At 42.5% G+C, this 72,089-nt stretch overlaps 2 protein-coding genes across 4 annotated transcripts in view; both read right to left on the bottom strand.

Annotated features, from left to right (window-relative positions):
• Window positions 1-16,385: 16,385 nt before the first annotated feature.
• Window positions 16,386-45,093, bottom strand: LOC111950302 (polymerase delta-interacting protein 2). Of its 2 annotated transcripts, none has more exons than XM_023967771.2 (11): window positions 44,861-45,093; window positions 24,774-24,849; window positions 24,434-24,528; window positions 24,036-24,138; window positions 23,457-23,532; window positions 23,238-23,345; window positions 22,966-23,102; window positions 22,045-22,071; window positions 21,488-21,613; window positions 21,277-21,356; window positions 16,386-16,587 (listed from the first exon to the last, which is right to left on the bottom strand). In XM_023967771.2, the coding sequence occupies exons 1-11, from the start codon at window positions 45,028-45,030 to the stop codon at window positions 16,473-16,475; spliced, it is 1,113 nt and encodes a 370-aa protein (XP_023823539.1). In that variant the 5' UTR covers window positions 45,031-45,093; the 3' UTR covers window positions 16,386-16,472. The 2 variants fall into 2 exon arrangements, with proteins under 2 accessions (XP_023823539.1, XP_023823538.1); XM_023967770.2 differs by lacking the exon at window positions 16,386-16,587 and adding an exon at window positions 19,026-19,830.
• Window positions 45,094-61,306: 16,213 nt separating this feature from the next.
• LOC111950743 (smoothelin-like protein 2) overlaps window positions 61,307-72,089 on the bottom strand; it is a 14,021-nt gene continuing 3,238 nt past the window's right edge. The window contains exons 3-13 of one of the 2 annotated variants that reach the window (XM_023968600.2): window positions 66,358-66,433; window positions 66,026-66,202; window positions 65,714-65,908; window positions 65,430-65,501; window positions 64,624-65,043; window positions 64,434-64,493; window positions 63,679-63,724; window positions 63,353-63,547; window positions 62,781-62,895; window positions 62,312-62,463; window positions 61,307-62,155 (exon numbers count right to left, since the gene is read on the bottom strand). In XM_023968600.2, the coding sequence (XP_023824368.1) occupies window positions 62,029-62,155; window positions 62,312-62,463; window positions 62,781-62,895; window positions 63,353-63,547; window positions 63,679-63,724; window positions 64,434-64,493; window positions 64,624-65,043; window positions 65,430-65,501; window positions 65,714-65,908; window positions 66,026-66,202; window positions 66,358-66,433 (1,635 nt within the window). In that variant the 3' untranslated portion in view covers window positions 61,307-62,028. The remainder of the gene's footprint in view (window positions 62,156-62,311; window positions 62,464-62,780; window positions 62,896-63,352; window positions 63,548-63,678; window positions 63,725-64,433; window positions 64,494-64,623; window positions 65,044-65,429; window positions 65,502-65,713; window positions 65,909-66,025; window positions 66,203-66,357; window positions 66,434-72,089) is intronic. The other variant, XM_023968601.2, reaches the window with a different exon arrangement.

Genomic DNA, 72,089 nt, shown 5'->3' with positions numbered 1-72,089 from the left:
CACACACTCTTGTGGGGCCCAAGTGTTGAGGGTCAGCGAAGTGGAGATGTTTCCTACCTTCACCACCTGGAGGCGGCCTGTCAGAAAGGCCAGGACCCAATTGCACAGAGTGGGGTTGAGACCCTGCCCTGAGCTTGGAGGGTACTATGGTGTTGAATGCTGAGCTGTTGTCAATGAACAGCATTCTTACATAGGTATTCCTCGTCCAGATGGGATAGGGCCGTGTGCAGTGTGATGGCGATTACGTCGTCTGTGGACCTGTTGGGGCGGTATGCAAACTGAAGTGGGTATTGGGTGGCCGGTAAAGTGGAGATGATATGATCCTTGACTAGCCTCTCAAAGCACTTCATGATGACAGAAGTGAGTGCTACGGGGCGGTAGTCATTTAGTTCAGTTATCTTTGCCTTCTTGGGTACAGGAACAATGGTAGCCATCTTGAAGCATGTGGGGACAACAGACTGGGATAGGGAGTGATTGAATATATAAAAGGACACCAATAAGAAGAGACTTGCTTGGGCGAAGAAACACGAGCAATTGACATTAGACTGGTAGAAATTTGTCCTTTGGTCTGATGAGTCCAAATTGGAGAGTTTTGGTTCTAACCACCGTGAGATGCGGTGTGGGTGAATGGATGATCGCTGCATGTGTTTCCCACCGTGAAGCATGGAGGTGGTAGTTTTATGGTGCTTTGCTGGTGACAATGTTGGTGATTTATTAAGAATTCAAGGCACACTTAACCAGCATGGCTACCACAGCATTCTGCAGCGATACACCATCCCATATGGTTTGGGCTTAGTGGGACTATCATTTGTTTTTCAGCAGGACAATGACCCAACACACCTCCAGACTGTGTTAGGTTTATTTTACCAAGAAGGTAAGAATGGAGTGCTGCATCAGATGACCTGGCCTCCACAATCCCACGACCTCAACCAAATTGAGATGGTTTGGGATGAGTCGGACCGCAGATTGAAGGAAAAGCAGTCAACAAGTGCTCAGCATATGTGGGAACTCCTTCAAGACTGTTGGAAAACCATTCCAGGTGAAGCTGGATGAGAGAATGCCAAGAGTGTACAAAGCTGGCAAGGCAAAGGGTGGCTATTTGTTTAAGACGTTTTTGGTTACCACATGATTCAATGTGTTATTTCATAGTTTGTCTTCACTATTATTCTACAATGTAGAAAATATAAAAAAATAAAGAAAACTCTTGAATGGAGTAGGTGTTCTAAAACGGTAGTGTATATATATATATTTTTCTCCAGAAAAACAAAAGGGTGTGAGATCAGTGGCATGTATTCATGGATGCCAAGGGAAGCCCGGCTTCCCCAAAAAATGTACCAAGACAAATTTTGCATCTTTTGTCTCCGTGTTTCATAATTTTCCTTAAATTTGCAAGAGGCTGAAAGTATCTCACTGGAGAAAGCATAAGGGTGAGTGAAACAGTGCACCCCCCCTCCCCTCTGTATGTGTAGCCTATCTATTTTTTTTATTTTTTATTTTACCGTTATTTTACCAGGTAAGTTGACTGAGAACACGTTCTCATTTGCAGCAACGACCTGGGGAATAGTTACAGGGGAGAGGAGGGGGATGAATGAGCCAATTGTAAACTGGGGATTATTAGGTGACCGTGATGGTTGAGGGCCAGATTGGGAATTTAGCCCGACACCGGGGTTAACACCCCTACTCTTACGATAAGTGCCATGGGATCTTTAATGACCTCAGAGAGTCAGGACACCCGTTTAACGTCCCATCCGAAAGACGGCACCCTACACAGAGCAGTGTCCCCAATCACTGCCCTGGGGCATTGGGATCTTTGTTTAGACCAGAGGAAAGAGTGCCTCCTACTGGCCCTCCAACACCACTTCCAGCAGCACCTGGTCTCCCATCCAGGGACTGACCAGGACCAACCCTGCTTAGCTTCAGAAGCAAGCCAGCAGTGGTATGCAGGGTGGTATCTATCTGATGCTGTCTGGTCAAAGATAATGATACTGTTGCTGCCTGTAACATTAAATGCAAGGGAAGCCAGCGAGCATTTGGCCTCCCTTGATTTTTTTATACAGTAGTGTCGTAGCTGAATCAGAATTAGTTAGGTAACATAGATAAATAAGATGTTTTATTTATTTTATACTTGTCATTAGAATGTCTCCTTTTGGACTATACTGTTGGCAGTTGCATTTTCCTTTCTCCTCTAGGAAAAAGTCACTTGGGGCCCAGAGAGGGGAGAGGTCAGGCTTGTCTTTTACATGTCTGGTAATATGCAGAATATCAGAAAGGGAGAAGTCAGGTTTGAACATTGTCTTGCATATGTGAATATATCTGTGAAACCATGTGAAGGGCTCCACTATGTCTGTACTCCAGTCATACCCTCCTTTTCCCATTGGGGGGAGGAGTATGGCAGTGTCTGGAACCATTAAACCACCCCTCTGATGTTGAACTTATCTTTCATAGTATATGACCTAGTGGTTCACTCCCCTTAGTGAGCTTCTCCAGGAGTGGGGAGAAGTGGGGGTGTATTTGAGATGGGGGTATCTAGAATTGACAATTGATATATGCCATTGGATGAGGTAATGTTTTGGTAATAGGAAGTACCAAGAACGAGAAGTAGAACCTCGTCTAAGAGACCAAACTGAACGATAATTTATAGCTAATGCTATCTGGCTATGGGATACTCCTCTTTCAAGTGAAAGGCCCTTTGTGAAGTTCCTAAGATCTGTGGTTCGTCATGTGAGTTGAGAGGGGTGTATCTTGGCTATAAAAGATACTAAGTATTCTTTTGTAAGCACTCTTAGAGAATTAATTTATAGACACTGAATTGATCTGAGAGTCAAAGGGCTATGGTGAAGCTCATATAATTAAAGATGGAGTTTAAAATATAACTCTGACGAGTTAGATGCACTATTGTAAAGTGGTTGTTCCACTGGATATCATAAGGTGAATGCACCAATTTGTAAGTCGCTCTGGATAAGAGCGTCTGCTAAATGACTTAAATGTAAATGTAAATGTTGTGTGTCGTTTGTAAACTCTCATCATTTAGTAACAGGAAATTACCACAACAGTAGCCAATCAGAACTGAGTGAGCTCAACTGTGAATGGTCCTGGCGCACCAATATAAAGTGTCAACGGAATCTAGTTTGGATATGGCTTCACACCAGTCACATCAAAAGTCAAAAGTCATTGATAGAAAAAAAACTTGAATTGTTGCATCTCGTTGTGTTGTTGTCCTCCGGTGGCTAGCTCGCTAAAATTGGTCCTTTCCTAAATTAGCCATGGATGGAGAGAGAGATTTGGACTTCTGGTTTTACTTAATTCTCTGTACTGGCCAATGATTATAACAGTGATTCTGATCCAACCCTTAATTCACACATTGAGCCTCTGGCCTGAGGATGGAATTTCAATATGTAGCAGGTTAATGGCTAATCGTTACCCATTAAAGGAAATTAGGCTAGCGAGCAAGCATTTTAGCCAGTTAACCTAGGACAACAAAATCTAAAAGCGTGTACTGTATGACCGAGTCATAGACTTTCGGCAACATGAAAGAGATGGCATTGGAGTTTCTCTACAAGTAGGGTGAGTCAACATTTTTCTACTTACGCATGTACACACACAAAAAAATGGACAGCCACATGATATTTAGCTTACGTTGATTGGACTAAATTGTTTTTGGAATCTTTTAGTTGTCACTGTATTAGACTAAGCATGGGTGATTTGATGATTCTGAAATGTTGAAGTGGTGCTGGAATAGTGAAGGCAGCTCCTGTTTTCTTTGCGACTTCCGATAACTCTGGTGTTCTAAATCAATAGTTGTTTAGTAGTCCGAAAATGTCGGAGACGTTAACTTCCTTGACCATGCTGTAGGTCATGTAACTGTTTGTTACATGCAACATACTTTGTGGACTCCACCGGAGAGATATTGCTCTCCGGTCTTGTGATGAAACAAAGGTGTGGTTGAATTTATTCTGCCACTTCTTATTGTCTCGGCCTTTGGCCTATATATCATGATGTCAAGGCATATGAACTAACAGGTTATAGAGCAAACAATGCAGGTATCACAACACATAGGATGTAATATGGCTTTTTTCCTGGCTTGGATTCCCCAGTGATTTTACACATGCGATGTGTGTTCCTACCCTGTGCACAATAAAGTTGGTTTAAGGTGCCTAGTTCAAATGATCAAGGAGCTAATATATTAAGGTAAAATATTCTGAAAACCTAAGGGTGTGCGATGTGTCCTTATCCTCTGAACTGTCCAAAGTATTGCATTAAGTGATTTTGTATAAATACATAAAAAAGTAGGAATAATTTTATGAGAAAACAAAAAGGGTGTGCAACATGCCTCTATGTAAGGAATAATGGACAGTTGAAATGAGGTTGCTAAGTCACGTGGTGTAAGAACTATTGATATTTGAATATTGTGATCATGCACTTTGTTGACGGTCCCCAACTACTTGCATCAATGGCGTGCCAGGCTGCCTACACCACTGACCATGTGATAACGACTAGGGTCGGAATCGAGAAATAAGACCTGTGCAATGTTGTACACATTTGATCATTAATTAATTAATTAATGCTCATCGAACATCTCATTCCAAAATCATGGGCATTAATATGGAGTTGGTCCCCCTTTTGCTGCTATAACAGCCTCCACTCTTCTGGGAAGGCTTTCCACTAGATGTTGGAACATTGCTGCAGGGACTTGCTTCCATTTAGCCACAAGAGCATTAGTGAGGTTGGGCACTGATGCTGAGCGATTAGGCCTGGCTCGCAGCATTTCAATTCATCCCAAAGATGTTTGATGGGGTTGAGGTCAGGGCTCTGTGCAGGTCAGTCATGTTCTTCCACACCGATCTCAACTAACCATTTCTGTATGGACCTCACTTTCAGGATGACAATGCCCCCATGCACAAACAGGAAACGGCCTTCCCCAAACTGTTGCCACAAAGTTGGAAGCACAGAATCGTCATTGTATACTGCAGCATTACGATTTCCCATCACAGGAACCAAGGGGCCTAGCCCAAACCATGAAAAACAGCTCTAGACCATTATTCCTCCAAAATGTATAGTTAGCACTACATATTCGGGCAGGTAGCGTTCTCCTGGCATCCGCCAAACCCAGATTCATCTGTTAGACTGACAGATGGTGAAGCGTGATTCATCACTTCAGAGAACACTTTTGCACTGCTCCAGAGTCCAATGACAGTGAGCTTTACACCAACCCAGGCAACGCTTGGCATTGCGCATGGTGACCTTATGCCTATGTGTGGCCATTCGGCCATGGAAACCCATTTCATGAAGCTCCCGACAAACAGTTCTTGTGCTACGCACAGTCCCGATCTGTGAGGTTGTGTGGCCTACCTCTTGGCGGCTGAGCTGTTGCTGCCCATAGACGTTTCCACTTCACAATAACAGCACTTACAGTTAAACCGGAGCAGCTCTAGCAGGGCAGAAATTTGATGAACTGACTTGTCATCCTATGACGTTGCCACGTTGAAAGTCAATGAGCTCTTCAGTTAGGCCATTCTACTGCCAATGTTTGTCTATGGCGATTTCATGGCTGTGTGCTCGATTTTATACACTTATCAGCAACGGGTGTGGATGAAATAGCAGAATCCACTCATTTGAAGGGGTGTCCACATACTTTTGTATATATAGTGTAGATCAAATCGTTAGGGAGATATTTAAGGTCCGAATTTCTAGCGAATATAAAATCGCAAACAAATGTTTTCCATGGTCTGGTACCATAGGAAAGATATTTCAATTCATCTACCAGTAAATGCTAACTAAGCCAACAACAGGTATGCAAACCAGGTATCGAAGAAGTTTGGTCCGAAGTCTTGGTTGAATCATTATGTGCTGTAAGAACATTTCTAAAAGGTTATCCCGAAAACCCTTCCCAATTAAATGCAAAGTAGGCCTACCTGGTGATGTGTATCAATCGAGATGGCATTAGTTTAGATAACTCTGCCATCACATGTACACTATTGTACAGTACAGAAACACAGCTAGCCAAATGGTCTCTTGCTAGGTGCTCAACTGAATTAAAAATTAAAACTACACCCTCCCAATTATTAGATATTATTTTCTCCCAGATCTCAAAAAGGTCTCCTGATACGGTTTAAGCATTGTTGTGGACTTAGAACATCCAATGTTTGTTGTTTTTAATATATATATATATATATATACACTGCTCAAAAAAATAAAGGGAACACTTAAACAACACAATGTAACTCCAAGTCAATCACACTTCTGTGAAATCAAACTGTCCACTTAGGAAGCAACACTGATTGACAATAAATTTCACATGCTGTTGTGCAAATGGAATAGACAAAAGGTGGAAATTATAGGCAATTAGCAAGCACCCCCAAAAAAGGAGTGATTCTGCAGGTGGTGACCACAGACCACTTCTCAGTTCCTATGCTTCCTGGCTGATATTTTGGTCACTTTTGAATGCTGGCGTGCTCTCACTCTAGTGGTAGCATGAGACGGAGTCTACAACCCACACAAGTGGCTCAGGTAGTGCAGTTCATCCAGGATGGCACATCAATGCGAGCTGTGGCAAAAAGGTTTGCTGTGTCTGTCAGTGTAGTGTCCAGAGCATGGAGGCGCTACCAGGAGACAGGCCAGTACATCAGGAGACGTGGAGGAGGCCATAGGAGGGCAACAACCCAGCAGCAGGACCGCTACCTCCGCCTTTGTGCAAGGAGGTGCACTGCCAGAGCCCTGCAAAATGACCTCCAGCAGGCCACAAATGTGCATGTGTCTGCTCAAACGATCAGAAACAGACTCCATGAGGGTGGTATGAGGGCCCGACGTCCACAGGTGGGGGTTGTGCTTACAGCCCAGCACCGTGCAGGACGTTTGGCATTTGCCAGAGAAAACCAAGATTGGCAAATTCGCCACTGGCGCCCTGTGCTCTTCACAGATGAAAGCAGGTTCACACTGAGCACATGTGACAGACGTGACAGAGTCTGGAGACGCCGTGGAGAATGTTCTGCTGCCTGCAACATCCTCCAGCATGACCGGTTTGGCGGTGGGTCAGTCATGGTGTGGGTGGCATTTCTTTGTGGGGCCGCACAGCCCTCCATGTGCTCGCCAGAGGTTAGCCTGACTGCCATTAGGTACCGAGATGAGATCCTCAGACCCCTTGTGAGACCATATGCTTGACATATGCACATTTGTGGCCTGCTGGAGGTCATTTTGCAGGGCTCTGGCAGTGCACCTTCCTGCAACAAAGGCGGAGGTACGGTCCTGCTGCTGGTTGTTGCCCTCCTACGGCCTCCTCCACGTCTCCTGATGTACTGGCCTGTCTCCTGGTAAGCGCCTCCATGCTCTGGACACTACGCTGACAGACACAGCAAACCTTTTTGCCACAGCTCGCATTGATGTGCCATCCTGGTGAACTGCACTACCTGACCACTTGTGTGGGTTGTAGACTCCGTCTCATGCTACCACTAGAGTGAGAGCACGCCAGCATTCAAAAGTGACCAAAACATCAGCCAGGAAGCATAGGAACTGAGAAYTTGTCTGTGGTCACCACCTGCAGAATCACTCCTTTTTTGGGGGTGTCTTGCTAATTGCCTATAATTTCCACCTTTTGTCTATTCCATTTGCACAACAGCATGTGAAATTTATTGTCAATCAGTGTTGCTTCCTAAGTGGACAGTTTGATTTCATAGAAGTGTGATTGACTTGGAGTTACATTGTGTTGTTTAAGTGTTCCCTTTATTTTTTTGAGCAGTGTGTATATACATATATATATATATATATATAAAAAGTGTGATTTTAATAGCGAAAACATGTAGAAAAACATACATTTCACACAGGGCACCTTTGTATACCCACATCTCCAGGCACCACCATGTCACTGCAACCCCCAACTGAAGCAAGCCAAATAGTAGCATGGAAAATAATAGGGTGGACAGTAACAGGGATGACATTTTCAGGCTTAAATCAGCCATAACTTACAATGTGACTGTAGCCACATTGGGGCTGATTCAGATTGAGGAAACGTAAGCCTCTCCTATGCATGACTTTCCTGCGCACTTCAGTATTTGGTATTCAGACTTACCTTATACAGTCACGTAACGGGCTCTGCAGGTGTGGCTACCTTGCACTCTCTGAATAAATTTAATTGAACTGAAATCCCTCCCACTTGCTGACCAAGAGTTTTTCTTGAAGTTTTTATCCAATAGAGTTTTAAGTACATTTATCTTAAACCATCTCTTTAGATATGTACATTTTAGTTAAAATTGTTTGACTCACTAGAATATATCATGAGAACAGGTTCAGAATAGTGATCAATGAAAGAAAGCTATCTCTGTTTCAGCACCAATTTGTAAATAAATAAAAAAGATTTAGGAAAGTATTTATGAATCATAAAAAACTTGTTTGAATCGCCTTTATGCACAAAATTAATTAGTGGTTTGATTAATTCTGAAAATTGCAACATTTAGTTCAACCCATTGTAATGTTGTAAGATTAGTGTACATTGAAATAAAAACAGGGAGAAGTGTACAACAGTACGCCTCGTATATTGCCAACAGTACGCCTCGTATATTGCCAGTACTAACCATGGAACTGTATGAGGACAAGGCCAAGTATTGCGCCATGCGTCGGCTTCAAACTTATGGATTGGTCTGCGCTCCATAACAGTTTAATTAGCCAACATGTCTTTTTTTTTATATTATCAACTGTTACTAATGATCCTCAGCAACAACCACACGGCCGTGACAGCGTTTACAGAGGAAGCAAATTAAGGTAAACGAAACAATGTAATTAAATGTCATGATAATGTAGACTATACCAACTGAAAGGAACTAACAGTAAATTGGCAGTTAAATATGTTTGCTTATTAGGATTACTTACTGACGGTCGATACTGATAGCGGCTAATATTTTTACAGAATAGAAATAGGAAACTGAGAAAGTCGGGGTAGCCTACCATTAAGACATGAGTGCCCATTCCTGCAAGTTGAAAGGCTATACAAATCCTGCATAAATATAAAACAATTTATATTTACAATTACGTTATCCAAAACAGATTACTCACTTACCTAGAGCTCTTATCAAGTTGTAAATTATAGTGCATGGAGAATGGTATTAGAGCATAGAAATAGATGTTGAGTGTCTGTTGTCCTGTCCTACATAGCAGTCTCAGAGACGATCCAAAGCATTATGGACAAAGCCCCTTAGTCCGTTTCACTGTTCATCAGTCATAGTCGTTTTCCACTGAGGCCACAAGGTGACGCTATGACCTTTCCTTTTTTGGAAAGCATCGAATAGTCCCCGCGATATGCAACTGTTCAGGGATGTCAGGAACCAATACACGCAGTCAGTCAGGAAAGCAAAGGCTAGCTTATTCAAACAGAAATTTGCATCCTGTAGCTCTAACTCCAAAAAGTTTTGGGACACTGTAAAGTCCATGGAGAGCAAGAGCACCTCCTCCCAGCTGCCCACTGCTCTGAGGCTAGGTAACACGGTCACCACCGATAAATCAATGATAATCGAAAATTTCAATAAGCATTTCTCTATGACTGGCCATGCTTTCCTCCTGGCTACCCCAGCCCCGGTCAACAGCTCTGTCCCCCCAGCAGCTACTTGCCCGAGCCTCCCCAGCTTCTCCTTCACCCAAATGTTCTGAAAGAGCTGCAAAACTTGGACCCGTACAAATCAGCTGGGCTAGACAATCTGGAACCTCTATTTCTAAAACTATCCGCCGCCATTGTTGCAACCTCTATTACCAGTCTGTTCAACCTCTCATATCGTCTGAGATCCCTAAAGATTGGAAAGCTGCTGCGGTCATCCCCCTCTTCAAAGGGGGTGACACTCTAGACCCAAACTGTTATAGACCTATATCCATCCTGCCCTGCCTCTCTAAAGACTTCGAAAGCCAAGTTAATAAACAGATCACTTACCATTTCGAATCCCACCGTACCTTCTCCGCTGTGCAATACGGTTTCCGAGGTGATCACGGGTGCACCTCAGCCACGCTCAAGGTACTAAATGATATCATAACCGCCATCGATAAATGACAGTACTGTGCAGCCGTCTTCATCGACCTGACCAAGGCTTTCGACTCTGCCAATCACCGTATTCTCATCGGCAGACTCAATAGCCTTGGTTTCTCAAATGACTGACTCGCCTGGTTCACCAACTACTTCACAGACAGAGTTCAGTGTGTCAAATCGGAGGGCCTGTTGTCCGGACCTTTTCTCTGTATATATCAATGATGTCGCTCTTGCTGCGGGTGATTCCCTGATCCACCTCTACGCAGACGACACCATTCTGTATACATCTGGCCCTTGTTTGGATACTGTTAACAAACCTCCAAACGAGCTTCAAGGCCATACAACACTCCTTCCGTGGCCTCAACAGCTCTTAAACACTAGTAAAACCAATGCATGCTTTTCAACCGTTCGCTGCCCGCACCCGCCCGTCCGACTAGCATCTACCCTGGACGGTTCTGACCTAGAATATGTGGACAACTACAAATACCTAGGTGTCTGGTTAGACTGTAAACTCTCCAGACTCATATTAAACATCTCCAATCCAAAATCGAATCTAGAATCGGCTTTCTATTTCGCAACAAAGCCTCCTTCACTCACGCCGCCAAACTTACCCTWGTAAAACTGACTATCCTACCGATCCTCGACTTCGGCGATGTCATCTACAAAATAGCTTCCAATACTCTACTCAGCAAACTGGATACAGTCTATCACAGTGCCATCCGTTTTGTTACCAAATCACCTTATACCACCCACCACTGCGACCTGTATGCTATAGTCGGCTGGCCCTCGCTACATATTCGGGCGCCAGACTGGCTCCGGGTCATCTATAAGTCTATGCTAGGTAAAGCTCCGCCTTATCTCAGCTCACTGGTCACAGTAACACCCACCCATAGCACGCGCTCCAGCAGGTATATCTCTCTGGTCACCCCCAAAACCAATTCTTCCTTTGGTCGCCTCACCTTCCAGTTCTCTGCTGCCAATGACTGGAACGAACTACAAAAATCTCTGAAACTGGAAACACTTATCTCCCTCACTAGCTTTAAACACCAGCTGTCAGAGCAGCTCATAGATTACTGCACCTGTACATAGCCCATCTATAATTTAGCCCAAACTACTACCTCTTTACCTACTGTATTTATTTATTTTGCTCCTTTGCACCCCAGTATTTCTATCTCTACTTTGCACATTCTTCCACTGCAAACCAACCATTCCAGTGTTTTTACTTGCTATATTGTATTTACTTCGCCACCATGGCCTTTTTTATATTTGTATTATATTTTTATTTATTTATATATACATTTTGTTTGCCTTCACCTCCCTTATCTCACCTCATATTGTATATAGACTTATTTTTCTACTGTATTATTGACTGTATGTTTGTTTTACTCCATGTGTAACTCTGTGTTGTTGTATGTGTCGAACTGCTTTGCTTTATCTTGGCCAGGTCGCAGTTGTAAATGAGAACATGTTCTCAACTTGCCTACCTGGTTAAATAAAGGTGAAATAAAAATAAAATAAAAAAAATGTTACGTTTGGTATGGTTACATAAGACAGCACAAAATTCTAAATTCTAGCAACCCAAACGTTACGACTTCGAATCTCATCACGGACAACGTTGCCATTTTAGTAAACTTTGCAACTACTTAGCTAAAACTTCCCTAACCTAAACCTAATCGTAACACCTAGCCAAGCTAATGTTAGCCACCTAGCTAGAATTCCGTAACATATCGTACATTTGCAAATTCGTAACATAATACGAATGGTAATTCGTAACATAATACGAATGGTAATTCGTAACATATACAGTACCAGTCAAAATTTGGACACACTTCTTTATCCTATTTTCTACATTGTAGAATAATAATGAAGACATCAAAACTATGAAATAACACATATGGAATCATGTAGTAACCAAAAAAAAGTGTTAAACAAATCAAAAATATATTTTAGATTCTTCAAAGTAGCCACCCTTTGCCTTGATGACAGCTTTGCACACACTTGGCATTCTCTCAAAACGCTTCATGAGGTAGTCACCTGGAATGCATTTCAATTAACCGATGTGCCTTGTTAAAAGTGAATTTGTGGAATGTCTTTCCTTCTTAATGTGTTTCAGCCAATAAGTTGTGTTGTGACAAGGTAGGGGTGCTATACAGAGGATTGCCCTATTTTGTAAAAAGACCAAGTCCATATTATGGCAAGAACCCCTCAAATAAGCAAGAGAAAACGACAGTCCATCATTACTTTAAGACATGAAGGTCAGTCAATGCGGAAGATTAAGAACTTTTAAAGTTTCTTCAAGTGCAGCCGCAAAAAACATCAAGCGCTATGATGAGTTTCAGCTTCATGAGGACCGCCACAGGAAAGGAAGAGACAGAAACCACTGCTGCAGAGGATAAGTTCATTAGAGTTACCAGCCACAGAAATTGCAGCCAAACTAAATGCTTCAGAGTTTACGTAAAATGACAACAGTCAGAGGAGACTGTGAATCAGGCCTTCATGGTTGAATTGCTACAAAGAAACCACTATTAAAAAGGACAACAATAAGAAGAGACTTGCTTGGGTCAGGAAACACGCGCAATGGACATTAGACCAGTGGAAATGTGTTCTTTGGTCTGATGAGTCCAAATTTGAGATTTCTGGTTCAACTGCCGTGTCTTTGCGAGTCGCAGAGTAGGTAAACGGATGATCTCCGCATGTGTGGTTCCCACCGTGAAGCAGGTGTGATGGTGTGTGTGGGGGGGGGGGGCTTTCCTGGTGACACTGTCTGGTTTATTTAGAATTGAAGGCACACTTAACCAGCATGGCTACCACAGCATTCTGCACAGATATGCCATCCCATCTGGTTTGCGCTTCGTGGGACTATCATTTGTTTTTCAACAGGACAATGACCCAACACACCTCCAGGCTGTGTAAGGGCTATTTGACCAAGCAGAGTGATGGAGTGCTGAATCATAACCTGGCCTCCACAATCACCCAACCTCAACAAGTGCTCAGCATATGTGTGAACTCCTTCAAGACTGTTGGAAAAGCATTCCTCATGAAGCTAGTTGAGAGAATGCCAAGAGAATGCCAAGAGTGTGCAAAGCTGTCAAGGCAAAGGGTGGCTACTTTGAAGAATTTAAAATCTATTTCAATTTGTTGAACACTTTCTTGGTTACTACATTATTCCATATGCGTTATTTCATAATTTTGACATCTTCACTATTATTCCACAATGTAGAAAATAGTAAAAATGAATGCCCAGAGATACTGTGACGAGATCCTGAAAAAAACCCACTTCAGAGTTAAAATTAGGTCTGCATTTTATCAAAAACAAGCAAAATTTATACACAATTACTATGACAGGCCATTGGACAAATTCTTCAGTAACTGGCCATCACAGTTGTATGTCGAGACTTACGGACAAAAAGAATAAGCAGATATGAAGTCACTTTGACATGTTTATTAGTTACAGAATGACTTAAAATCCCATTCAGAGCTATCCTGTATATAACGTGAAGGAGAATATGGGGCAAGTTTCACATGCCAATGTCGTCTGTTCACAATATGAAAATAAATACATAACATCAGTTTTTAAAAGGCATCTAATATTTATGTTACACTGCAGTGTACAACAGTTACCAGATAAAAACGGTGTGAGAGTACTGGAGGCTTTGAACCAGTCGCATACCCTCCTAGGTTACAACTTGTCGGGTAGTCAAACTGCCCACATCACCCAAGTCATAATAAGAACAAATGTCTATTTAAAACACTAGTTAAGTTTATAAGTGCTCTGGGTACTTGATAACATCATGTAATGTTTTCTCATTGTGACCCTTTAAAATATTCAGACTATTTCTTAATTTTTTTGTGGGCAGATGTACGAAAAGTTGTCCGGAGGCCAGCGCTCACAGAAGATTACGAATAGTTTCCGAGATGACTATTACCCAATACAGACTGTCAGCACTGTCAATGAATTATCCCTGATGACATTCAAAGTGACGAGGCAATTTCCCAGGTAACAGGATGCAGCCACATGCACTCCCATGCTGCAAACATCACATACAATTTTAAAACAGCTATAGTTCTCAAACCAGACTTCTTTCCATTGGTTCTTAACCATCTTAAAGATAGAATTCGCAGTATGGTGAAACAGCACCACTGTCCACCCCACGGCCATTGTTATTGTTTTGTTGACGAAGCAGAGCTGGGGAGAGTCGTGGATCGTAATAATAATAACAACAAAAAAATCATCACTACATACAGTATGCTGCTGTTCTATTGCACGTGCAATGATGTCCGGGGAGGTGGGGCTGTTTGCAGTAACTTTGTTGTAATATCAGGCAGATGGGACAGTTTCACTATTAAGAACTCCAGCTTTAATATCACTGAGCAAGAAATATATTTTTACTGTTAAAAATACGTGTTTGAGAGGTCTGTTGGAGAGTATACTACAGGAGTCAAGTAGTCACAGTTTGAGAGGTAGGTTACAGAGGTAAAGGAGGTCCACTGAAGGAACAGAAAAGAAATTGAAAGTGTGCTCATCTTGTCCAAACTTGTAGTTAATTTTATTTCACTATGTTGAAAAGCTAAAAAGAAAACATTCATATATGCTGGATAAATGTAAACAGAGCTATGTAGAAGTGATTTGAGTGTTAAAACACAAACGTGTGGTATGAAGCTTTTAAATGAAAACCATACATTTTAAACGTCATTTAAAAAAAAAGTGTCTGAGCAGTAGCCTATAATAAAAAAGGTAAGCAACGACAGCGTCTTCAGAAAGTAGTCACAGCCCTTGACTTTCTCCACATTTTGTTTTACAGACTGAATTTGTATTGATTAAATTGAGATTGTGTCACTGACCTACACACAATGTCAAAGTGGAATTACATATTTTTTTTATGAAAAGCTGAAATGTCTTGAGTCAATAAGTATTCAACCCATGTTATGTTAAGCCTGCATAAGTTCAGGAGTAAAAATGTGCTTAACAAGTCACATAAGTTACAGGACTCACTCTGTGCAAGTATTTAACACGATTTTTATAATAAACAAAAATATAAATGTAACATGTAAAATTGTTGGTCCCATGTTTCATGAGCTGAAATAAAAGATCCCAGATAATTTCCATATGCAGAAAAGGCGTCTCTCTCTCAAATGTCGTGCACAAATTTGTTTACATACCGGTTAGTGAGCATTTCTCCATTACCAAGATAATCCATCCTCCTGACTGGTGTTGCACATCAAGAAGCTGATTAAACAGCATGATCATTACACAGGTGCACCTTGTGCTGGGGCCAATAACGCACTAAAACATGCAGTTGTCACCCAACACAATTCCACATCTGCAATTTGCATGCTGACAGCAGGAATATCCACCAGACCTGTTGCCAGAATTTCTCTACCATAAGCCGCCTCCGTCATTTTAGAGAATTTGGCATTACATCCCAACTGGCCTCACAACCGCAGACCATGTATAACCACGCCAGCCCAGGACCTCCACATCAGGCTTCTTCACCAGCAGGATCATCAGACCAGCCACCCAGGCAGCTGATGGAACTGTGGGTTTGCACAACCAATCTGTATTCCCAGTCATGTGAAATCCATAGATTAGGGCCTAATGCATTCATTTCATTTGACTGATTTCCTTAATTGAACTGTTACTCAGTAAAATCTTTGAACAAATTTCAGTGTAAATGACTACCCCATCTCTGTACTGAGTGGCGCAGCGGTTTAAGGCACTGCATCTCAGGGCAAGAGACGTCACTAGTCCCTGGTTCAAATCCAGGCTGTATTATAGCCGGCCGTGATTGGGAGTCCCATAGGGTGGCCCAGCATCGTCCGTGTTTGGCCGTCATTTTACATTTTAAACTGTCTTGCCTAGTTAAATAAAGGGGTGTGAATACTTTCTGAAGGCACCATGTGCACGTTGTCTTTGCTCCCTCTCGCTCGGCTGTATGTGCATCTTGCTAGCCGTCACTCAAATGGCAACACTCTGGCAAGGGGCTGAAGCTCATTGGCTAGAACTCAAATTGCTAGGGGGCTGGCCCACGTGGGGGAAAATGTTTTTCTGGAAGATCAGCTGCGCGTCTCTTTCAAACTCGGGATTTCGTGGCTAATTGAGGTAAGACAGTAATTCTGTGCATTGATTATGCAGGGATGACCTACACATTGAAACATCCAGCCCAAAGCGTGAGGTACAAAACAATTAAAATACTTAGTCGCCAATGTGCCACCGCATGTCTTTAACCGCTTTACACAACCTCAGTGTGAGGTGTGTAACTTGACTAATATCGGACCTCTGGCTGCATGCATAAAGGATTGCCTTAAAGGTGAAAGTGTAAATAAAGTCCCTGAGGAGAAGAGATAAAACACAAATGTGGGGGGGAAACACTGAGCCTGGGTCCATTTCCACCATAAAGAAGAGGGGCCAGTAGTGGCAGCCTGTCTCTCCCAGCAGACAGTCTCTCTCTCGCTCTCTCTTCCCCCCCCTCTCTCAGAAGAGGAAGGAGTAGGGGCTGTCCCTACGGCCGTGGCGCTCCAGGGAGAAGGAGGGGATGGCCACCTCGAACATGGCGCCGCCATTAGCCCGTTGGCAAGTAAAAGTCCCCCTGCAGAAGGCGGAAAATACCAATCAGCAGGCGCAGGAAAAAAAAAGATTTTTGAAAATCAATTAAATTCAACAAGGATATGGCGGCGCATTCTCTTTCGCACTCACTCAGAGGAGATGGCTTCAGTCCCTGTGATATGAAAAGTTTTGCTGAGGTACTAGACCAGGGGTGGGTAACTCCAGTCCTCGAGGGCCTGATTGATGTCACTTTCCTCCATTGCTAGCAAACACAGCTGATTGCAAATTTCATTCTAAACTGAAGATCATGATTTGGTGATTATTGGAGTCAGGTGTGTTAGCTGGGACAAAACTGACACCAATCAGGCCCTTGAGGACTGGAATTGCCCATCCCTGTACTAGACTGTAGTAGCCTGTACCACTGTTGCCGCTAGCCACAGAAATACAGTATCTAGCACAGCCACAGCATGCTGTCTAGTCTAACAGACTTACAACAGTAACATCTCACCGAAAAGCTAAAAGGGACCTATTCTGCCAGTGCCAACAAAGCATGTTTCCATGTGTGAATCCTGAGTCAAAAATGCTGTTGAACATTCAACATAAAAATAATAAATTATAAAGTTCAGTGTTATCAACTCTGTTTTGGCCACAGTGCCATCCTCACATCAGGACCTGCTAGTGGATGTAATGCAGAACAAATGAAAAAGACTAGACACAAAAGTGAGCAGGTCTAAAATTGGGGGAAAACATTTGTTAAAATGAACAAAAGTGGCAGCCGGGCCCATGTGCCTGTTAATTAACATTATGATTTTTGCATAGAATGATAATTTGGCTGCTGTCCCTTTTCAGATACTGGCTCCAAATGGCCAATCAATCAAAATGGTCGGCAATAAAATAATGACTCTCAGAAATGCCCGATTTGTGGTCCCAGTCCGCCCCTAATGCATGCAGATTAAAATGGGAGTACACTTAGATAGTGATAGACGGAACAATTTCAATGATTCACAGAAGTGTTTATTTAGGATTCCCAAACTGAAGTCCACAAATCCTTACACTGATTCATTTAGCCAGTCACATTAACACAAATTTTTACATTTCCATTCAAATGCATCGACTAATCCGTGTCACTTCAGCCACATTAATGCTATACAAGACTGATTCCGTCACATAAAATTGTTTATACATATATATACACACACACACACACACACACACACATACACACATCATAAAGTATAAATTAACATGAAAAAATATATACGTGACCTTGGTTGGGGTCACTGTGTGTCAATGCCTTGCCTTTACTGGAGATACAGGAAAGTGCCAAAAAGACAAGCATGAATACTTAAGTCACCATGAAATTACTAGATATACAGTAACACATTGACAACAACTTCAAATGTCTGCCATTGATTGAACAATCTAGTAATTGCACATCTTTGATTAGTGACTGGCTATTTGATCAGCAGTGAATCAGCTGTGATCATATCATAGCAGCACAAATTAAAGCGGGAATCCTTAATAGTGAATCTGCCACGTTCGTTTTGGATATTACAATAAAAACGTTACTACAAATGAACAAACAGTTTGACGCACCTCACCTCCGTTTCATCCACAAAACAAAACAAAGGTGTTGGGGCAGACAGTGGGCTGTTACCCCTAATGCGGATTCCATCATTAAAAGGGGATGTACAATATTTAACAACTTAATGTTAGATCTTGAAAGTAGTCTCTGGCCCAAGAGAAACTATAATCCCTGGTTAAATTCTTTAAACAGCCAACACAAAAATGGAAGTGATAGGGTCATGCAGCATACTTTCAGGGTGAGGAACCATTTAACATTAAGTTGTAAAATACTGAACTTCCCCTTAACAGCTCATGTGATAAATAAAGCAACATGATTATAACTAGTAGTCGTGTACTACGTCACAGCTTTGCTGCCTCTGTGTTAGAGGGTTGAGGTCCTGATAAGTACAGCACTGATAGGGAGTAGAAAACACAGATTATGTAGTCACTGTCTGATCAAGGCCCTCGGTTATTTTTGGGAGTAGGTCTCTACTATGAGCGGCGTTTAGGAAGATGTTAAGCAACAGACTTTTATAGGTGCTATGACGTTCATATAAAACACTATACTCATGTTCCTCATTGCAAACAGTCAACTGCTCTTCATTTGTGTACACACAGTATGTGGTTGACCAACAAAACATAATAGATAGTGTTTCATTCACAATGAGTTATACTTATTGATTCACTATGGTTTGGCGAGAAATGGTCTTAAAATGTCTGGGGAAACGTGTTAGAGCACAGACTCAAATAACATTTTCTTTTAAACTAATGTACCATTGGAAATGTAAAGAGATGATCCAAAAACAGAACGAGTCGCTCAGTAGGATACTGAATACCATGTTTGTGATCCTCTCAGCCTGAGCTTCTACTCGGTTTGTCCTTTTCAGTCAAACCGGCACTGGCCTAGTCAAAAATAGTCTAACAGTATTAGGCCTAATAGTTTCAAGTGTCTAAAAGTCTTATCAGTCTGGAATAGATGCAAAACTCAGAATAGATGCAAAAGTCAGAATAGTCTGATGGTTTCCTTTCCGCATCCACTGCTGAGCCTGCCCTGCATATGACTGGTGAAAAACAGGATGGCAGAAACCTAGCCCTTTACGCCATAGGAGTTGTACTGAAGGGCAGGAGACTGGAGGAGAAAAGGAAGCAATTTAAGAGTATTGACTCGTCTAGGCGGCTGACTAAATGTTGGATAGACTACTTTTCATTAGAGAACCACAGACCGCACCGGTCTTGACCACACCGCCATGTGCTACCAGAGCAAAGGTCACTATTGAAGTGCCACACAATCCTACTAGTGGTACTGTAGATGTAGTGCAGACAAGGTAGTCCCCGGGTATGTGCACAATGCTTAGCTCCACAGGGCTCTCTGCAAGGTTTGGCGTAGAGTCACATTCACACTTCCCAATGACTTAGTCTTGACATCGATCCAAGAGCCTAGGGCATTTGTGTTGGCAGGAGGGGCTACAGTTGTTGATTAGGTGGTACAGCCTATGTGGAGAGGAGAATGGGTGGTGAACAGGACAGGGGCAGGCTTTGAAGAGGGTGATGAGTGTGGGTGGAGCAGTTTGGAGGATGGCATGGCTCGACTCAGGCCAATGAGGTGAAAGGGCCGGGCAGGAAGCCGTTGGGTGTATCGTCTTTCTTGCTTTCGAGGGAAAAGGGCGGGATGCGGACGTCGAAGAAGGTGCCGTTGGGCCTCTCGAGCCGATAGGAACCCCTGCAGGGGTCAAAAGACAACGACAGGCATCGTCAGAGTCCGAGCCCCTTCTGCCCTGCCCAGCCACTGCCCAGTCCAGAGTCCTACAGTAGTACTGCTGTGACTCATTTTCTACTACTAGCTTCCCAAGTATTCTACTTCAACTACTACTGCTCCTACAATTAGCTTACTTCAGCTTCTACTACGACTAGGGTAATTTTACTACTACCGTTTCCACTGACAATATTCATGCTTCTACAGTATGCTACACAAACATACCAATTTACTTACATATATACACACGCACAGTGTGTCCCTCATCAACTAATACAACAAACCTGGCACAGAGTGGGCAAACCTGGCCAAATTATGTAAATAAATTGCCCGATATCGCAAGTCAGAAAACTTGAAGAAGTTTGCAGAGCCTATTAACCACAAACAAAGTGTGTTTGTTCATTGGAGCTCAGAGCCATACTTGAAATTCCATTTAAGGATGATTGAAAAGAGATAGCTCACACACACAATGCAGTAGCCAATGTCAGTTCCCATAAAGACAAGAGTCCGAACTATGTGCTGCTAAAGCTCAACCATACTAATCTCTACTAGGTTTGCAAAATTCTGGTAACTTTGGGGGAATCTGGAATTGCATAGTCCAGATAGGGTGAAAGTTGAGGTACTTTCAGTACATTTTTCTTCTGTTTGGCACCTAATGAACCGTTTTACAATTCTGCCTGATGTTTGCTATATTGCACATATTGTCCATTATGTTGATTAGGCTAGTATTCATTTTAGGGTGGAAATAAACCCTGCCATCATAGTAGGTTACTTGGACCAGGAGGAACAAAAAATGGTTACCACTTGTGTGACATTCTGCCATACGTGTTCTGCTGGTACAAAGTGTCTACTTTTTTTTTTTATTTTTTTTATTTTATCCCCTTTTCTCCCCAATTTTCGTGGTATTCCAATCGCTAGTAATTACTATCTTGTCTCATCGCTACAACTCCCGTACGGGCTCGGGAGAGACGAAGGTCGAAAGCCACGCGTCCTCCGAAGCACAACCCAACCAAGCCGCACTGCTTCTTAACACAGCGCGCATCCAACCCGGAAGCCAGCAGCACCAATGTGTCGGAGGAAACACCGTGCACCTGGCCCCCTTGGTTAGCGCGCACTGCGCCCGGCCCGCCACAGGAGTCGCTGGAGCGCGATGAGACAAGGATATCCCTACCGGCCAAACCCTCCCTAACCCGGACGACGCTAGCCCAATTGTGCGTCGCCCCACGGACCTCCCGGTCGCGGCCGGCTGCGACAGAGCCTGGGCGCGAACCCAGAGACTCTGGTGGCGCAGCTAGCACTGCGATGCAGTGCCCTAGACCACTGCGCCACCCGGGAGGCCCTAAAGTGTCTACTTTTTGACAACAACGGGCAGGTGTTTCACAGTGCGTGTGTGCGTTTCTTGGCAAGACTCACCACATGTGCCCGCTGGGTGCCTGCAGTGAGACGTGACTGCTGTACTGGAAGGCAGGCTGCTCTTCGGACAACACTGGCTCCTACACACAGTGAGGGGGTATCATTTGGTAGACAAGTCTTTACCACACTTTTTTTGACCTTCTCCAATATATTTTGAAAAGGAGAGGATGTGAGGAATCAGGAAAGATTTATTGAAAGCAGCCCGACTCACCCGTCCCACCACTCCTCTGCCCCGGACCGTCTCCAGGGTGCCTGAGAGGCTGAAGATCCTCCAGTGTCTCTCCCTCAGTTGCACCACCTCCTCCCCCATGTTCTCCAGACGGATACAGTACCGCCACTGACACACACACAGACCGAGCAGTGAGCCAACGGAAACCACTCTGGTCCGTCTGAAATGCCACCCTATTTCCTATGTAGTGCACTACTTTTTACCAGGGCCCGTGAGGCTCTGGTCAAAGTAGTGCACTCCAAAAAGAATAGCGTGGCATTTTGGATGCACACTGACTACAGTAGTATGCAGGTACGCCAGCACAATCGGCGGTTTCTATGGAAATGGGAAGCTAGCTTGTATGGCTAAAATTGTAGCTAGATTCAGAGAGTCTAAATAATAATGACAGCAACACCCAAACATCCCTGTTTATAGCCCAAAGAACACCATGAAATGGACTGAAGTGAATATAATTGTTTCCTCATAATCTGACAGTTTGCTAGCACACAGTTACAACAGTCGCTAGGCTACAGTTATCAGTGGCAGCTTCTTTCACTTACCCAATATACGTGGGAATTCTGGGCTTCCTGACAGAGAAAATGACATACATAATCAAACATACAAACAGGTTCTAATCATGACTGGGGCACATTCAGCAGGGCAGAGTTGTGGAACATTCAGATAGAAATACAGTGAGGTCTAAAAGTATTGGGACAGTTACACATGTTGTTTTGACTGTACGCCAAATGATACAATGACGTCGAGGTTAAAGTGCAGACTGTCAGCTTTAATTTGGGGGTATTTTCATCCATATCCAGAACATCCAGAACAGTTAAGAAATTACATCCCTTTTTGTACATGGTCTTCCTCACTCATCATTCATTCAGTAGTATTCGTAATCATGGTAGCATAGAAATATTGTATTCTTATTTACAATAAAAGTGACTCCAAAATGACAATGTTATTTACCATTAATTTCTATTGGGAACAAAATAATCTGTTCACCCACACCCAAAATAAACAAATGCAGCCAACACGTTTGTAGAGTCACAAGCTTGATGTAATCATTGGGTGCAAGGAATATGGGACCAAATACTAAACTTGTTACTACTTTAATACACACAAGTGAATTTGTTCCAATTCATTTGTTCCACTAAAATGGGGGGGGGACTATGAACAAAAAGAGTTGTAATTTATAAACAGTTCACTTGATATGGATTAAAATACCCTAAAAAGTCTTCACTTTAATCTCATAGTCATCACATAATTTCAAATCCAAAGTGCTGGAGAAGAGCCAAAACAAAAAAATTCACTGTCCCAATACTTGAGCTCACTGTATGTTATGTAGAAGAACATGCCTCTGACATCTAGAAAGGGAATCATGTCAGCTCTATTCATGAAATTTCTTCTGCAATGTTGTGCTGAACGTGACCCTGATTCTTTATTCCCTTTAGAGTTTAGAGAAGTGGTGTGGGGCGTACCCTCATGCCCATATAGAAGGGGATAACAGTAACGCGGATGTTCTCAGTGGTCTCACGGTGCACGTCCGACAGCTCCAGCCATGGGTGGTTCTTCTCCTGCCACGCCTGCAGCGTGTCCCGTGGTATGAATGGGGGAACTGGAGAACGGGTCACAGCGCAACAGTCACATTTGAAACTTTGGGATTTACCTGCCAACAAGTTCTCATACATACGCATTGCGTTTACTGGCTAACTGACTGAAAACACTCAAAAAGCCTTTTGGTTTGTAGTACCTTTGGAGGCATTGAACTGGAGGAAACGCTCAAACAGCTCATGCTGAATGGGGACCTGGTCTGTGGAGTTGTAGGGCAGGATGTCTTCATGACTCACATAGTCCAGCCCTGAGAGAGTGAGAACGAGAGTTAGCTTAGTGCATTAATTCCTTTGTGCGACAGTAACTATGTATTAGCAACACTTAAAATAACTTGTCTAATGCGTTACATCTGACTCACCTGGAATGGCATAAAGCGCCCTGCTGTCATCGTGATTGGCCAGAAACGTCACCGCCTCAGTCTGTGATCTCTGAGACTGACAGACACAGACCATTTATAAGGAGACGATTAGGGTTGCAAAATCAGAACAACCAGGGTTTGTGGAAAACCTAGGAGTTTTGGGAAAGTTACCATCATTTTGCGGTGTGTGATATAGACAATAGTGATGGAGGGAATCTCGTTACATATCGCAATATTATTTTTCTACGAAATTGATTTGAGATTCCAAGTATCTTTAAGAAGAAGAAAAAAATTGTAGGTAGTATTATGTTTGCACTAGTCAGGTGTACCTGGGCCAAAATGCAAATATTTTTTAAATTCTATAGCTTGTTCTCTAGCTCCTTAAATAGTGAGCCAACATGTTTACAACACTTTAATTTCCCTGACTGATAAAAACTTGTTTTCTCCCTCGTCTCTCTGCAACGGACATGTCGTGAGCAATATGTTTGGAACACCAAATCACAATATTGAGTCACAATACATATAGAACGATAATATCATATGAGGTCCCTGGCAATTCCCTTTGGGTCAGATACTCACAATGTGGGGACAGTCCCTGGTGTCTATCAGAACCTGATAGTATGTGTGAGTTTTCCCTTTCACCTCTTTAGACCGGTGTGCCCCAGGGGGTTCCGTAGACTTACTGGGGGCAGAAAGCAAGCAGAGGAAAGGTGTCAATGAAGAATAACCAGTCAACGAGAGCTAGACCACTTCCAAACAAAAACATAACTCCAATCCATTTCCTTTACAAACTGCCTGTGACATGTTTGGATCTTATGGCTACATCTGATATAGCACCCTACTCACTATATAGGCCTAGTGGACTACAAAAGTAGCGCTCTATATAGGGAATAGGGTGGCATTCCAGACAGTGAAAAGCACGCTAAGCAGACAGGTGTTGCGGAGACATGGGTGACCGTGTGAGGTGGTGTCATCACCTCTCCGTCGCAGGAGTGACGTCGCGGTCGTAGAGGCGGGCGTGCCAGGGGAAGAGCACGATCCCTCTGTAGCCAAACACACTGTGCAAGAATAACTGGGGAGAGAGGCAGACAAACTTAAGGCTGTGTGTGGAATAGCTGGGCATTGAGTATAACAGTTGAGTAAATAGAAAACCCTGCCAGGTTGGCACAGTTTTGCTCATCATAGAAATTGAATTAGCTATATAATTAGTAATTTTATTGCTATGGTCCTAAGGCAGATCCCTTGGGAACCCTCATGTAAAATTGTTAGTCTCTAATGTGAAGTGAAATATGGAGTTGTGGTTGGAGACCCTCTCACCTGTCCTGTTTCATATTTCCCCTGCTGTTTGGGAGCCTCAAACACTCCTACTGTCTCCAGCACCTTCCCCTCTGGCCTGTAGGACAAAGAAAATCAAGACGTTAGGAGAAGAACAAGTAATAAGACAGACTGCCTTATGTCATGACTTGCCCTTCCAAAGTTATTCATGCAACTCCCTCAGCCAATTAGTGATCAAGTTGTTGACAGTCTGTCTTAATTGCTGGCGTGATTTGTTCATTGCATAGGAGATCACGTCACTAAAATAGACAGACACTGTCACACTATCATATACCTATTTGGAGCAGTGGAGAACAATAAAATAAGTAGACGCAAGTAGGGCTGAGGCGGACATTACATTTTGTCAGCCGGTTATTGTCATGCAAAAAGACTGCTGGTCTCACCATAATTGCCCGTTAATTAACATAAACACGTTTAGCATCTCCAGGCATACTCGCTGCATATAGTATAATAAATCAATTTGATATACTCAATCAGGTCTAAAGAAACATATGAAGAACAGAATATGAGTTGACCTACTGTATGTTATCTGGCTATGCTCCATGCCAATACCCGAGTGGCGCAGCAGTCTAAGGCAGTGCTAGAAGAGTCACTACAGACCCTGGTTCGATTACAGGCTGTATCACAACCAGACGTGTTTGGGAGTCCCATAGGGCGGCGCACAATTGTACCAGCGTCGTCCGGGTTAGGGTTTGGTATGCAGTCATTGTAAATAAGAATTTGTTCTTAACTGAATTGCCTAGTTTAATAAAAAATACAATGATACAATTTCAATTCAATGTGTTTAATGCAGGCCCTTCATTGAATACATCTATTGTTCCCTGGAAGGCAGTATAGAGCAGCTGCTGAACAGAAAGGCTGAAATAGAACGTTTGCCAAAATAGAACGCAACTGCTCAGCTACAGCGACCAACAAAGGTTTGCTACTAGCTAATTTTGCAGTCTGGTAGACATGGATCAATTTATTGTACTAAAGAAATGTACATTTATTGACAATGAAAATGAGGGAGAAGAGCTGGAGAACGTGACAGCTATGAACGAAACAACCACCGGAGAACCAGGAAATGCAGCTAGCTAACGTAGCTAAGAGAAGGATACAGTCGATTAAAAAAGAACACAAAGTTAAGAGAAAATGGACAAGTCTTTTTTTTGGACTGCATAATGGGACTAGCTCACTTTGTCTTATTTGCCAGAAGGCAATCAATTGTTTTAAACAAGCAAATTTAGAGCAACACTTCGTCACACCATTCCCACTTTAACAAAACATATCCGTCCCAAAGCAACCTTAGAAACAACAAAATAGCGCAACTCAAAGGACAACAACAAATGGACAGATCTGGCACTGTTGCAGAGAAAACATATGAGCTTGCTTGGATACTCGCGAGAAACAAGAAGGCCTTCACAGACGCGGACATGGTCAAATAACGCTTTTTGGCCTCAGCCGAAATATTGCATGCTGATTTCACAAACAAGGAAGCTATTTTAAAGCAAATTCAGGGACTGCAACTCTCAGACTCAACCATAAGATGCATAGAAGACATCGGCGAGGACAACGGTAAGCAACTGATTACTGACATAGCCGTGGCGCTGTGTTTTAGTATCGCGCTTGACAAAAGCCCTGATGTAAGTGACATTGCCCAATTATGTGTTTGGGTCCGCTTCCCTCAAAACGAGACGTTCAGAGGGGAACTTATGTTTACTGCCCCTTCAGGGACAAACGAGGAGAGGATATTCTGAAAGCCCTTGTTACATTTTTTGCTGATAATAATATTGACTAGAGGTCGACCGATTAAATCGGCATGGCCAATTAATTAGAGACGATTTCAAGTTTTCATAAATCGGTAATCTGCATTTTTGGACGACGATTATGATCGATTACATTGCATTCCACGAGGAAACTGCGTGGCAGGCTGACCACCTGTTACACGAGTGCAGCAAGGAGCCAAGGTAAGTTGCTAGTTAGCATTAAACTTATCTTATTAAAAACAATCTTCACATAATCATTAGTTAACTACACATAGTTGATGATAGTACTAGGTTAACTAGCTTGTCCTGCGTTGCATATAATCAATGCGGTGTCTGTTAATTTATCATCAATCACAGCGCACTTCGCCAAACGTGTGATGATTTGACGCTTCGAACACACCGACTGCGTTTTGCGTTTCGATACACCAGAAGTACATTCATTTCCAATGGAACGCTGCATTTGCCTTGCAGCATTGCGTTGCAATGCTGTGTGGTGCATACGATAAATCGAACGTATGCATCAAATTGTATGAGTGGACTTGACAGAAAGTAGCAAAATATGAATGTAGATTTTTTTTTGCACACACATTCAGTAAAAATGTGTGATTACATAAAAACAGTTTTATTGCATAATTTCTTTACATTTTTTATAAATTTATTTGCCAAGTATATTATTTATTCGATGACATCCTCAAATTAATTGTGAGAGCCTATAATATAATTTCCCTCCAATGCAGTTTTGGAGCGAAATGCAATAATAATAGTAAAGATAGGCAGAGTAGGCTCTTTCAACAATGAGACCAACGACCACCTCATTGGCTAGGTTAGCAAGCTAGGTTAGCTAGCTAGCTAACGCTAACTAGCCACATCTAGCACAAGCTCACTACTAAACTGACCTGGCAATCCTACTATCGTGGACACTTGTCTCCAAGCAGCATTTTTTTGTGTTTATGTCCCTGTAGCTGTCAGCAGTTGTGTCAAAAAGACACGGTTTTGAGGATACTGCGAAAATTATTCTCTCTTCCATGTGTCCAACCGCATGCGACCATTTGCAAAAGGCACCTGCATCAGTATAGTTGCCTAGCTGCGCAAAATGTTATGCAGCAGTGATGCAATGACGCAGCCGGTGTGTTCGAAGCGTAACAAAGGCGCATTCGCAAAAAAAGCACAATCGTTGCACTAATGTACCTAACCATAAACATCAATGCCATTCTTAAAATCAATACACAGAAGTATATATATTTTTTTAAACCTGCATATTTTGTTAAAAGAAATTCATGTTAGCAGGCAATATTAACTAGGGAAATTGTGTCACTTCTCTTGCGTTCATCGCGCGCAGTTCATTGCGCGCAGCGTCAGGGTATATGCAACAGTTTGGCACGGTATATGCAATACCGCCTTGCACGTTGAACTAATTTACCAAAATGTTACATAATTATGACCTAACATTGAAGGTTGTGCAATGCAACTGCAATATTTAGACTTAGGGTTGCCACCCGTTCGATAAAATACGTAGCGGTTCTGTATTTCACTGAAAGAATAAACATTTTGTTTTCAAAATGATCGTTTCCAGATTTTACCATATTAATGACCAAAGGCTTGTATTTCTGTGCTTATTATATTATAAGACTATGATTTGATATAGCAGTCTGACTGAGCGGTGGTAGGCAGCAGCAGGCTCGTAAGCATTCATTCAAACAGCACTTTCCTGCGTTTGTCAGCAGCTCTCAGCAATGCTTGATCACAGTGCTGTTTATGACTTCAACCCGATCAACTTCAGAGATTAGGCCGGCAATACTGAAGTACCTCTTAGAACATCCAATAGTCAAAGGTAGAGAGAAAAATAGTCGACGCATCATAATTCCTATAACTAACCTAATTTATTTACTGGGAATATTGAACCACCAGCTTTCATATGTTCTGAGCAAGGAACTTAAACGTTAGCTTTTTTTTCTTCTTTATTTTTTTACATGGCACATATTGCACTTTTACTTTCTTCTGCAACAATTTTTTTTGCATTATTTAAACCAAATTGAGCATGTTTCATTATTTATTGAGACTAAATAGATTATGTATTATATTAAGTTAAAACAAGTGTTTATTCAGTATTGTTGTAATTGTCATTATTTCAAATATATATATATATAAAAAAAATTAAAAAAAATCGGCTTCAGCTTTTTTGATCCTCCAATAAAATCTGTATCGGCATTGAAAAATCATAAAATCGGTCGACCTCTAATATTGACTGGTCAAATCTGGCATCTGTGTGCACTGACGGCACCCCAAACATGCGAGGGAAGGAGAAGGGACTCAACAATGAACATTGTGAAACAAAAACAGAGAAAGAGACTGACCAATGCACACATTGATTGCCTCACAAGGATAGCAACAGACTATACATTTAGAATCAATTCAGTCAAGGAGCAGAAGGGACATTTTCGCTCATCCAACTACTGAGGTAAGCCTTAATATTGGTCTTATACATGTGATGTACCCTATTTGATGCAAGTATATATTTGTGAGGTGCTGTACAGCATATCAATTGCATGTGCTCTATTGCGCTGAATTTGCTCTCAATTGATATTGGAAGAAAAATAACAAATTAAAGATTTGAGCGGCCCTCTGAATGTCTCAACCCAAAGTGGCCCACCTACAAAAAAAATTGTGTGTAACACTGCCATAGACTGTAGGCTTGTTCATTTAACTGACAAGATATGCTTCCAAATCTGTGCAATTATTTCATGACTTTATAGTAAGAAGAAAAAGAAAATAATTGAAATTAGCTGAATAAAATAGAAAGGACATTTACCCCATTCTGGAGCGAGTGTGCATATGAAGGGGCTATGTTAAAACATTTAAAAAGTGATCATTTGGAACATGTCCTAGATTAAGTTTTTGTGCAAATTTACTTGTGAATGATACAAACCTTAGATATCAAAACATATATGGGCTCCATGATGCGACTACAGGCTATTGATAACTTGCGATCCATTCCTTGCCTCAGGCTGCACAGCTGTTCTCTCAAGACCATTCTCCCTTAACCATGACTCCCAGCGCCATTACATATAAGAGTCATTGGACGAAGGGGAAGTTTTGTTAAAGGCCCCTTAACTTGGTCTGACCATTAACACGCATCGCTTGTGGTACGGTTTTGGAAGCATAAGGATCGTATCTTTCATATCAGCAAGAAATATTTTTCAAAAAATGAAAGGTTACATGGATACATACCTTTATAGGGTTAGTGTTCCCATACGGCCATATCTCCATGTTACAGGGCATGTTTACGGAAGACAGAGGAACCACATGCTAATTAGCTATCTAGCATGCTCCGAACATTTGTTAAATTATTCTGATATGATAGTAAAAAGTGCTTTATGTTTCTAGAACTGTATCGCAATTTAGAATCGATTCACGTTTAGATGGAGTATTTGGCTGTATCTTGCGATAGCGTAAGCCATGTGTAGTGCTGGAGCTCCAAAAGCATCCTGTTATGTGAAACAAAGCTGAAGGCTCCATGTAAGCCAAGGCAACTAAGCCAAACCTAGCTAGTCTATAAATGTGCCTGCCCCTAAAACTATATTGAACAAAAATATAAAAACTGAACATTTTTCATAGATTTTATGTAGTTTTGTTCATAAGGAAATAAGTCAATTGAAATAAATGTATTATGCCTTAAGATTTCACATTACTGGGAATACAGATATGAATCTGTAGGTCACAGATACTTTTTTAATAGTAGGGGTGTGGATCAGAAAACCAGTCAGTATCTGGTATAACCACCATGTCTCATGCAGCACAACATCTACAACGCATAGAGTTGATCAGGCTGTTGATTGTGGGCTGTGGAATGTTATCCCACTCGTCAATGGCTGTGCGAAGTTGCTGGATATTGGCGGGAACTGGATCATGCTGCCATACACATTGGTCCAGAGCATCCCAAACATGCTCAATGGGGTGACAGGTCTGGTGAGTATGCAGGCCTGGGATATTTTCAGCTTCCAGGAATTGTGTACAGATCCTTGCAACATGGGGCCGTGCATTATCATGGTGAAACATGTGGTGATGGCGTTGGATGAATGTCGCGAGAATGGGCTTCAGGATCTCGTCATCTCTGCATTCAAATTGCAATTGATAACACACAATCGTGTTTGTTTCCCGTAGCTTATGCCTGCCCATACCATAAACCCCAACATGGGGCACTCTGTTCACAACGTTGACATCAGCAAACCGCACGCCCACACAACGCCATACACGTGGTCTGCGGTTGTGAAGCCTGTTGGACGTACTGCCAAACTCTAAAACTTCATCGTAGGCGGCTTATGGTAGGAAAATTAACATTCAATTCTCTAGCAACAGCTCTGGTGGACATTCACACAGCCAGCATGCCAATTACACACACCTTGAACTTGTATGTTGAGAGTAAACAGCACATTTTGGAGTGTCCTCTTATTGTCTCCAGCACAAGGTGTACCTGTGTAACAATCATGCTGTTTAATCAGCTTCTTGACATGCCACACCTGTCAGGTGGATGTTTGTATTGGCAAAGGAGAAATGCTCACTAACAGGGATGCAGACAAATTTCAAGGATCTTTAATTTCAGCTCATGAAACCAACACTTTACATGTTGCGTTTATATTTTTGTTCTGAGTAGTTACGTAAACCTGAAGACTAAAGGTGACTAGAGATAGTATGTGTGTGTGTGTATTGCTGCCCTGACACAATTATCAAAAAAAAAAAAAAAAAAGCTTGCTTTCAAGGTACTGGCATTAGTCCAAAGAAGCTCACACCTTATTGCATTGACACTGTTATGGCCTAACTTTTGGGCACCCATCAACAGTGGAAAACTGTAATAGTGTCTCAATCATTGTCTCATTTCATCAGTGTTGCCTAAACTTTCTACCTACCTGACTTGCACATACACCGAGTGAACAAAACATTAGGAACACCTTCCTAATATTGAGTTGCACCCCCTTTAGCCCTCAGAACAGCCACAATTCATCGGGGCATGGTCTCTACAAGGTGTCGAAAGCATTCCACAGGGATGCTTACCCATGTTGACTCCAATGCTTCCACAGTGGTGTTGTTGGCTGGTTGTCCTTTAGGTGGTGGACCATTCATGAGACACACGGGAAACTGTTGAGCGTGAAAAACCCAGCAGCAACGCAGTTCTTAACACAAACCTGTGCTCCTGGCACCTACTACCATACCCCATTCAAAAAGGCACGTCTTGCCCATTCACCATTCGAATGGCACACATACACAGGCCATGTCTCAAGGCTGAAGAATCCTTCATCTATGCTGATTGAAGTGGATTTAACAAGTGACATCAATAAGGGATCATAGCTTTCACCTGGTCAGTCTCATGGAAAGAGCAGGTGTTCCTTATGTTTCGTACACTCATGGCTATGGAACGCCTATTTGGGTCTTTGCATGTCAAAAAAGATATGTAAAATAACACTGACTAGGTGTCCCCCTTTCCCGTGTCAAATAAGCTTGTTGACCAATCAGGACCTGAATATGACTACACGTCAATTTAACGCGTTCATACATTTTTTACGTATTTATTACACCATCACTCGTATTTCATGTCACAACGATACGTATGCTATGATGCTGGTATTTCTGTCTTGCGCCTCTACAGTGCTGGTCATAAAAAAGCTACCTGATGGATACAAACAAATGTTCTTCCCCAAAAACATAGCAAAATGACAATCTGTTACAGTAGCTATAGTTAGCTAGCTAACTATACAGCTAGTTGTCATCGAGTAAAATAAACCTCATTTATAGGACAGTTCTTATTTGAAGAATGGTGGTTGTACCCATCTATGTGAAGCTAGCCACAATAAGGATTAGCCACAATAGTGGACTTTGCATGTAGCCTTAAAAATAAAAGTATGCAATTAACAGTGATGCAAATGAACACAAAATCGTAGAATGCCATAATTGAATAGATCATGCTAAAACGAGGTTGGAATGTCATATAAAAATTAAAAATACTTAATTTGACAAATCTGTTAATCACACTGGATGAATTAGACATTAGAATTGCATTGGGGGCCAACTTATTTCACTGTACAGCCTTACTTATGGATTGTGGATCAATGACATGGGGCATCAGTCTACTCAGTGACACCCAGAAAACATTAATGTTGAAGATCTTATTGCGGGACTCTGAACTGAATTGAGCCACATGTCAACCTACTATGTGTATTGAACACTATTCCCCTGGAAAAACAATACTCCGTGGATGTTTGAGTCTGATAACTGAGTACGTTGGGGGGGGGAATTATTGGGTATTGAGTAGACTGATACCCCATTTCATTGATCCCCAATCCTTAAGTAAAGCTGTACAGTGCAATATGTATGTCAATCCACACAATAGGCTGACTGGGGAGTTGATTTCACACAGTCACAGTCCTGCGATAAGAGCTACAAAGCTAATATTTGCGTAAACTCTTAGCAGTTGTGTGCTGTGGGTGTCACTGCGTAGACGGATACCCCATTTCATTGCTTCACATTCCAACATTATTTAGACTAGATATGGCATGATTCCACCAATTGTAACCTTCTGCTTCACTTTCAAAGGGGTACTTTTATTCAGGGATGCAAACTGGTGAGGGCCCAAAAAGGTGACACTTTTTTTAAACACTGAAACATGCCCAAAAAAATCCCTGCTAGGGGGAAATGCTGATTTTAACTAATTAAACTAAGAATATGATCTACATGATCAGTCTCTGTGTGTAAAATAAAAAGTGGTTATTGTGAACCTAAATCACAGTAAAGAAAAAAAAAAATGGGGAAAAAACATCTTCAAGTAGAAATATAACAAACAGGCATCTCCATTTTTGCTCTATTATAGAGGCCACTATAGTAGACGTCGATCAAGTGCTCAAGGCTACATGTGCAAAAATAACGTTCAGAGTAATTTTTTTAAATAAATCCCCATTACACGTGTTACTGTCAAGTTCAACATAACAAAATCAATATTTTTGGGCTACACATTATTACATTGTACACATTCTGCCTGTGGACATCTGTTCTACAATGTGCCAGCAGAGAACGATAACCTTTGTTGGCATAATTGATATCTTTCAGGCAGAGAGTACACCTGACAGATGTCGATCGATTATGATTTTTCAACGCCGATACCGATTATTGGAGGACCAAAAAAAGCCGGTACCAATTATATCAGGCGATAAAAAATGTATATAGATATATATTTGTAATAATGACAATTACAACAATACTGAATGAACACTTATTTAACTTAATATAATACATAAATAATGAAACATGTTCAATTTGGTTTAAATAATGCAAAAACAGTGCTGGAGAAGAAAGTATAAGTGCAATATGTGCCATGTAAAAAAGCTAACGATTAAGTTCCTTGCTTAGAACATACGAAAGCTGGTGGTTCCTTTTAACATGAGTCATCAATATTCCCAGTTAAGAGGTTTTAAGTTGTAGTTATTATAAGACTATTTCTCTATACCATTTGTATTTCATATACCTTTGAGTATTGGATGTTCTTATAGGCACTTTAGTATTGCCAGCCTAATCTCGGGAGTTGATAGGCTTGAAGTCATAAATAGCACTGTGCTTCAAGCATTACGAAGAGCTGCTGGCAAACGCAGGAAAGTGCTGTTTGAATGAATGCTTATGAGCCTGCTGCTGCCTACCACCGCTGTCAGACTGCTCTATCAAATCATAGACTTAAATATAATTAACACACAGAAATACGAGCCTTTGGTAATTAATATGGTCAAATCCGGAAACTATCATTTCGACAACAAAACGTTTGTTTTCAGTGAAATACAGAACCGTTCCGTATTTTATCGAACGGTGGCATCTAAGTCTAAATATCGCTGTTACATTGCACAACCTTCAATGTTATGTCATAATTCTGGCAAATTAATTATGGTCTTTGTTAGGAAGAAATGGTCTTCACACAGTTCACAACGAGCCAGGCGGCCCAAACTGCTGCGTATACCACGACTGCTTACACTGAACGCAAGAGTGACACAATCAGGCACCGCATTGATTATATGCAATGCCGGACAAGCTAGTTAAAAACTAGTAATATCATCAACAATGTGTAGTTAACAATCACTAGTTAAGATTTATTTGTATTTTTATATAAGATAAGTTTAATGCTAGCTACCAACTTACCATGGCTCCTTGCTGCCTGCACTCACATAACAGGTGGTAAGCCTGCCACGCAGTCTCCTCATGGATTGCAATATAAAACCGGCCATAATCGGTGTAAATTACCGATTGTTATGAAAACTTGAAATCGTTCCCAAACAAATCGGCCATTCCGATTAATCGGTCAACCTCTACCTGACATACCCCTATTTATCCACTGTATTGAAAGAGGGAAAGTGTGTGTTCCTTTCATCTCTGGTGCCATCCAGCTTAATCTAGGCCCAGCTCCAGCCAGCTACAATTCATCTCAGAATCATTTTCACCAAATTCTCTCATTCTGAAAATTAACCACATACTTGAGGTAAAACATCCGTTCACAGTTCGTTAGCTAATTAACATTTCACACAGATTTCCAGGGTCCAGTAAGCAACTAAATTGTTATATGAATCCTTCCCGTTCCTCAAGTTATACCAGTTAATACTATAGCGGTTAGGTTACTAACCTAAGCTGTCTGACTTTATTAGCCAGCTAATTTTCACACCATAAACTCTATTTGATCAGTTAAGTTGGCTAATGTTGCTCAACATTTCTCTAGCTAGCAAGATACTTAACAATGCTAACAATTCTTGTTCCACCACAGTTTCTCCCTCACCTCAAACTTTCCAAATGCTAGGTGTTTTTTAGTTACAGCTCATGAAGTACGCTTCATCACCTTCTCACCCCCGTCTCCATGGTTAAGCTTCTCAGCTAACGTTACCGTTCATGGACGCTCAAACTGCCTACCCAGAGCGTGTTTGGTTGCCTCTTCGCTCTTCAGTCACGTGCTGCATTCTGTTACGTGAACGATTGGCTGAGCATTGGATACAGCCAGTATTGGTCCAAACCCGCATCACTCGTTCGCATACAGCCAGTACTCATCCAAAACCCCCCCCCCCCCCCTCCGCCCAAACTTTTCTCATCAGATCTACACGAATCACGTACAGTGGGGAGAACAACAATTTGATACACTGCCGATTTTGCAGGTTTTCCTACTTACAAAGCATGTAGAGGTCTGTAATTTTTATCATAGGTACACTTCAACTGTGAGACGGAATCTAAAACAAAAATCCAGAAAATCACATTGTATGATTTAAGTAATTCATTTGCATTTTAGATTCGGGCCACGCCCCTCGTGCAGAACCTGAGAAAAACCGTTCCACCGGCGAGAGATATCGTTAAGCCGTCCGCATGGCATCATCCGAAGGACAGCCAGAAGAGACGCCGCCTCTGACGAAACGCGGGGGAGAGAACGGAAGAGAGCACGGAGAGCACGTGCCTTACGTGTGCCCACTGTCACCCCCCCCACTATTACTATTGAGGAGCCAACATGTTTGTCTAGTAAAGAATGGATCCCAATTGACTGTTACAAGAGAAACTCGCTCTCCAGGGAGGACACAGGTGGCAGGGTGGACATGAGCCCCCAAGCTACGCCTTATAAAAACCTCACACCACAGTCTCCTAGAAGTAATGTGGTTCATGTTTCACATAACGGGCTGTGTACGGAGTCTTCTTTGGAACTGATAACACAATCGCTGTTTGGGGACGGCTCAGCGCCTCAGTCAGTGCAGCTCAGACCAGTGCTACATTCAGAGGGCTGGAACCACGAGGTTAACCAACATGTCATCGCCCCTGTTTTTCTCATAACGTATTCATGCCCTCTTCCTCTCACCACTGAGTGTAGCACAGCCCACTACGGGTGCGCAGCTGAGCACACACGAGGACGGTTTAAGTGGGAAGAATAAGAGGGCAGCAAAGCGGACACTCTTGAGCCGCTATGCTACACCTCATAAGAACCCCACACCACAGACTCCTAGGAGTAATGTAGCTCAGGGTTCTAAGAACAGCCAGTGTACACAACCCCATGTTGGTTTGATGATGCAATCACTTTTGGGAGACAGAGAACCAACTCAGCCAAGATCCTCAGTTAGTGCAGTTCAGACCAGTGCTGCGTTCAAAGAGGGATGTAACTACAAGGTTATGAGTATAACCAACGTGTTGTCGCCTCCGTTTCTCACAGAAATCGGCAATTTTTTCCCTTCCCCTTTTGAAGGGGAACTTCAATGTTCAATGTTGGGGAACAGCAGCTGCTTGGGCCATAGAGGAATACAGGTCCTTCCTACTGTCTGCACCACAGCTTTGCACTCTCCCGCTATCAGAGCATTATTGGGAGTGGCAGCAAAGCCTGGCTAAGCCAGACGCTGGAGAAGGGTTATGCCATCCAGTTCCACTGAATTCATCCGTTTTCGGGCGTGGTTGAGACTGATAAAAACGCCAGAGTAAGTAGCTACTCGTGAAAGAGATCACAGAACTTTTGGCGAAGGAGCCGGTCACAGTAGTTCCCCAAAGAGCAACGGAACAGCGGTCTATATTCACCCTACTTCCTAGTGCCAAAAAAAGACTAGGGGGAATGAGGCCAATATTGGATTTACGCATTCTCAACGAGAGCGTAGCCAAACGGCCCTTTCGAATGCTTACGACAAAGCGTCTGCTGAATTGTTTCCAAAGATGTATGTATAAGCATAGACTTAAAAGGACGCATTCTTCCAAGTGTATTCGCGTCACAGGAAGTTCCTGCGTTTCACCTTTCAAGCAAATGCGTGGAGGCAGCAATAAAATCATTGCATCTTCAGGTAATATAGGTTTTGGCCTACCTAGACGACCTACTGGTTCACACGGTGAAGGCGCATTCTGGCATGACACTCTTGGGTCTCACGTCGTCTGCCCACTTCGAGAGTCCGTTGGGACTCCTGCACCTGCAGTGAATGGAATGTGTTTTTTCACATGATAAGCAGTGCTCACCCGCAACCATTAAAGTGCTTGCTGCAGCGATTTCGGCTTGTCATGAGAGGTTTAACAGAGACACGGTCTTCAGCCACCCCCTAGTGAAACGTTTCCTACTGGGAACGCGGCGACCTAGGACGATGTCAAGGGCCATGCTTCCGCAGTGGGATTTGACTTTGGTATTCGAAGCGCGCTGCGAGCCATCGAATTAAGTCCCCCTGAAGATGTCATAACTCTAGCTCAGTCTGTATTCAGGGTAACTGATGGAAGGACCCAGAGGGAAAGATGTAGGACCAATGGGCATGGTTCCCATTAAGTCCGCTCTTTTCTATGAGAGAGATATGTGAATCATGTTTTATGACCTGCCCACCAGTGGGTTGGAAGGATGAGGGAAATAGTATTTGTAACTTTGTTTTACACTACTATTAGACCGGTCATTGAATATTGATGGAATACATGTTTTCACAATGGTGTGCCACAGAGAATGTGTACACCGTGTGCTCTCATGTCAAGGGCATGCTCTCTTTCGTACAGTTCATGTTTGACAAGCAGCGCTCACCCACCACTATTAAGGTATTCGCGGCAGCGATTTCAGCTTGTCATGAGAGGTTTGGCAGAGACAGTCTTCTGTCACCCTCTAGTGAAACGGTTTCTATTGAAAACGCGGCGGCTTAGGCAATGCCTAGAGCCACGCTGCCCCAGTGGGATTTAGCTTTGGTACTCGAGGCGCTCTGCCAGACGCCGTTCGAGCCACTGAATCAAATCCCCCTAAAGAAGTTCTATTAAAACCTCTTTGGCGCAGGCGTGCCGCTAGCGACCCACCTCAACAACATCCCGTGAAATTGCAGAGCGCCAAATTCAAACGACAGAAATAGTAATAAACATTCATGAAAATACAAGTGTTATACATCGGTTAAAAGATTAGCTTCTTGTTAATCCAGACGCTTTGTCAGATTTCAAAAAGGCTTTACGGCGAAAGCATAACATGCGATTATCTGAGGACAGCGCCCTGCACTCAAAAGCATACAAACATTTTCCAACCAAGCAGAGGAGTCACGAAAGTTAGAAATAGCAATAAAATAAATCACTTACCTTTGAAGACCTTCATCTGGTTGCAATCACAAGGGTCCCAGGACCGTAACAAATGGTACTTTTGTTCAATAAAGTCCTTCATAATATCCCAAAAACTCAGTTTTGTAGGCGCGTTTTGTTCAGTAATCCACTGGCTCAAAGGCAATCAAAACATGCAGACGAATACATCCTAATAGTACCGGTAAAGTTCGTCGAAACATGTCAAACGATGTTTATAACTAATCCTCAGGGTGTCAATTATCTAAATAATCGATAATATTTAAACCGGACAATAGAGTATTCAATAGAAAGGAAAAAGAACGAAGGGCGCGCGCACAGTCACGCATTCCAGTACTGCATGCTTCCCCAGTCCCCTAACCAAAAGGTATTTTACTTTGTCGTTTTTCAGAAAACAAGCCTGAAACCATGTCTAAAGACTGTTGACATCTAGTGGAAGCCATAGGAACTGCAATCTGGGCCCTACCCAATAGGCATTCAATGGAAAAACCTCACATCAAAAAAATCCCACTTCCTGGATGGATTTTCCTCTGGTTTTTGCCTGCCATATCAGTTTTGTTACACTCACAGACATTATTTTAACAGTTTTAGAAACTTCAGAGTATTTTCTATCCAATGCTACCAAGCATATATGCATTTCCTAGCTTCTGGGCCTGAGAAACAGGCAGTTTACTTTTGGCAAAAGTTAAGACGGCACTGTTGCTTGCTTTGACTACGGCCAAGCGCATCAGTGATTTGTGTGCTCTTTCGACAAGACCCAACTGCCTTGCCATTAATGGCGATCTGAGCGGAGCGGTGTTACGTCCCAATCCAGCATTTATGCCGAAGGTTATCAAGAGCTCATATAGGTCACAGACCGTTAAGCTGTGGGCCTTCTCCTCCTCCACACAGAGCAGAGAGAGAGGCTTCGCCTGTGCCCAGTGCGCACCTTGGCGTGCTAAGTGTAGAGCACGGCGATGATTGGGTGTCACGGTGCTAGTACAGTTGGCAGACCGCTGTCTCATTGGCTTTGCGAAGGCATTGAGACGGCTTATGAGGTGGCAGGGTGGCCATTGCCTCAGGGCATAAGAGCCCACTCCACTCGTGGAGTAGCAGCGTCTACGGCCCTTTTCAGAGGAACACGGGTAGAGGATATTTTGCAGCGGCGTCGTGGTCGTCATCGTCTCCTTTTATCGAATTCTACCTGTTAGACATGTCGTCTAGCTCTTTCTGTACTCAGCGTTGCTGAAGGGAGAACTTGAGTTAAGGATGCAGGTCTATTGGGCGGGGTTCCCATTAGGTCCGCTCTTTTTTCAAGGAGAGACGTGTGACATGACCTCTGTTTGACACGGTCAGTACAGTAGGGAATGTCTTGACTGCCCACCAGTGTATCACTGTGTTGGGGCAGCGTGATGATGGAAATAGTACTGTAACTATTGTTACTTTACTATTAGACCGGTCACTAAATTTGATGGAATATTGAGGTATCAACTATCTGCTGAGTCAGATTAGTGTGACCCATTTTCTATTATCTGCCCACAAATCATTGGCTTTGCCTATGGATTGAGTGTGGCGGGTTACACTGAGAAATCAGTGAGTATGCCTTCTAAATTGGTTCAGCCTGCACTCAGCATTGCTGATGGGAAGGCTAGAACTAAGGTGAGAAACGCAGGACCAATGGACAGGGTTTCCATCAGGTCCGCTTTTTCCTATTAGAATGACTACATGACATGACTCCTGGGGTAGTACAGTAGAGTCAAGTGTTACATCCGGCCCACAAGTCTGACTGTTTGGGCGGCTGGATTAGGGATATAGTACTGTAATACTAGTTACAGAACTATTAGACTAATCTTAATATTGAAGATTCATCTATCTGCTTGTACAGATTAGTATTAGAGGTTGACTGATTAAATCGGAATGTCCGATTAATTATGGCCGATTTCACTGTTTCATAACAATGGAAAAATCGGTATTTTTTTACACCTTTATTTAACTAGGCAAGTCAGTTAAGAACACATTCTTATTTTCAATGACGGCCTAGGAACAGTGGGTTAACTGCTTTGTTCAGGGGCAGATCGACAGATTTTTACCTTGTCAGCTCAGGGATTCAATCTCGCAACCTTAACTAGTCCAACGCTCTAACCACCTGCCTCACGAGGAGCCTGCCTGTTACGCGAATGCAGTAAGAAGCAAAGGTAAGTTGCTAGCTAGCATTAAACTTATCTTATAAAAAACAATCAATCATAATCACTAGTTATAACTACATATGGTTGATGATATTACTAGTTTATCTAGCGTGTCCTGCGTTGCATACAATCGGTGCGGTGCGCATTCGCGAAAAAGGACTGTCGTTGCGCCAACGTGTACCTAACTATAAACATCAATGCCTTTCTTAATATCAATACACAGAAGTATATATTTTTAAACCTGCATATTTAGCTAAAAGAAATCCAGGTTAGCAGGCAATATTAACCAGGTGAAATTGTGTCACTTCTCTTGCGTTCATTGCACGCAGAGTCAGGGTATATGCAACAGTTTGGGCCGCCTGGCTCGTTGCGAACTAATTTGCCAGAATTTTACATAATTATGACATAACATTGAAGGTTGTGCAATGTAACAGCAATATTTAGACTTATGGATGCCACCCGTTAGATAAAATACGGAACGGTTCCGTATTTCACTGAAATAATAAACGTTTTGTTTTTGAGATGATAGTTTCCGGATTCGACCATATTAATGACCTAAGGCTTGTATTTCTGTGTGTTATGTTATAATTAAGTCTATGATTTGATAGAGCAGTCTGACTGAGCGATGGTAGGCACCAGCAGGCTCGTAAGCATTCATTCAAACAGCACTTTCGTGCATTTTGCCAGCAGCTCTTCGCAATGCTACAAGCATTGCGCTGTTTATGACTTCAAGCCTATCAACTCCCGAGATTAGGTGGTGTAACCGATGTGAAATGGCTAGCTAGTTAGCAGGGTGCGCGCTAATAGCCTTTCAAACTTCACTCGCTCTGAGACTTGTAGTTGTTCCCCTTGCTCTGCATGGGTAACGCTGCTTCGAGGGTGGCTGTTGTCGATGTGTTCCTGGTTCGAGCCCAGGTAGCGGCGAGGAGAGGGATGGAAGCTATACTGTTACACTGGCAATACTAAAGTGCCTATAAGAACATCCAAAAGTCAAAGATATATGGAATACAAATCGTAGAGAGAAATAGTCCTATAATTCCTATAATAACTACAACCTAAAACTTCTTACCTGGGAATATTGAAGACTCATGTTAAAAGGAACCACCAGCTTATCACCTCTAAAATGTAAATAAAACACAATTTGAATCGTGTTTTTAGGGCGGTGCTAGTAAACAGCGGCTTTGAGAATGATGATCGCATGCAATGATAACGCAAAAAATGACTAGGTATCCCCCCTTACCCCCGTCACTGTACATTTCTTGTTTTTAAACGATGAGATAAGTGCTACACCTGGTGGAGAGAGTTTGTAAGACAGAAATAGTTGCTTTATGCGTGCTGTACGTTACGACATGACACGTCACGATGTACCAGAGGGTCCGTTTTTTCAACTTTTCTCCAATACTAGATCGACATGGTAATGGCTCTAAATGCTTGAATAGAAACCTAGTTCACACCCCCGATTTTAAAGTCAACACAGTCGCTACAGTCCCATTAGTTTTCTTTATAGCGTCGTTTGAATGTTGCGGTTATGTGTGGATTAATTGTACGGAATGGGGTGAGTTTACGTTACCTGCAGTCAACTTGTGCAATACGTTAGGAGATAAAGCAGATCGCGTTCTTCATTTCACTTGTCACACATGCTGACCAACCGGACACATCGCAAAATACATTTAGAAATCCATGTTATTCAATTCTTGCGCCAACGAGCGTCTGCGATGCCAAGGGCTAAAATAGAAGTCGTTCCTATTTCTGATGCAGATCACGCTGAAAACCTCATTGGTTTATAGAAGCAGGTACCCACGTGCCATCTCCTCATTGGTTATACCCACGTGGGTGATTGAAAGACGAACTTTGTTGCCGGTTGTCGTGGTAATACTATGAAAGTTTAGATGTGATCACCATATAAGTTCAAAGATGAAAAAGCCTGGAAGGAGATATGACTAGAAACGATTCGGTTGGCCGTTTTATGTGTGGATTAGTTGTCGGAGTAGAGGTCCTTGTGCATTTCAGGTAAAATAACTCAATGTTTATATCCCAGGAAAAATTAGCTAGCAACAGCAAGCTAGCTAAATAGGACAAATTAACGTTAGCTAGCAAGTGCAAGTTAGCTAGCTAAATTTCCATACATGTTTAATGCTTTTCGACCTGTCCCCAAATTAATGTCATTGGTTCAGAGTTTGTTTTGATATTTTAACCTGCGTGTCGTGATCGCGTTTGGTGTGGGGGGACAAAATAAATTTATGCACGATAGCGCACGCGCGCAGCCGGTTTGGGTTCCGTGTTACCATAGTTCCCCAGAACAGTTGAGCCAGACACGTGCTTGTTTGTAAATAGCAAAAAGAGTCCATAGCGTTCTATATGTTTCGCAAATCTGTTGTGCGACGCACATGAGGTGATGGAAGTTACACTTGTATGCAATCCACTACTACATGTTAGCCATCATATCTTATAACTGCTTTCTGACAGAAGTAAAAGAGCTCTGGATGACTTCTGTACAGTTGCCATTTTTTCCGTGCTTAGTACAAGTGTTTATTTTCCCTCTGTTCTTCTCCCCTCTGCTCCATCTGCATATGTTGCTCTTCCTTCAGAAAAGCATGTACCACAACTTCTCATTTACACCATTTCCCTCATTCACATTTTCTTGTAAATGTCCACACTCGTTGAAAATTACATTTGGTAGCTACTATGAGCTGGATTTGCCTGCCTTTGCAATTAGTTTGTTCGTTTTCATTTGTTACCAGCATTAGTTTGTGCTAATTTTGTTAGCATTCTGGTACTAGAGGCCCAATGGGCTTTTCTAACAGGTAGATTGCTAGCTGTTATGTATTTGAGGAGCCAATGGTGCGAAGCTACCATCTGTGGGATTATGACTAAACGTAACGATGCCATAGCGCCGCAGATCTTCGGTTGGCCAGGGATAGCATGCCTCTTTTGGCAGGTGATTAGAGCTGTTCGTGATGGGGTTGGGGTCCGGACGGATGAGTTACCGCCCCTCTCCTGATGCGCACCGCATGTTTGTGGGGAACCTGGTGCTAAATAACTCGTAGATGAACAGATTCTTGCCTGGAAATCCAATGTTGACACTGTTTGAATCAGGAAAAGTTGGCCTCTACAAGCCAGAATGTTGAATAAACGTACATTTTTACATACATTACCGGTTGTTCTGCGGTTGGTCCTTTTGGCAGGAGGCATGAGACACAATATATCCACAGGAAAGTATAGGTAGCCTAGTGGTTAGAGCGTTGGACCAGTAACCAAAATGTTGCTAGATCAAACCCATGAGCTGACAAGGTAAAAATCTGTCGTTCTGCCCCTGAACAAGGCAGTTAAGCCACTGTTCCGTCATTGTAAATAAGAATTTGTTCTTAACTGACTTGCCTAGTTAAATAAAGGTAAAATGATAAAATAAAAAAAGCGCTGGTAGTGCATTCCGATTACTATCACCTGAAGCATGCAAAGAACCATAAACCCGTGCACGAGCTCGGCAAGTATGCGGACAAGTCCTGAATTTATTTATTTTCCTCGTCCTCACATACTTCAGGTGATAGAAATCTGAAAACACTACCAGCGCTTTGAAACGTAATTATACTTTCCTGTGGATATAGTGTCTCACATTCTTACAGCCAAAAGGACCAACCGCACGGACAACCGATAAAGTATATTAAAATATAATTGTATTTAACATTCTGGCTTGTAGAGGTCGTGAGAGGAAACCTTCCTGATTCAAACGCTAATTTCTACCCTAAGTCGCATTCAACGTCGGGTTTCCAGGCAAGTATAGTAATTAACGACGTTACTATGATACAAAGGATGCAATGACAGTAATTGGGAACTTGACCTTGACGTGCAGTAGATTCTGTAGTCAAAGCAACCTGCGTTTGCTAACCAGCTAACTAGTTAACCTACCGATCTAACGTTAGCTAGCTAAAAACAAGTAACTCGCTAGCTAACAATGCTATTAATGAAAGGGTACTATAACCAGCTTTTGGTGGTTTTGTTTTAGTACAGACACAGGACAATAACAACTGTTACAGCTAACTGCTAGTCGGTCAGGCTAAATTAGCTGGCTAACAAACGTGAGTTAGCTAGCTAATATCTAACTTACCTTGACGACATCAACCGTTTCTGTTGGACGTTGAACAAGCTACATGATAAACGCGTCCTATTCGGAGTTTGTCTACTGTTTAAATCGACATTTAGTACACTGATGGCGTGTTTCCTATTATATTTATTAACCGTGGACAACAACGTCCGACGAATGACACAGGCCGCCATCTTTGTTTAGATTAGCGTTTGCACGCTCCTACATAGTATTTTTGGTTTGTAGCATTCTTCTTCTTCGATGGTATATTGGCGATCTCTCAATTTAATCTGCATTCCGCCACCTACTGTACGGGATCGAAACAGGATTACCAAAATTATAACAAAACAACTACAAACTACCCCCCCCCCCAATTCTAAAATAAAACACGCTCAAGGGGCACCTGAGTCTGGGTCTTCCAGCTCCAGTGCCCCTTGCAAGTCCCAAAAACTGTTCTGCCGCAGCCACAATAATGTCCCATTTCTTAGATTTCTGCCATACAGTTTATAACTGTGGCAATGAACGCCACAAAATCCATATTTTGCCTGGCAGCAAAAATATATATATATTTACATTTATTTAAGTAGGCACGTCAGTTAAGAACAAATTCTTATTTACAATGACGGCCTACTGCGGAACAGTGGGTTAATTGCCTTGTTCAGGGGCAGAATGACAGATGTTTACCTTGTCAGCTCTGCGATTCGATCTAGCAACCTTTCAGTTACTGGCCCAATGCTCAAATCAAATGTATTTATAAAGCCCTTCTTACATCAGCTGATATCTCAAAGTGCTGTACAGAAACCCAGCCTAAAACCCCAAACAGCAAGCAATGCAGGTGTAGAAGCACGGTGGCTAGGTAAAACTCACTAAAGGCCAGAACATTATTTATTTATTTTTATATATATTTCACCTTTATTTAACCAGGTAGGCTAGTTGAGAACAAGTTCTCATTTGCAACTGCGACCTGGCCAAGATAAAGCATAGCAATTCGACACATACAACAAGTTACACATGGAATTAACAAAACATACAGTCAATAATACAGTAGAAAAAAAGAAAGAAAAAAAGTCTATATACAGTAGAGGCCGACCGATTATGATTTTTCAGCACCGATACCGATTATTGGGGGACCAAAAAAAGCCGATACCGATTAATCGGCCGATTTTATTTATTTATTTATTTGTAATAATGAGAATTACAACACTACTGAATGAACAATTATTTTAACTTAATTTAATACATCAATAAAAATCAATTTAGCCTCAAATAAATAATGAAACATGTTAAATTTGGTTTAAATAATGCAAAAACAAAGTGTTGGAGAAGAAAGTAAAAGTGCAATATGTGCCATGTAAAATAGCTAACGTTTAAGTTCCTTGCTCAGAACATGAGAACATATGAAAGCTGGTGGTTCCTTTTAACATGAGACTTCAATATTCCAAGGTAAGAGGTTTTAGGTTGTAGTTAATATAGTATTTATAGGACTATTTCTCTCTATACCATTTGTATTTCATATACTTTTGACTATTGGATGTTCTTATAGGCACTTTAGTATTGCCAGTGTAACAGTATAGCTTCCGTCCCTCTCCTCGCCCCTATCTGGGCTCGAACCAGGAACACATCGACAACAGCCACCCTCGAAGCATCGTTACTCATCGCTCCACAAAATCCGTGGCCCTTGCAGAGCAAGGGGAACAACTACTCCAAGTCTCAGAGCGAGTGATGTTTGAAACGCTATTAGCGCGCACCCCGCTAACTAGCTAGCCATTTCACATCGGTTACACCACCTAATCTCGGGAGTTGATAGGCTTGAAGTCATAAACAGCTCAATGCTTGAAACACAGCAAAGTGCTGTTTGAATGAATGCTTACAAGCCTGCTGCTGCCTACCACCGCTCAGTCAGACTGCTCTATCAAATATCAAATCATAGACTTAATTATAACATAATAACACACAGAAAACCGTTCCGTATTTTATCTAACGGGTGGCATCCCTAAGTCTAAATATTGCTTTTACATTGTACAACCTTCAATGTTATGTCATACTTACGTTAGTTCGCAACGAGCCAGGCGGCCCAAACTGTTGCATATACCCTGACTCTGCGTGCAATGAACGCAAGAGAAGTGACACAATTTCACTTGGTTAATATTGCCTTCTTAGCTAAATACTGCAGGTTTTCAAAAATATATACTTCTGTGTATTGATTTTAAGAAATGCATTTATGTTTATGGTTAGGTACAGTCGTGCAACGATTGTGCTTTTTCGCAATTGCGCTTTTGTTAAATCATCCCCGTTTGGCGATGTTGGCTGTCTTTGTTAGGAAGAAATAGTCTTCACACAGTTCGCAACGAGCCAGAAGGCCATACCCTGACTCTGTTGCAAGAGAAGTGACACAATTTACCTAGTTAAAATAAATTAATGTTAGCAGGCAATATTAACTATTATTCGCAGGTTTAAAAATATATACTTGTGTATTGATTTTAAGAAAGGCATTGATGTTTATGGTTAGGTACACGTTGGAGCAACGACAGTCCTTTTTCGCAAATGCACACCGCATTGATTATATGCAACGCAGGACTCGCTAGATAAACTAGTAATATCATCAACCATGTGTAGTTAACTAGTGTTTATGATTGATTGATTGATTGTTTTTTATAAGATAAGTTTAATGCTAGCTAGCAACTTACCTTGGCTTCTTACTGCATTCGCATAACAGGCAGGCTCCTCGTGGAGTGCAATGAGAGGCAGGTAGTTAGAGCGTTGGACTAGTTAACTGTAAGGTTGCAAGATTGAATCCCCGAGCTGACAAGGTAAAAATCTGTCGTTCTGCCCCTGAACAAGGCAGTTAACCCACCGTTCCTAGGCCATCATTTAAAATAAGAATGTGTTCTTAACTGACTTGCCCAGTTAAATAAAGGTGTAAAAAATTTTTTTTTTAAATCGGCCAAATCGGTGTCCAAAAATAACGATTTCCGATTGTTATGAAAACTTGAAATCGGCCCTAATTAATCGGCCATTCCGATTAATCGGTCAACCTCTAGTATACAGTGAGTGCAAATGAGGTAAGACAAGGAAGGTAAGGCAATAAATAGGCCATGGTAGTAATTAAGTAATTACAATATAGCAATTAAACACTGGAATGGTAGATGTGCAGAAGATGAATGTGCAAGTAGAGATACTGGGGTGCAAAGGAGCAAGAAAAATAAATACGGTAATTAAATACAGTATGGGGATGAGGTAGATAGATGGGCTGTTTACAGATAGGCTATGTACAGGTGCAGTGATCTGTGAGCTGCTCTGACAGCTGGTGCTTAAAGCTAGTGAGGCTATGAGTCTCCAGCTTCAGTGATTTTTGCAGTTCGTTCCAGTCATTGGCAGCAGAGAACTGGAAGGAAAGGCGACCAAAGGAGGAATTGGTTTTGGGGGTGACCAGTGAGATATACCTGCTGGAGCGCGTGCTACGAGTGGGTGCTGCTATGGTAACCAGTGAGCTGAGATAAGGCGGGGCTTTAACTAGGAGAGACTTGTAGGTAACCTGTAGCCAGTGGGTTTGGCGACGAGTATGAAGTGAGGGCCAACCAACGAGAGCGTACAGGTCGCAGTGGTGGGTAGTGTATGGGGCTTTGGTGACAAAACGGATGGCACTTTGATAGACTGCATCCAATTTGTTGAGTAGAGTGTTGGAGGCTATTTTATAGATGACATCGCCGAAGTCGAGGATCGGTAGGATGGTCAGTTTAACGATGGTATGTTTGGCAGCATGAGTAAAGGATGCTTAGTTGCGATATAGGAAGCCGATTCTAGATTTAATTTTGGATTGGAGATGCTTAATGTGAGTCTGGAAGGAGAGTATACAGTCTAACCAGAAACCGAGGGATTTGTAGTTGTCCACGTATTCTAAGTCAGAGCCGTCCAGAGTAGTGATGCTGGACAGGCGGGCAGGTGCGGGCAGTGATCGATTGAATAGCATGCATTTAGTTTTACTTGCATTTAAGAGCAGTTGAGGCCACGGAAGGAGAGTTGTATGGCATTGAAGCTCATCTGGATGTTAGTTAACACAGTGTCCAAAGAGGGGTCAGAAGTATACAGAATGGTGTCGTCTGCGTAGTGGTGGACCAGAGAATCACCAGCAGCAAGAGCGACATCATTGATGTATACAGAGAAGAGAGTCAGCCAAAGAATTGAACCCTGTGGCACCCCCATAGAGACTGCCAGAGGTCCGGACAACAGGCCCTCCGATTTGACACACTGAACTCTATCAGAGAAGTAGTTGGCAATCATTTGAGAAACCAAAGCTGTCGAGTCTGCCAATAAGAATGTGGTGATTGACAGAGTCGCAAGCCTTGGCCAGGTCGATGAATACGACTGCACAGTAATGTCTCTTATCGATGGCGGTTATGATGTTGTTTAGGACCTTGAGCGTGGCTAAGGTGCAACCATGACCAGCTCTGAAACCAGATTGCATACATTTCATCAAGAAGTTGAGCCAGCACTTGCTCAAGGATTCTGGGGTTGAGTTGGCAGACCAAACGGTGGGATTCGAAATGGTCGTAATCTGTTTGTTAACTTGGCTTAGAAAGACAGGGTAGGATAGATATAGGTCTGTAGCAGTTTGGGTCTAGAGTGTTGTGTCTTTGCTATGCCGGATTAAGTGATATGACATGCTATTTTATAAAATCATTTCTCTGTAATTAATATTACCTGATTAAACTAATCATGTAAATGTATTAACTAGAAAGTGCCTAGAAAGGCACCACGGAAGAATGTTTATAGAGCTGTTATCTTCCGAATAATCTCTTAAAGACCTGGTAATCCTTTACATCAGTAGCAGTCAATTATTAATCATCACCTTATTCAGTCTCATCTGAACGTCGTAGAATTCTTGGTTATCTTCACGAACCCTGGCTAACAAGTTGAATCAGCAATACACAATTTGGTTTAATTATTTATTTACTAAATACCTAAATAATCACACAGAATTACATATACACAGGATGGATCATACATTGATTACTAATAATGTCATACAAGAAAACGTCCCTGGTGGACGGAACCGATATGACGTCTGGTTACACAAAGAAAGGGTGTTGGGTTTGAATGAAAGCGCGGGAAGACTGAGGAACAAAAGAATTGGGTCTCTATCGGACCTCATGAAGCTATGCTACCGTAAATACAGAATCTGCATTCTAAATAACCGCCCATTTGGAAAAGGAAAATGCAAGAAATATTTACTCTGAGCTGTGCTTCGATAGATTGGTCGTAAATGGAAGGCTGGGTTGCCCAGCAGAGATCTCTTGTCCTCTGAAGAATGTCTGGTGGTAAAGCGGATACGTTGTAGTACCGTCGTCGTGTGATAGAACATTTACTTTGTCTGTCCTTTCTTAGCCCATGTTTACAGCTGCTGCTAACGGCTAGGAGGTATCACTTCTTTAGTGAATAAGAGTTCAAAGTTCATACCAAGTTGCCATACTGTAAGTTCATGCTATATTCTGGCTGGTATAGTCGAAATTCATCCCTACGGCGTGTTGATTGTCACCTCCACGTTGAAATTCGCCCTTTTTAATGTATGGACAGCAGTCCTCACGTCACCGGGAACACAATGCTAATTTCGTTAGGTTGTTGTAGTTCAACCGTTCGCAACCAGAGCTCACGCTGAGATTGGCTTAGTTCTGTAGTTGATATTAGCTCTTTTAACGTATGGACAGCAGTCCTCACGTCCTCAGGAACACAATATTACATTTTTGTAAAGGGGCTTATGTAGTGGTGGGAGAGAAGGGCGTGGTTCATAGTTTACAACCAATGTCTGTTCACTTGGGCGGGGCCACTGAGTGAGTTTTTACTTTATGAAAACCATTCTCTCATTTAGAAGCTAAAATTACATTTAATCTTTTCACAAATAGTTTCATATTTAAACATTTAAATTGCACAACAATTCCATGTGAATCTGATAACTAGAATGTGTAGACTTTCCAAGATACAATTTAAGTCATCCTATCATCAGTAATAATGTCTCAGACGACAACTGATCGGACATCATTTTCATTAGTACCAACGCATATTTTCAGCTGGTTGGATTACCGAAATATGGTTCTGTTCACCACCCTTTTGATGTTACCAGACTCTCTCTATGTTAACAATGAGTTTCCAACAGTCACATCTGTAGAGTAGAGAGAGGAAAGGGGGGAAGGTATTTATGGGGGTCATAAACCTCACCAACAGGGCAACGTCATGACACTAGGAAGAAATCTAGATAGGAACCAGGCTCTCTAACCACTAGGTGCTCTAACCACTAGGCTACCTGCCACCACATTCACTACAGTCTGTGGTGCGTCCACTACCTATCTTCACTAGCATCACTTGTTTTCTCAATTATTTAAATCGCCTCAGCATAGGAGATTTGATTGACCACTTTCGCCACCTCTTTCACCCTTACAGGGCACTCCAGGAACTCTGGATCATGATCCCCACCACAATTACAACACCGTCGTCCTTCTACACACCGTTCTTCAATATACTCTGTCCGTCTGCACACACTTGAAACATGGCCAAATCCTTTACATTTCTTACACAATGCAGTGGTTTGGGAATAAAAACTCTTACAGTGTATCTTACATAACCAAGCTTCACATGTGTAGGTATTTGCTCTTTATCAAAAAAAACAACAGGACTGACAGACTTTCTTATTTTTCTCCATTCACCCAGCGGGTCAGACGCCGGGCACCAATCACACCAGGAATTCTCTTCAGGGATTCAACCTGAACATCCGTCGTCACCCCTGAGATGACTCCTTTGACTGTTGCTCTACTCTGAAGTTCAAAACTTATGTTGTCTGTATTCTTTTGAAGCTCACTGCAATCTTCTTATGTTCTTCAGAAATACAATTAATCAAAATAAGACCACTCCTGGTCACTGACAGTCCACTTTCCCAGCGCATACTTTACCATTTTCAACACCTCAAAGGGGTCTCTCACATATAAATCCTTAACAAACACATCCCAGCGATTCATTATAATTCATGCACGTATCATCCACTCCAATTTTAGACAATTTCTTTTTTGTTCCAGTTTTCGATACTACTGTCCATTCAGTACATTCGTCTTCACCAACTTTGCTCAACGCACTGCTTGATTCGAACTGTTCATCCACTTCCGCCATCTTTCCACCACTCCCCCCTCCTGCACCATTATGTAGCATTATATTGGATCACTTCATATTGTATTTTTTGCGCGGCAGGATACATTCCGAGTAAGGATTTCCAGATCAGTCCCGTGAACCGGGTAGTGCTGTGGCTGACCCGTTATATAGCTGCCAAGGCACTACTTCCACCTCTTCTTTTACTTGGTTCCTTCCAGAGAGAGTTAGCTTGGTAAGAGCTCTATGTTAGAGTGTATTGCAGAAGTATACTTCTCCATCTGGGTGCTCTGCTGTCCCCCCACTCGATTTTTTTTTTTTTTGTCCATGTTTTAATTACTTGTGACAGTATACCAACCTGGGCGATACACGGTTTGATCTACCAGTATTGCGGTGCTGAGGCTTTGTCCTAGTTGTCCATGTGACTTGTCTGTCCACCTGAACCCTCCCGGTTTTAGCGTTTGGGCTCGGGGACCGAGCCTATTACTTTCATCACTCACAGGGTGTAGCTATCTTGCCTAGAACCTTGTGTGTTCCACAGTGAACAAGCTATGCAAAGTTGCTAGCTTAATGAGAGGTGACCATTGCAGAATTAAGCACAAAGTTATAAGCACGCTTTCCCTTAAGTCCTGCCAACCTGAGCCCCCACGTATAAAGCGAGAAATAAGCTATAAACATGGCGTGATTAACAGCCTGGCTCGGCTCCAGGATGACATGCCTAAAAGGAGGGTATTTTAAAACCATAAGGGGCACGACTATCGTAGTATTGCTTTAGAGTCTAAATAAAACAAGGTAGATTGGTCCTACTACTGTTCAAATGTACAGAAATGTATATGAAATGTATCAGAAACTGTCGTTGTACAGAATAACACAAAGATATGCGCCCCACTACAAATGCTGCCGTAGGCCTACACATACCTTGTGGCTACCAACACGCACAGATCAGCTCGACAGAATGAGCACCACTAGGCTATCAAAGATTCTTACAAGCTTCATAGCTTAAACTTCAATAATTAGAATTTATAGACTACATTTCTGTCGAATCTGTGACACTACGCAAAAGGGCCGTCCCTAACAAACAAAAAATGTTTATCCATATATTGACATATCCTATGTGTTTTAATCTAATTAATTATATTCACTAAGATGGTCTGATGCTTTAAGCACACTGTTTGATTAAATAATTAAGACACATCAACTCAGGAAAAAAAAGAAACGTCCTCTCACATTGTCAACTGCGTTTATTTTCAGCAAACTTAACATGTGTAAATATTTGTATGAACATAACAAGATTCAACAACTGAGACATAAACTGAACAAGTTCCACAGACATGTGACTAACAGAAATGGAACAATGTGTCCCTGAACAAAGGGGGGTCAAAATCAAAAGTAACAGTCAGTATCTGGTGTGGCCACCAGCTGCATTAAGTACTGCAGTGCATCTCCTCGTGGACTGCACCAGATTTGCCCGTTCTTGCTGTGAGATGTTACCCCAGTCTTCCACCAAGGCACCTGCATGTTCCCGGACATTTCTGGGGGGAATGGCCCTAGCCCTCACCCTCCAATCCAACAGGTCCCAGACGTGCTCAATGGCATTGAGATCCGGGCTCTTCGCTGGCCATGGCAGAACACTGACATTCCGGTCTTGCAGGAAATCACGCACAGAACGAGCAGTATGGCTGGTGGCATTGTCATGCTGGAGGGTCGTGTCAGGATGAGCCTGCAGGAAGGGTACCACATAAGGGAGGAGGATGTCTTCCCTGTAACGCACAGCATTAAGATCGCCTGCAATGACAACAAGCTCAGTCCGATGATGCTGTGACACACTGCCCCAGACCATGACGGACCCTCCACCTTCAAATCGATCCCACTCCAGAATACAGGCCTCGGTGTAACGCTCATTCCTTCAACGATAAACGCAAATCCGACTATCACCCCTGGTGAGACAAAACCGCGACTCGTCAGTGAAGAGCACTTTTTGCCAGTCCTGTCTGGTCCAGCGACGGTGGGTTTGTGCCCATAGGCGATGTTGTTGCCTGTGATATCTGGTGAGGACCTGTCTTACAACAGGCCTACAAGCCCTCAGTCCAGCCTCTCAGCCTATTGCGGACAGTCTGAGCACTGATGGAGGGATTGTGCGTTCCTGGTGTAACTCGGGCAGTTGTTGTTGCCATCCTGTACCGGTCCTGCAGGTGTGATGTTCGGATGTACCGATCCTGTGCAGGTGTTGATACACATGGTCTGCCACTGCGAGGATGATCAGCTGTCCGTCCTGTCTCCCTGTAGCGCTGTCTTAGGCGTCTCACAGTACGGACATTGCAATTTATTGCCCTGGCCACATCTGCAGTCCTCATGTCTCCTTGCAGCATGCATACGGCACATTCACGCAGATGAGCAGGGACCCTGAGCATCTTTCTTTTGGTGTTTTTCAGAGTCAGTAGAAAGGCCTCTTTAGTGTCTTAAGTTTTCATAACTGTGACCTTAATTGCCTACCGTCTGTAAGCTGTTAGTGTCTTAACGACCGTTCCACAGTTGCATGTTCATTAATTGTTTACGGTTCATTGAACAAGCATGGGAAACAGTGTTTAAACCCTTTACAATGAAGATCTGTGAAGTTATTTGGATTTTTACTAATTATCTTTGAAAGATAGGGTCCTCAAAAAGGAACGTTTCTTTTTTTGCCGAGTTTATGACTAGAGGGAGTCAGACCAGACCAGCTCAGACTTGTGCACTGTGTAAAAAAAAGACTGAGTGACTGTATCCCTGCTGCAGCGACCACAACAGAACATCAAATTGTTTATCTCGTCGTCCGTGTTGCTGAAGCTGCAACATAATTACAGCCATTTCTGACTAAATAGTTCTGTTACCGAAATCCCTCATTTGTTTAGGAAAAACATTCCCTAATCCCTCAACCCTTGCTCTCTTTACTTGACACATGTATGCATCGCATGCACGTGACCAAAGACCTATTCACACGGGACTAGTAGTACTAGAGAACATTGGTTATGTAATTATTACTCCAGAATTTCCATTATTCCAGAGGACGATTCGGACGGGATTCGTTTTTTCCAAACTGCCCCCTGTAATTCTTATTTGTTTTCAATAAATTGACAGTTAAGGACGGAATCCTGGAGGTTTTTATTCTAGGCGTGAAGATATGGTATTTCAACATGTCCAGGTGATAGAGCCACACTGCCTGTTAGGCCTCCACAATGGATCAGTCCACACACAGACATGATATTTATTTGTTGTTGCTACTGCTCCACTAAAGAAGTCTTGGTCGACAAACAGCCTATTGACTAAACAATCGACCAGTCAACTAAATGGGGTCAACCCATGTACACAATGAGCGTAACCAATCCGCTACTTCTCCAGGTGCGCAATATTTTCTGTGTCGGAGAGTTAGAGGGGGCGTTGTCATAGCAGGGAGGGGGCGTTGTCATAGTATTGACATCACTAGCCTATCACACAACTAATATGTAATGCAAATTAATGATAAGAGTGAATGTTTTCCATACTTCTTTTAGTAGGCTGCACACGGTATTTGTCCTACTACTCTGACGTACAACATGTACAACATGTACAAAAATATAGGCCTATCTGAAATGCAGACATATACACAACAACTGCCATTTTGCACACGAGAAAGCACGCTCATTTTTATGAGTAGTCCTACAAAGACTGGTAGGCCAAGATGCGCTTATTAAAACACCACACACCTTATTAAAACAGTACACACCACACACGTAACCATCGATTCAGGACCATGGACAAAAGGCTACTGCCAGTCAGGCGATAAAAGGATAATGTTAGATGCACTGCCAATTTCAGCACCACCAGAGTGGACAGCCAGGAAAACAGGAACAGTGCGCCAGCGCTCACCTCAGACAACAACCAATTAGGCTACATTGGTCATTTTCCCTATACCCATCAAATAACGAAGATCTGTATATTTATCAATAGCAATTAGACCCGCAAAGGTAAGTAGCCTAATGGTACTATCACAGATAAATCTTAAAGATGCATTGAAGTAAAAAGCAACGGCCTACACCAGAGGTGTCAAACTCATTCCACGGAGGGCCGAGTGTCTGCAGGTTTTGGGTTTTTCCTTTCAATTAAGACCTAGAAAACCAGCTGAGGGGAGTTCCTTACTAATTAGTGACCTTCATTTATCAATCAAGTACAAGGGTGGTGTGAAAATCAGCAGACACATGTGGCCTAAACTATACATTACATAAAAAATGAGCCAAACAACCAGTAGGCTTACATGAGAGAAAACCAGTGAATAAATAATTCAGTCGTGGTGGACAGGGCCATAAAGGTTGTAGCTTACCATTGAGAACAGTTGCAGTCTCCTCGTGTGCTGTGTTAAACCTCAAGAAGTTTCTGATTCAATTCTGCTTCCTGGTGAAATGTACTTGTCAGGTCCCTCTCAAATGCCAGCTGGACAAGCTTGGCTTTTCATTGATGTAACATGCTCTGTGTTCAGTCCGTAGCTTATGCCTGCCCATACATCAGCAAACAGCTCGCCCACGCGACGCCATACACACTGTCTGCCCTCTGCCTGGTGCAGTTGAAACTGGGATTAATCCGTGAAAAGCACACTTCTCCAGCGTGCCAGTGGCCATCGAAGGTTAGCATTTGCCCACTGAAGTTGGTTTGACACCGAACTGCAGTCAGGGCATGAACCTGATGAGAAAAACGAACAAGCAAATTAACTTCCCTGCGACGGTTTCATCAGCTGTCTGAGTGGCTGGTCTCAGACGATCCCGGATGTGAAGAAACCGGATGTGGAGGTCCTGGGCATGCATTGTTAGACGTGGTCTGCTGTTGTGAGGCCGGTTGGACGTACTGCCAAATTCTCTAAAACGATGTTGGAGGCAGCTTACGTTAGAGAAATTAACATTCAATTATCTGGCATCAGCTCTGGTGGACATTCTTGCAGTCAGCATACCAATTGCACGCTCCCTCATAACTTGAGACATCTGTGGTATTGTGTTGTGTGACAAAACTGCACATTTTAGAGCAGCTTTTTATTATCCCCAGCACAAGGTGCACCTGTGTAATGATCATGCTGTTTAATCAGCTTCTTCATATGCCACACCTATCAAGTGGATGGATTATCTTGGCAGATGAGAAATGCTAACTAACAGGGATGTAAACTAATGTGTGCACATCATTTTTGAGATATAAGCTTTTTGTGCATATGGAACATTTCTGGGATCTTATGGTAGAAAATTACAAGATTATGTTTTAATACTGTTTATGCATCGAATAGCTTTGATGAGTACTCTCTCATCTGTGTCTGTGTGACTGAGTTGGGCCTTTGGGGCTTGGCGCTGGCAATTGATTTATGATGGCTTGGTGATAGAACCTACAGCCTGCATTCCATAGAATGAGTTGGTGTTTGGGTACTATGAGGTACCAGGGAGGAGATGTCTCTGGTGTCGACAGCTGATAAGAAGAACCTTGTCTTAGGGGGCAAACCCTGTGTTCTATACAATTGGAACAGCAAATGCTATCTGGCTGGGGGATACTCCTTTCTCACATACAAATCATAACCTTTTGACCCATTCCACACATCTGTTGTTTGTATGTATTCAGGAGGATGTGTCTTAACTATAAAATGCTGTTTCTCAGTTCTGCTCGTTGGGCTCCCAACGGTCACCTACGGGTGATCCATTAATGCAATAATTCATTGATAAAAAATAAAGGTGATTGTTTGAAGAAATGACAGTCTCTCTCACTTGGTTAGAATTCCCACCAGAATGTTTTATTTCAGCTCATAAAGCGTTTCATATGTTCTCATGTTCTGAGCAAGGAACATCTCTCCTTCTCACTATCACGTTTGTTTATTTGCGTGGTTGTAACTTATTGTTTTACTTATTTTGTACATAATGTTGCCGCTACCGTCTCTTATGACCGAAAATAACTTCTAGACGTCAGGACTGCAATTACTTACCACGGACTAACAGAATCCTTCTTTTCCTTTCACGACTCTGACGAGCCCAACGCGAAGGATATACTGCTTCCTCGGGAACAGGCCCCGATCCCCGTGATCTGCGTGAAGAGGAAGCGGAGAATCCACAATCATGTCCTTTGTCTTGATCACGTTGAGGGAGAGGTTGTTGTCCTTGCACCACACGGTCAGGTCTCAGACCTCCTCCCTATAGGCTGTCTCATCGTTGTCGGTGATCAGGCCTACCACCGTTGTGTCATCAGCAAACTTAATGATGGTGCTGGAGTTTTGCCTGGCCGTGCAGTCATGAGTGAACAGGCAGTACCGGAGGGGACTGAGCACTCACTCCTAAAGGGCCCCCTGTGTTGAGGATCAGCGTGGCGGATGTGTTGTTACCTACCCTTACCACCTGGGGGCAGTCTGTCAGGAAGTCCAGGATCCAGTTGCAGAGGGAGGTGTTTAGTCCCAGGGTCCTTAGCTTATTGATGAGCTTTGAGGGCACTATGGTGTTGAACGCTGAGCTGTAGTCAGTGAATGGCATTCTCACATAGGTGTTCCTTTTGTGCAGGTGTGAAAGGGTAGTGTGGAGTGCAATAGAGATGGCATCATCTGTGGATCTGTTGGTGCGGTATGCAAATTGGAGTGGGTCTAGGGTTTCTGGGATGATGATGTTGATGTGAGCCATGACCAGCCTTTCAACGCATTTCATGGCTACAGACATGAGTGCTACGGGTTGGTTGTCATTTAGGCACAGGGACTATGGTGGTCTGCTTGAAACATGTTAGTATTACAGACTCAGACAGGGAGAGGTTGAAAATGTCACTTGCCAGTTGGTCAGCGCATGCTCGGAGTACAAGTCCTGGTAATCCATCTGGCCCTGCAGCCTTGTGAATGTTGACCTTACTCACAGGTTTTACTCACATCGGCTGCGGAGAGCGTGATCACACAGTCGTCCGGAACAGCTGAGGCTCTCATGAATGTTTCAGTGTTACTTGCCTCGAAGCGAGCATAAAAGGGATTTCGCTCGTCTGGTAGGCTTATGTCACTGGTCAGCTCTCGGCTGTGCTTCCCTTTGTAGTCTGTAATAGTTTGCAAGCCCTGCCACATCTGACGAGCCTCGGAGGCGGTGTAGTACGATTCGATCTTAGTCCTGTATTGATGCTTTGCCTGTTTGATGGTTAGTCGGAGGGCATAGCAGGATTTCTTATAAGCTTCCAGGTTAGAGTCCCGCTCCTTGAAAGCGGCAGCTCTACCCTTTAGCTCAGTGCGAATGTTGCCTGTAATCAATGGCTTCTGTTTGGGGTATGTATGTACGGTCACTGTGGGGACGACGTCCTCGATGCATTTATTGATGAAGCCAGTAACTGATGGGGTGTACTCCTCAAAGCCATAGGAAGAATCCCGGGAACATATTCCTATCTGTGCTAGCAAAACAGTCCTGTAGTTCAGCATCTGCTTCATCTGACCACTTTTTTATAGACCAAGTCCCTAGTGCTGCCTTCTTTCATTTTTGCTTGTAAGCAGGAATCAGGGGGATATAATTATAGTCAGATTTGCCTAATGGAGGGCGAGGGAGAGCTTTGTACGCATCTCTGTGTGTGGAGTAAAGGTGGTCTAGATTTTTTCCCCCTCTGGTTGCACATTTAACATGCTTATAGAAATTAGGTAAAACTGATAAGTTTCCCTGCATTAATGTCCCCGGCCACTAGGAGCGCCACCTCTGAATGAGCATTTTCCTGTTTGCTCATGGCGGTATACAGCTCATTGAATGCAGTTTTAGTGCCAGCATCGGTCTGTGGTGGTATGTAAACGGCTACAAAAAATACAGATGACAACTCTCTAGGTAGATAGTGTGGTCTACAGCTTATCATGAGATACTCTACCTCAGGCGAGCAAAACCTCGAGACTTTCTTAGATATCGTGCACCAGCTGTTGTTTACATATATGCATCTGCCCCCGTATCTTACCAGAGGCTGCTGTTCTATCCTGCCGATAGAGTGTATAACACGACAGCTGTATGTTCTTAATGTCGTCATTCAGTCACGACTCGGTGAAACATAAGATATTACAGTTTTTAATGTCCCATTGGTAGGATATATCTGCTTTCAGTTCATCCCATTTATTTTCCAGCGATTGAACATTAGCTAGCAGGGCGGAAGGCAAAGGCAGATTAGTCACTCGTCGCCTGATCCTCACAAGGCACCCTGATCTTTTTCCGCAAAATCTGTTTCCTTCTCCAGCGAATGATGGGGTTCTTGGCCTGGTCGGGTGTCTGTAGTATCTCCCTCCCATCCAACTCATTGAAGAAAAACTCTTTGTCTAATCTGAGGTGAGTAATCACAGTTCTGCTGTCCAGAAGCTCTTTTCGGTCATAAGATACGGTAGCAGCAATATTATGTACAAAACAAGTTATAAACAATGCGAAAAAAACTAACAAAATAGCATGGTTGGTTAATAGTCGATAAGACGGCAGCCATCCCCTCCGGCACCATCATGTCAACTGTGGGACCTTATATAGACAGGTGTGTGCCTTTCCAAATCATGTCCAATCAATTGAATCTACCACAGGTGGACTCCAATCAAGTTGTAGAAACATCTCAAGGATGATCAATGGAAACATGCTCAATTTCGAGTCTTACTGTATAGCAAAGGATCTGAATACTTATGTAAATGTGATATTTCATTTTTTTATTTTTTACTTGCGTAGTTAAATAAAGGTTAAATAAATATATGCACATAGGAATTATCAATGTAATTCCCACCACCATCTACACACGACACGCAATAGTACTAGTCACCAACTCACTCTGGTACCTATTTGGCATCTCTAGCCTCTGTTCACATTTTGGTGTGACGTGTGTGTGTGTATCAATGACTATATTTGAGAGGATTTCAACGAGATTCATAGCTACCAAGTCAAAATTGTCTATATATATTGTAGAAATACATGAAAAAAAGTGCCTTTTGGTCTTAATTAAGGTTAGGCATATGGTTAGTAGTGTGATTAAGGTTTAAAATCTAATTCTAAGAAGATAAAGTGTTGAAATATGCAGGGTATATGACTTTGTGGCTATGGAAGCAAGTGACAACACCTTGAAAGGTGTAGGCTAGGGGATAGTGTGCCTATAACCAAATGGACGCTGGTTTGATGCTGTGTTCACGTGTTAGTCTGAACTAGGAAACTCAGACATTTCCGACTTGCTAACTGGTTGTAGTTATACCACTGAGTTATACACATGTCGTGTTCAACCAGTTAGCAATTTGGTAATTTCAGAGTTTCCTAGTTCAGACTAGCACATGAACACGGCATAAGCTCCACTCTGGTTTCATTCCCAAGATATAACAACCCATTACCTAATTCAGAAAGTCATAACAAATAGTGTACATCACTATTATTTTAATACAGTTGAAATAAAAGCTAATCCAATACATTTGATTGACATTGAATACAATTTGTAGATACAGCTATTTATTTGTAACAGTGACAATCTGGACTTTTTATTACATAAAAAACAGACGTCTTTTAAACATCAACATACCTGTAAATATCATGATCTCACTGCAAGACAGTCAAAAATGCCTTGAGTCCAATGGCATTAGCAGAAGGCCAAACTGATTCAAGACCAGTGCGTACAACTAACAAGTTGTTCCTGCCACCTTTCTTTGCATTTACACTTCTTTCATTTTCACTTTCTTCCCACTTTCTTTACAACTTGAATTTTAAATGATGTCTTTCAGGTGTTTTGCTAGCTTCATGCATGACAAACACTATTTTAGAAATCTTGTTTCATTTATTTTATGATCTACATTGAATCATAATTACACCACTAGAAAATAACCAGCAGGTGGCTCTCTGAGTTAAAAAATATATTTGTAAAACTACAATCTTTTCTCCAATTCACTACCTCTATTTTCTAAAGGAGGCAAAATAAGAGCCCCAAACCACATTATTATATGACAAGACAAATTCAAATAGAATTGTACAAGCACAATCGTTATATACAGTTATCGAGAGTTGAACAAAGTAGGGAGTAGTGCTTTGGCTCGCTGACGAAGTGTCAGTGTGCCTGGTGATAGGGGTGATCGCCTCTGCACAGGGGTGTCACTCAAACTTCTTGAGGTGGTTGTAGAGGGACTGGACGTAGGTGAAGATACACATGGGGTCTGGTTTGTTACCCATCACCATCATATCCTCTACCTCTATGAGACGAACACAGTCAGCCTGCTCCCTAAGAGAGACAGAAGGAGAAAGATAAAAAAATATATATAACCCACAATATTTAAAGATAAGGTTTCTAATACATATATATTATAACACCGTATGCCACAGACTTGTAACAGGATCTCCTCCTTGAGGTATTACCAACACACACATACACACTTACTCTGCTGTGGTGAAGGCCACTTCAAAGTTGTTTTTGCGATTGGCAGGATTCAGTGTGTTGTAGTCAAACTCCAGGGGGAAGAAGGAGTGGACCAGGGCAGCAAATGCCATTCCATCACACCAGCTGGATGAGAAGTTCTGGATGTCTATGTTCTGATGGAGGAGAAAATGGTAGGAGCCAAATACAGTGTTATTTCCATAGAAGACCAGTTAAAAACGTAAGTATTCCTATATATTGACTAACTTTAAGAGCCACATTTGCTGGTAAATATTCTATTAACATAACACACATGGTCCAGTTATGAACAGAAGTTAATGGGATGATAATATGGAGCCTCTTAAGCTGTCTAAAGCCCTGGGAAGAACTGAGATGGACAAATTGCTGGAAACCAGAATCAAATCTCATGTGTGCTAGCTAACATTTATCACATTGTGAACCGTCTGTCACAAGGGCCTAGGGCTTGACTCACCTGGTAGCTAAACGTTTTGGATCGGCACCACTCCAGGAGCATTGCCTTGATGCTGCTGGCGCTGTTAAAACTCTGGGAGCGCTGCAGTTTGGGCTTGGAGCCTGCAGCCTTGGACCTGCAGAGTGGAACATAGAGGTGGTTAATTGTTTGTGGCTGTATAGTTCACTTGGTAAGAACATGGTTCTAGCAACACCAAGGTAATGGGTTCAATTCCCAAAGGGATTCTTTACACACACACTACAAATGTATGCACACACTATGCTTTAAGTCACTTTGGACAACAGTGTTTGCTAAGTGGCATATGAACAGGACCCAACTGTCTGACTTATCACACAATGATAGTGATAATATACATGTAATAAAGGGTTGAGGGACATGTAAAATGTGATACTAAGGGCCTGTTGGCTTTTATTGACACTCAAAACAAAGTACAGGGTTGATAGGAGTAGGGTTATGGTCTCATAACCTCAAAACCTAGGGTTTAGCAATTACTCAATAGGGAGTAATAGCTAGCTAAGTCGGGTAAGAGAGACAATGGGTGAAGTCAGGGTGACTGACTGTGCCTTTTGTACCTGTCACACTCAGAGGCCAAACTCTCAAACAGAGACCGTTTGCTCTGCATCCCGAGGTTGCGAGGAAGCGTTTGTGACCTCTGCAGTTTCCGCTCCCCACCGCCCCCAAACTTGTCCAGCCCACCAAGCATGTCCGGACCGCCAAACTTGTTTGGACCACCAAATTTATTTGGACCACCAAACTTGACCAGGCTCCTGAAGGTTATGTAAAAATGTACATCATTGAGCTTCTGAATAACTACTAAAATGGCAGGTTTACATGGTTGTGATTTACATGTATTTGAATAGTGTCTCATTTGATGTTTTATAATTGGTCAAGGACTGACCTGTCTGTGCCAGGGGGAGGCACCTTTCTGGGGGGTAGGAGTTTTTCTGCACATCACACAGAGCGAGAGAAAGAGACAGACAGAGAGGGGGAGAGAAACAGAAAGAGAGAGAACAATGTTAACTTGACAATGAACAAAAGACTAAGAAAGGCAAAGGCAGACAACAAAACACACAATGAACAAAGATTCACAAAACACTTTACACAAAAACAAGCTTCTTAACAAAAAAATAAGAAGTTCATAAGATAGTTTGTAAGTGCAAACTAACATTTCTTAAGAATTCATAATTTTTCTCACAAACTTCTCAAATATCTTCTAATGAACTTCTTAACTATCTTCTTAAGATGATTGTTGCTGGACAACCGGTCTAGCTAGCAATCTAAAAATGCTAGCATATTTATTACTGAGATGTTCTTGGGTTTAAAATAATCAATACTGTAACTTTCAGAGGAAGTTTGAGTGAATTAAACATGTTCAATTGCTTTCATTAGCTTATTCTCTCACTGCCCATCGTTTTTAAGACTAGGGTTTAGCTATCTTGGAATTAAGAACATTTCCAAGAAGAAATCCAGTAAGTTTATTTTCAAGAATCTAATTTCCTCTGAACTTTTTGCTTAATGAGAAGCATAAGAAATAAGCACCTTATTAAGAAATAGCAACTATTCATAAGTTCATAGTTAAGGAAAAAATGACAATTAAGAAGAACATTATTCTTAAGAACATTTTGCAAATTCGGGCCCAGTTCCTAGTTTTACCTGTGGTTGCTGGGAAACTCATGCTACGCGTTAGACTCGGGCTCGCTGCCTTAACTGCTACTGTAAAAGAACGAAAGAAGAGAAAAAAAATGAAATAGAACTGGAGGTCAGACAAAGAAATGTGAAAGAACAAAGTCGGAAACGGAAAAGAGGAAAGAGATAGTAGGGAGAGAGTACTTGTGTCCCTTACCACGTTCACCACGTTTGAAAGGAAATTCTCCCGATGCTTTGGGTGTGGTATCCTCAAATACTGGTTGACTAGGTGTTTTGGGTGCAGGGGAAGGAGATGGAGGGGCTGCAGGAGCCTGAGTTGGTGCTGCAGAAGATTGAGTTGGGGTGGCAGGGGACTGAGTTGGGGCAGAAGGAGACCAAATTGGGGTCGCAGGAGCCCAAGTTGGGGTGGCAGGGGACTGAGTTGGGGCAGCAGGAGCCCATGATGGGGGGGCAGGGGACTGATTTGGGGCAGGTGCAGTTGGTGACTCTGGGCTAGTTCTGCTCAAGGCACTGACAGGGGTATGAGGTGAGGCCAGAGATACAGAGATGTTCTGCTTCTGCACTGCATGACTGCTGACTGGTGACCTCACTTGCATTTGTTGTCCAGAAAAACTCTCTGATTGGGTGAGAATAGACAGAAGAGGAGAAAATGTTTGTTGGTAAAGTTTAGCTTGTATGCAAGGTGTGATTTGGACTAGAGGGTGACATCAGGTCAGATCGATTGTGTCAACCAGACCTGAGTTCAAACAGTATTCATTTTCTATCAAATACTTTAGCTGCACTTCATTGAGCTTGACTGCTGCAATGAAACCAATGGAAACATTGTACATTTGGCATTCCAGGCCGGCTTAATCAACAAGTATTTGTATTTGAAAGAAAACAAGTACTATTTGAACCTGGCCAGGTGTCAATGAGAGTAGATGACAGACACAGATTCCCAATCTGGCAGAAATGACTACATGTTACAATCTTGGCCCACTGAAAGCAAAAAATATGATGTACCTGATCCTTGTGATAGGCCTGGAAGGGTAAATGTACGCATTGATACGGGGGTCTCTCTCTTCAATGCTGGTGCTGAAACAACCAAGACAAGTCAACAAAGTCAGCCATGGATATGTTCCTTCATTTACCTTTATTGATAATAAAGGTTGATTTTTCAAAACACATCTTAGGGGGACAGTTCACCCCAAAATTACTAGACTTTTGCACAAAATCCAAAATTACTTTTTGGAATTTGGGTGAACTATCCCTTTAAGGGTAGATAGTCCAATCCATGTTCTACTCACCAGGACTAAACAGAGCATCTAGTGCTGTTTTGGGAGTGGTGACGTCAGCTATTGGGTAGGTAGGAGACTTTGGTGTTGAAGCAGGAGATTTCCTGGCCAAAGCAGGAGATTGTGCTGGCGGTATGGGGCCAGTTGGGGAGTCTGTTTTGGTTATGGCAGTGCAGGGAAGATGTGGCTCGCCGAATGATGAGTCGTCTGATTTGGGTACATACAATATGAGGATTACAAAAATATCAATAGCCTGCTTACAAGGTAAGTAAACAAATACGTAACATATAGCTAGCTATATTATATTACAGTTATTTTACTCACCAGATTTAAACAAAAAATCTGGTCTGGCTTTGGGTGAGGTGACACCTGCAAATAAATGACCAGGAGACTTGAGCTCCACTGAGGCTCGTCTGGGGCCAGTTGGTGACTCGGAACAAGTCCTGGTCAGGGCACTGACGGGGAGATGAGGCTTGTGCTCCTCTGCTTCCTGACCACTGACTGAATGGGAGGTAGCAGACATGCATGAGGAAAGAGGTGTGTGTGTGTCAATTCAGTTTCAATTCAAATCCCTAATTGAAATTGTTTTCTAAAATCTTGAATAATAACTTAGAATTTTCAACTGAATTGACCCCAACACTGGTGTGTGTTTAAACCTTTCTCTTTGTGATGTCCATTCTCCAACACAGCAGCAACATTTCTGTCTTCCGTTTTGTCAACACCTTTGTGACCCTATATAAAAGAGAAACAGAACACACTTAACTACGGCCCCATTACTACACAATAGGCACAATCTAAAAGAACACAACATAAAATAAACTGTAAAACAAATGTAAGTTAAATCAGGAACAATACATGATGTGGGCATGGCTCATGGCCCTAAGAAATGTTATTATGATTTTTGCTAATGCATTCGAATGGCCAACATCGCTGTGAAAACGACTTTTGAATGCGTTGATGGGCTTCCCGCCTCCGCTGAGACGAGTCTGGTGGGAGTATCCAGGACGTATCCAGGACTGAGGCGGGGCTCACTCGAGACAGAGAGGGAATGCTGGTTGATAACAAGTGTGAATGAAAGCTTTATTAACTGGCCCAGTGAACTCGGCAGATGTTGCCCGGGCCAGCAAGCAGCCCTGATTGTCGAGCACTGCAGTCTCTTTAGCTAATCCACTCCCTGTACTCCATGTCATGGGCCAAATAAAATGCCACCTGCTGGAGAAGACAGATTTTGGGCCCAGTTATCCCTCTCGCTTCACCTCTTCCTCTCTGGTGTGACTCACACGTTTCAGTTAATTACTATTGCTCCCGCCTTGGGCTATAGTAATCAGTGTAATTTTGTAAATGCTGGATCTCAATGGCAAGATGCATCACTCACCCAAGTTTCGTCAAAATCTGGCCAGAGTTGTCTGAGATATGGTGTGTGACTAGCGGACGGACAGTCCCCATCCCGATTTCATAGTGGGGGACAACATACTGGAATTTGCTACAGGCCCAAAATGGCACCAGGAACATAGCCTTAGAATCTAGCATAGCCTTAAATGGCCAGATGAGCAAATTGAAAACATGGTCCACCTTGTGGATACAAACAAAAGTACAGCTTTAGGTCTTCTTTAACCCCCCAAGAACAAAAAAACAGAGACATTTTGACCCCCCCCCCCCCCCCCGACAATTACAACATTGGACATTTGGTCTGGGAAGGGTATTATTCCTATTTATCTCTGGGTCTCCATAAGTCCCAATTGTGACTGTAGTCTTTAGTGGCACTGGGGCTCAGCGCGTGGGTCTAACTGAGAGGTGTGGAGAGACAAGCCTTAAGTCCTGGAGCTATTTTGGATTTGTAATCAGTCACCCCAATGTCCCCCACTCCTCTTACATCCTAATATAGCCCCAAACAGGGCCTTTTGAGATCAGGGAGTTAGTAGTGGGACAGCCAAACTGTTCCAATGCTATCATTCAGTGCCAGAACTCAGTACTTCAGAGCCTTCTAGATTGGCAGTCACACCCGCTATCCCCCCATGGCTGCGACTGCCAGCGATAGAGCCATGATGAGAGCCCGGTCAAGTCATAGCAGAGGCTAGGGATTAGCAGTAGCGATGATCTGTGTGCACGGCTCACATACCTACTGTATCATTTTTTCTCTCTATCTGTCTCACCCTGTCTGCTTCTCCATTTAAAAAAAATCCCGCTCACTCTCTTTCTGAATCTATTTTACTTTTAGTCGATCTCTCCCTTTTTACTCAGAAACACGCAAACACACGTACAGAGTCAAACACACACATTTGCAGGAAATACAGGGTTAGGGTTACAAGGGGTACACACACACACATTTTAAGATGTCATTTAGATCTACTTTTAACTATAAAGATGCTTTTTATTTATTTCCATTGTCCTCCAAGACTTGCTGAATCTCAGGATTACAGGACTATGGTTACAAGGGATACACACACGTACAGATGTAAGATCTTAATTTGATCCCTCTTTTGTTGCTGAGAATTTTTCTGCAGATGAGCTTTGATTTACATGAATTCAATGAAAACCTGCACTAACACATATTAACAGTATTGCACTTTTCATGTAGCCTACTTTTGACCAGCTAATCTGTAGGAACGCATTTCTGACGTAGTCAGGGTTGATGGGGGAACAGCCAGGTGACATCAGCGCTGTGGAATGTTGGCAGGGTGTGTGTTTCGAGAGGGGAACAGCTGGCAATCCAGCTCAGGGGGATATTGACAGGGAGACGAAATTCTACTTTGGGAATTCTACTTTCCGTCCTGTCAGGAGGCTCAGCTCAGGACTGGGATTGGTTGGACGAAGCACTCCCTCATGTGCTGCTCTGAAGTGAAGAGATATGGAGACCCAGAATAGTTCCTTAAGGGCCTCCACCTGGTACTTGCTGCCCCAAGATACATGTGTGTGTGTTAGTGTGTGTGTGTGTGTGTGTACCCCTTGTAAGCCTAACCCTTTATTTCATTGTAGATCCAAATAAAAATTCAAGTGTGTATGTGTTTGTGTATGTGTGTGTGTTCAGATACGTTAGGGGTGGAAGTCAAATAAGAACAACAATCCGTGTCAGACTATCACCTACCACCTATCATAATCCTACCAACCACTAATCCTATCATCTATCCAACAACCAAACCCTTCTCATTCTCCAAGAGCAGTTGATATGAAACACACAAAATCCTGACCTGTAACCAGCAACAACCCAAAATAGCCTCTCAGCTAGCACATACCATTCTGAGAACCATGTTTCTTAGAGCTTGGTGAGAGCGTGGTTGTCCAATGGTTATTTTGTATACAACCTTCCCACAACTTTCTGGGAATGGTGCAGGATAGTTGCTTGGCTTTGGAACTTTCTCAGCACATTTAAAGGGATACTTCAGGATTTTGGCAGTGAAGCCCTTTATAAACTTCCCCAGAGTCAGATGCTCATGGATACCATTTTTATGTCTCTTTGTGCAGTTTGAAGGAAGTTGCTAACTAGCACTAGCGCAATTGCTAACTAGCGTTAGCGCAATGACTGGAACTAGCAGATACGCATAGACCCATAGACCTCTAACGCTAGTTAGCATTGGCTTTCTAAACTACAGTACCTCTAACTTACTACGTATTGGACACAAAGACATACAAATTGTATCCACGAATTAATCTGACTCTGGGGAAGAAGATAAAGGGGCTCACTTCTAAACTCCCAAAGTATCCCTTTAAGGAACTTGACAAAAGAAAACAGAACATTCCCTAAAAGTTCAAACATGGTTACTTTTAATTTAAATGTTGGTACAGTTGAAGTCAGAAGTTTACATACACATAAGCCAAATACATTTGAAATCAGTTTTTCACAATTCCTGACATTTAATCAGAGTAAAAATTCCCTGTCTTAGGTCAGTTAGGATCACCACTTTATTTTAAGAATGTGAAATGTCAGAATAATAGTAGAGAGAATGATTTATTTCAGCTTTTATTTCTTTCATCACATTCCCAGTGAGTCAGAAGTTTACATACACTCAATTAGTATTTGGTAGCATTGCCTTTAAATTTTTTTAACTTGGGTCAAACGTTCTGGGTAGCCTTCCACAAGCTTCCCACAATAAGTTGGGTGAATTTTGGCCCATTCCTCCTGACAGAGCCGGTGTAACTGATAACTGAGTCAGGATTGTAGGCCTCCTTGCTCGCACACACTTTCAGTTCTGCCCACACATTTTCTATAGGATTGAGGTCAGGGCTTTGTGATGGCCACTCCAGTACCTTGACTTTGTTGTCCTTAAGCCATTTTGCCACAACTTTGGAAGTATGCTTGGGGTCATTGTCCATTTGGAAGACCCATTTGTGACCAAGCTTTAACTTCCTGACTGATGTCTTGATGTTGCTTCAATATATCCACATCATTTTCCTTCCGCATGATGCCATCTATTTTATGAAGTGCACCAGTCTCTCCTGCAGAAAAGCACCCCCACAACATGATGCTGCCACCCACGTGCTTCACGGTTGGGATGGTGTTCTTCAGCTTGCAAGCATCCCCCTTTTTCCTCCAAACATAACAATGGTCATTATGGCCAAACAGTTCTATTTTTGTTTCATCAGCCCAGAGGACATTCCTCCAAAAAATACGATCTTTGTCCCCATGTGCAGTTGCAAACCGTAGTCTGGCTTTTTTTAATGGCGGTTTTGGAGCAGTGTCTTCTCCCTTGCTGAGCGGCCTTTCAGGTTATGTCGATATAGGACTCGTTTTACTGTGGAGATAGATACTTTTGTACCTGTTTCCTCCAGCATCTTCACAGGGTCCTTTGCTGTTGTTCTGGGATTGATTTGCACTTTTCGCACCAAAGTACATTAATCTCTAGGAGACAGAACGCGTCTCCTCCCTGAGCGGTATGACTGCTGCGTGGCCCCATGGTGGTTATACTTGCGTACTATTATTTGTACAGATGAACGTGGTACCTTTGGGCGTTTGGAAATTGCTCCCAAGGATGAATCAGACTTGTGGAGGTCTACAATTATTTTTCTGAGGTCTTGGCTGATTTCTTTTGATTTTCCAATGATGTCATGCAAAGAGGCACTGAGTTTGAAGGTAGGCCTTGAAATACATCCACAGGTACACCTCCAATTGACTCAAATGATGTCAATTAGCCTATCAGAAGCTTCTAAAGCCATGACATCCTTTTCTGTCATTTTCCAAGCAGTTTAAAGGCACAGTCAACTTAGTGTATGTGAACTTCTGACCCACTGGAATTGTGATACAGTGAATTATAAGTGAAATAATCTGTCTGTAAACAATTGTTGGAAAAATTACTTGTTTCATGCACAATGTATATGTCCTAACCGACTTGACAAAACTATAGTTTGTTAACAAGAAATTTGTGAAGTGGTTGAAAAACGAGTTTTAATGACTCCAACCTAAGTGTATGTAAACTTCCGACTTCAACTGTACATTCCATTCTCACCATCAGCAAAACTCTCTCTATCCTCTATCTTAAATGTGTTCAGGTGTGTTCAGGTGTGCCCAATAATTGGCCACACCCAATCTTAATGAGTGCTTGTTTCCTTTGAAATGGGGTCTGTTTGAATAGACTAAAATGAACAGATTTTGTATGCTTAAAAAACATGGCATGCTAGCTCCATCCTGGTGGTGCAGTGGACTAATTCCATGGAAAGACAACAGAAGATTATAGGTTTGAATCTCACTGATGCTGTGTCACAATAAAAATGTGTTTGCATGATTAATGCCTAAGGAAATGAATTTCCATGTGTCCTATCTGTGCTTTGAATTTAAAAATGTTAACCCAAAATACACACCTATGAAGGTGCTGGGAAGGGTGGAGAGGGTTGCTGCTATGTCTGTCTCCTATTCCAGCCTTTCTCTCTCCTCTCTCTCTGTTTCTATACATCCAGAGTTGCAGTTATGGGAAGTTATGTTAGCTAGGACTTTGTGGTGCTTTTAAAATCTATCCTGAACCAAGACTGAAAATGATACTTTCAGGTGAAACACACACACACACACACAGCTGAGGACTCAAACTAGCTTGGCGTTGGCTATAAAAAGTGAGGCCTGTTTTAAAAGTTGATGGGAGGTTTAAAGCTCCATACGGAGCTGTCTGGACCAGGGGGGTACAAAGCGGTCCCAAAGAGCTCCAACCCAAATGTCCAGGACCAGAGCCATCAATCAGGCCTGCCCTGACAAAAATACATGTGCCCTTTTGCGAGGACGGAAGGAGCGGAGAGAGGGGAATGGAGGAGCAGATAACACTGACTGGCCTCTTGGCTTAACCGAAAAACACACAGACAGATTTAAATCTTTGGATTCAATGAGAGATTAGAAGTAGTGTACGAGCATCCAGTTAGTTCAAGGTGCACTACAGGGTACAACAAGTACACTTAAAAATAGCCATGA

This window comes from Salvelinus sp. IW2-2015, linkage group LG23 (assembly GCF_002910315.2).
Source record: "Salvelinus sp. IW2-2015 linkage group LG23, ASM291031v2, whole genome shotgun sequence".
NCBI classification, from domain to species: Eukaryota; Metazoa; Chordata; class Actinopteri; order Salmoniformes; family Salmonidae; genus Salvelinus; species Salvelinus sp. IW2-2015.
Note: the sequence above shows the minus strand (reverse complement) of the source record. Positions and strands in the feature narration are given on the sequence as shown.

Coding starts and splice junctions, on each gene's coding strand:
- LOC111950302 (XM_023967770.2), bottom strand. CDS start 45,030: ATGGCGGCCTGTGTCATTCGTCGGACGTTGTTGTCCACGGTTAATAAA. Junction 24,850..44,860: donor AAACGGTTGATGTCGTCAAG/GTAAGTTAGATA, acceptor TTTGTCCTACAG/GCCAGAGGGGAAGGTGCTGG. Junction 23,346..23,456: donor GGCGCTTTATGCCATTCCAG/GTGAGTCAGATG, acceptor TCACTCTCTCAG/GGCTGGACTATGTGAGTCAT.